This window comes from Hyperoodon ampullatus, assembly GCF_949752795.1.
Source record: "Hyperoodon ampullatus genome assembly, chromosome: 3".
NCBI lineage: Eukaryota > Metazoa > Chordata > Mammalia > Artiodactyla > Ziphiidae > Hyperoodon > Hyperoodon ampullatus.
In genome coordinates, this window is record NC_136916.1 from 37,276,475 (window position 1) to 37,344,682 (window position 68,208).

The window sequence follows — 68,208 nt, forward strand, 5'->3', positions numbered from 1 at the left end:
GCCCACTGAAAGAGTGTGCCTGCCTCAGAAGGAAGGAGGGTGCAATTTAATCATAGTAGCTACCACTGCGGACCAGACGCTGTGCTGAGTGAGTACTTTACAGGTATCACCTGATGGGCTGGGTATTTTTTTACCCCAGTTTACAGATGAGGAAACTGAGGCCCTGAGAGGTTAAGTAATTTGCCCAGGGATTGGGGGTAGCATTCAAGTGAGTGTCAGGGCTGGATCTGAGCCCAGGGCTGGGCTGGTAACAGCACACTGTATGGGGGGAAGGGCAGCTCTGTGGTTCTGCAGCACACACCCTATAGAAACATCAACATTACGACTGGGAGAGTGCAGGTGAACAAGCCTTGTCCAAGAAAAAGTAAAAGGTGAATCACAGCTGAGCCACCCACATCACAGTGCCTCGGGAATCGGCATCTGACTCAGCCCTTGTTCACCCTCTTCTAGAGGCAGAAAGCTGAGTGGTTTTAGTGTGTGTGTTCCCCAGGTTCAAATCCTGGATCTTCCTCTTCCTGTGACTCCAAGCAGGCTCTCAAGGCCTCAGTTTCCTCATCTGTAAAATGGGAATAACAGTGGTGCCCGGCTCAGGGTTGCTATGAGAAGTAAAGGGGGCAATGAGAGGAAAGCACATAGCAGGGTGCCTGCCAGGGAATGAGCGGTGAGTGGTCTGGGAGTTTTACTGTTAACTCAGGGCAATCCATTTTTGCCAAGTCTGAAGCTAAAGATGCTGACAGGGATGTGATTTAGGGAGAAGCACCTGAACCCACCCAAGCGGTTGGGCAGTGGGGCCCCAGGCCTGGCTGCCCTGGCCAGCTCTTGGCCTGAGGAGGCTCTGCCTTCCCAGGGCAGACAAGTGGCATGGCTCCCATCCATCCTTCCCAGGCCTGCTCCCTGCTCAGGAGCCCACAGACCTGCTTCATGGGTTATGAGAGTCACCCCGACGTCCCCAAGCCAGACCCCTCACCCCACATGTAATATGGGAGGGTCACAAATGGTGCCTCCTGCATAGAACAGTCGTGGGGCTCCCACTCTTACCCTCACCCCCCGATGACGTGTCTTCTCCCCATGGTAGTCAGAGGGGCCTTTGAAATGGCCCCAATTAGTAAAATTCCTCCAAACTGCCCATTGTTCAATTCAGCATCCAGCCCAGCCTGCCAGATGCTGCATGGTCTAGCCTTGCCTACCCCTCTCATCCCACCTCTTCCCACTGTCACCGTCTCCCATGGCGCTCCGGAGAAGTGTCTGCTCTCCAAGTGCACGAGCTCACACACCAGGCCCATGCACCCTGGTTTCCTCTGCTCACTGCCTGGGACTCCCTCTCTCCAGATCTTCACTCCCTTGTCTCTTGCTTAAGCCTCTGCTCAAATATCACCTCCTCAGAGAGGCCTTCCCTGACCATCCCAGGGACAGTAAGTACCGTCCCCTCCCCCAGGCACTACTACACCACCCTCGGTTATTTTTGTTCCAGAGTACTTACCAGGATCTGAACTTCTCTTATAAACTGGCTTAGTTACCTGCTGTCTGCTTCCCTCACAACTGGAGCACTGGAGGAGGTCCCACACCACATCCAGTCAATATCTGAGGAAGGAATGATTGAAATGCCTGGTGCACAATCAACTCTCCACAAACAGAGATTTTTATTGTGACACATCCCCATGCTAGGCCTCTCCTTGCTCCCCTTCCTCACTCCGGACTTCTGAGACCCTCGGTGGAGGTCTCCATCAGCTAGAAAGCACTTGAACTGTCCGCAAGACGCCCCTCATTGTTTGCCGCCCCCAGGTCTCCCTCCTGGGCATCTTGGCACCCCTCCCTGCTGAGTGCACCCCCCTGGGCACGGTCGATTCTGGCAACTTTCCCGTGCACCCAGCTCCTATAAAGGCTCTCCGCTCCCCAGCTGTACCAGCCCCACTGAGGGATAGCACCCGCCCTCCTCAAGGTCTTAACTGGCTTTTCCCCCAGCAGTGTTTGTTTTAGGGATTAATGGTAGTGGAGGAGCCTGTAATTTCCAGATTCATCTGTTCCTTTCCTGGCAGCCAGCACTACATTTGTTTTTTTTTTCCCCCAAGCCCCTGATAATACCGTTCCAGACACGTTGGTTTGAATAGCATCATCCAATGGAAAAACTCTCCAGTGTTTCCTCTAAACCAGCAGACAGGCTCTCGCTGGCTTCATGGAAAGACGTCGGAGCTGAATGTTCTAGGCATCCCTTTTCCTCCTTCCTTAGGTCAGCCTTAAGGCCCGTGATCATTTTCTTTTTTGCTGTTTCCTTTTTAAGTACTGCAGTGACCGCCACCCCTCCCCCCATTCATCTGGCACAGTCAAGAAATGGCTACTTCATGTCAGTAAATTTCCAAAATAATGCCTTTCAAGCACTAAAACGTTAAACAATGAAATACATTTTAAAAACAGCTTTATTGACATATAATTGACACGCTATAAACTGTACATATTTAAACCATACACCTTGATCCATTTTGACGTTTGTGTGTACCCATGGAATCATCACCACAATCAGGATAATGAACATATCCATCACTCCCCAAAGTCTCCTCCCGCCCCACCCCTCTGCCCCCAGCCACCACTGATCTGCTTTCTAAATACATATTTAACACGAAGCTGGCTCACTCACTTCCCCACCCCAGTAAACAGAGGGTGATCAACGTGATTGTTCCTTTCCTCGATTCAGCATTATCATTAACGTTCCTGAGAACGATGTCCTCAGGTGTCGTGCAGATGATATATAAGATTGTTTGCCCTGAACACTAAATGGCCCCATTTGTTGCATTGCCATGCCAGGCGGTTTGGGGTTTGGGAATTTTCTCCCTTGCTGCCTGCTGTCTCAGTGCATAGTTCCCAGCAGACAACCCCTGATGCCTGAAACCCTGGCACACCTACTGTCTCCCGCACCACTCCCAGTCCTCACTCTGGACCAGTGGTTCTCAGCCGGGGGCAATTTTACATGCCCCCTCCAGGGCACGTTTGGCAATGTCTGGGGACACTTTTGGTTGTCATAATGGGGGTGGGGTGCGACTGGCCCCTAGTGTTTAGAGACCAGGGTTGTTGCTAAACATCCTACCATGCAAAGGACAGTTCCCAGAACAAGAATAACCTGGCCCAAGATGTCAATAGTGTGAGGTTGCAAAACCCTGTTCCAGTAACAAAACTGATAGGAAAATTCAACAAGAAGTCATGTTAACTGACTGTTTTACTTTTTTGTATCAAGAGGGAGAAGCAAGGGCAGAGCTTGTTGGAGCTGCAAGGCCAGAAGGGAGGGTGAAGCTTCAGGAAGACACTGTCGTGTCTCAGATACCTCCTAAGTCTCCCAGAGGTGGTCGCTGGCTTCCTGAGGACAAGTTCTAAGGGACTCAGCTTGAGGTCCCAGGGCCCGGCATTCAGCAGGTGCTCAATGAATGTCTGCCAGACTAGACTGCACCCAAAGCACCTATTTGGTGCCCAATTGTGGGTACCACTGCCTGGGCACTGAAGGCAAGGCAGAAGACACAGAGCCAGCAGAAGGGAAACATTAAGCTGACCAGTGACTTGGGGAGGTGGCAGAGCCGGCAGGTAAAAGGTAAGTGCGGAGCTAGCCCAGTAATTGGGAACACGAGAAGGGCTGACCATGCTGCAATCCTGTCCCAGTGTGACCAGATACATCACCACCACATCACTTCTAGCTCCTCCCCCCACCCACACAGACACCCTGTTTGCCTGTCCTATAAAGGAGGTTTTCCCAAAGTGGTTTAGCCAGAACTGGAAGGGCCCCGCCCAGTGATGGGATTGGAGGAGGCTGACTGTTGCCCCAGCAGCGTTCAGGAGGAACCCCAGGTGTTCTGGAGCTAGATGGTGAAGTATGGGCATGCTTTATTCAGTTTTGCATGACTTAAAATTTTAATTATCTTATTCTAAAAGTTATTGTAGAAATTCCTGAAAATGCAGGTAAGCAAAAAGAAGACAACAAAAAGCTCTCAAACCCCACCCTTTTAGAGAAAATACCAATTAAACTTTGTTGTCTGCTCTTCTATGCATGTGTGGATGTGGTGCAGACATTTTGATTAAAACCAGGTGTGGGAGGACTTCCCTGGCAGTCCAGTGGTTAAGACTCTGCGCTTCCACTGCAGGGGTTGTGGGTTCCATCCCTGGTCGGGAACTAAGATCCTGCATGCTGAGTGGTGCAGCCAAAAACAAAAAAAGAAAAAGCCCAGGTGTGGATGCTGCTGTGAAGGCTTTGTTTGAGGTGCCTGAGAGTGGGGCAGAGATTTTGAGAGAAAGGGACCCCCGGAGCACTCCAAGGGGACAATGGGAGTGCCTGAGGTAAGGGTGACTGGGTGGATTTTACCATAGGACAACGGTTGCTCTTGGGAGTCTCCCAGGTTAGCCCCAAATCCAAGGATAAACGGAGGACTGGCTGGCTGGACAGCTCCTCCGGCCCCCTGCTGGGAAGGTGGGAACTGGTCACAGCCCCTTCCTCCCTCAGGCCTTACCCATCAGTCCCTGCTCCACCCCACAGGTCGCCCCCCAACAAGTCTGTTGCCAGACTTCTGTCATGTGGTGCCTCCTGTCCTATTAACTGCTGTGTAAAACTGGTAACTGTGATCCAGAGGCCCCTGGGCTCTTAGGGCCCCAAGTCAGTGGACCTGGGCTCTGCAGGCAGTTTAGCTCCTTCTGGCTTTTTTTTTTTTTTTTTTCCGGTACGCGGGCCTCTCACTGTTGTGGCCTCTCCCGTTGCGGAGCACAGGCTCCGAACACGCAGGCTCAGCGGCCATGGCTCATGGGCCCAGCCGCTCTGCGGCATGTGGGATCTTCCCGGACCGGGGCACGAACCCGTGTCCCCTGCATCGGCAGGCGGACTCTCAACCACTGCGCCACCAGGGAAGTCCCGCTCCTTCTGGCTTTTAAGGCCTCAGACAAATTGTTGGGAGTGATAAAGAGAACAAAACCTGCCCACAGGACTTGTTTCAGGAGAAAAAGAAAGAAGTTGGCTAGCAGTCACCAGCTGTGGCAAGCTGGGATTCTCTCCAGAGGGCTTTTCGCAAGGAGGGTGTCTTCCACATTCTTTTTTTTCTTTTGTATTTTGGGGTTTTTTTTGGCCACTCTGCATGGCATGAGGGATCTTAGCTCCCTGACCAGGGATTGAACCCTTGCCCCCTGCAGTGGAAGCACAGAGTCTTAACCACTGGACCACCTGGGAATTCCCTCCACATTCTTTTTAACAACCGAATCGTTGTAAAGTACAGTTGTATGGGAAACCCTAAAATAGGAGCAAGACTAAGGTGGAGATCCTCCGGGGCAAGAGCTCACTCTCTCGGTCCTCTCCTCTCTCCTCCCCTTAGTGATGCACCTCTGAGCAACAGTTGAAAGAATTCTTATGCCAAAGGCAGGATTGGAGGGGCGGGCTGACGGGAGAAACTGGGAAGCTCCAGTGCGTCTGCAGGGTGGCAGCCGCCTGAGACAGGGCTAGCCCCTCCTCCTCCTCAGATCCACTGCGGCTCCCCTGGGGCCAGCCTACAGGATGGGTGGGGCACCTAGAGGCAGACAGGATTGCTTTTTCTTTCCGGGTTGACCTTTCTTGTAAGTCAGAGGACAAGGGGGAAGGGCACTGGGGGACTCTGAGGCTAGATGGGACCAGCCCTGTCCCTATTTCCCCTAAATAGGGATCTCTTGCTCACAGACTTAGGAAGAACCGTGACTCACTTCCTGCCTAGGTCTGACTGAAGAAGTATTGTTTTCCCAACTGTGGCTGGTGCTGCTAGTTGGGGCCACCCCAGGGTGACCCCTAGGAGTCTTTGCTCCCTGTGGGGGGCAGTTCCCATTCCAAGAGGGGGCCAACTGGACTTATCTCCCGGCTCAACTTTTAGGACCGCACATTCTTCCCTGAGTTTCCGGTTTTTGCACTGTTTGTACAGGTGCCCAAACAGTACCTTATCCCACTAGTTGAATATTATCTCCATTTTACAGAGGGGTAAATTGAGGCTCTGAGAATTAAGTAACTTGTCTAAGGTGGCATAGTATAAAATAGTACTGCAGGGTTTTGAACGCAGGTTTGCTGGTTGACTTGTCACCTAGTGAGTTACTTTACGAATGTTACTTAACTTCTCTGGGCCTCAGTTTCCTCCTCTGTAGATAGTGATACATGAAAGATCCCTAAAGGAAAATTGTATCCACCTTACAGGGTTTGTGGTAAGGATGAAATAATTTAACACACGGAAAGAGCTGAGAACCACTCCTGGCTCAGAGAACACGCTCTGCAGTGTTCGGTGCTCGTTTTTGTCGTTATCCCCAAACCGGTGTTGAAGAGGTCACAGGATAATATTGTTCTGCCAGGTTATCTCAAAGCGAGCAGGAAAGGATGGGCAGAGACTGCTCTGCGACCTTGGAATAACCCAGCCTGGGGAGCTTTTGGCCACATTTCCCCTCTTTTCTCTCTCAGCTCAAGCAGTGGTGGCCTCGGCCAAGTAGCACAGACGTTTTCTAGGGCAGGGACCCAGGGAGGGAGAGGAGCCGGCTGGTATGTTGCAAGTAGCTCAGATTCAGGCTCTGCCAAAGCCCTAGATCTCTTCCAGGCTCTGAGGCCTGCTAGTTGTGGTATCTTGGGCAAATTATTTAAACCTTGTGCACCTCAGTTTCCTTATCTGTAAAATGGGATTAATAATGTCAGCCTGAAAGGATTATGTAGATTAAATAGTGTACATGAGAAGGAGATAATATAAAATGACTGGCCTGGTGCCTGGCAGGCGGTTGGAGTTTTTAAAAAAAGTTTTAAAAAAATTAAAAGGGGATGGGCTACTTGTTCTGCTTATCCACCTGTCTATATAAATGCAAATAAAATCGTGAGTCCTCTAACTGTAGGCGACGAGGAGGTCTGCCCAGGCGCGGTGAAGCCCGACCTCAGATGGGGTACCCCAGGTGCGTCATCCCAGGGCACTTAACTCGGTCGTGCCCAAACTTGTAGCTTAGGAGTGGGGAAGTGGGGGGAGAAGGCCAGCTTCCCCAGAATCCGGCCGAGACTGGGCTCGGAGTGACGCCTCGAGCCCTTCCCAACTCCTGCCGGGGGTTCCGAGTTCGGGTCTCCGCGGCCGCCGGCCCGGGGAGCTCGCGGCGCGAAGAGCCGAGCCCGGGGCGGGGGTGCGGGCAGTGGGGCCTGGGCGACGCGCCGGGCGGCCGCGAGGGCTTTGGGATCGCTAGCTCCACTTCCTACCTGCCCCGACCGGGAGCCAGAGGCAGCGGGCGCCCCGGAAGGCCGCAAGGCCGCCGCTCGGAGCCCGGAGCTCGGGGGCTGCGGCGCTCCGGCTCCGAACGCGGGCCCGGGGCCGGGCGGCATGGGCGGCGCGGCGGGCCAGGGCGGCGGGACGGCTGCGGCGGCACGGCTGCGGCGGCTGCTGGGGAGCGCGGAGGTGGCGCCGCGAGGGGGAGGGGGCGCGGCGGCGGAGGAGGAGGAGCCCGGGCCGCCGCAGCCGCTGACAGCGGCCCGAGTAAACAAGCCGCGCCGCCGCCGCGGCCCGGCCGCTGCCCCCGCCCGCGCCGGAGCCGGAGCCGAGGCCGAGGCCGAGCCCTGCCCTGGTCGCCGGCCCGGCCGAGGCCGCGCCGCCGCTCCTCCCCGCCTCCGCGCGGTGACGCTGCTGCCGGGCGCGGGGACCGCGTAGAGCCCAGGCCCCGCCGCCGGGCTCTCCGCTCGGCCGAGGGGCGCCCGAGCCGCCGCGGCGCTCGCCTGGAAAAGTTTCCCCGTCCGGGCTCCCTAGGGTAAGCGGCGAGGGCGCGGGGCCCGGTGGAGGCAGCGCGCCGGGAGCCGGGCCCGAGGAGAGCCGGCCGGACTGGGCCGCTCTGCCGGAGGAGCGGGCTCCGCGGCCCGGGCGCCCAGGCCGGGGAGGGTCGGGGTCGCTGGCGCGGAGGCAGCCCGGGCCCGGCTGCCCGCCCGGCTTTCGAAACTGGCCCCCGGGCCGGCCCCGAGGATGAAGCCGCGGGGAGCAGGAAGGGCGCCCCGCAGCCCACCTGAGAGCGTCGGGCCCGGCTCGGCTCCCAGCCCTTGTAGGTGCCGGTACTTTTCCGCTTGGGGCCGGGGCGAGCCCTCTGACCTCAGGAAGCGCCAGCGGGGCCCCCGCTGGGGGCGGGATGGCGAGAGAATTCCAGAGGCGCCGGGTGCTCCCGCCTCCTGGCTGTCCTTCGGGGGCCGCCGCCGGCTCGCCCACTCCGCGGCCGGGGAGGGCCTGCGCTCCCGCCGGGGGAGGGGAGGAGCGGCTGTTCGCGAGGTGGAGGGGATTATTCACCGCCCGGGCCTCGTCCCCGCCCGCACACCTGAGCGGCGAGACACTCAGGTGCGAGATCCGCGGGCGCTGGGAGGCTGGCTCAGGTAGGTTCCGGGGCTGCCTCCCGCGGAGGCCTGGCCGAGACCCCTGCTGCCCCCGTGGGGTGGCTGGACTGAGGGGCGGCCTGCTTGCCAGACAGGTCTTACAGCAGTCACTTGTCAGGTCAGTACCTGCTTTCCCCGCCATCCCCTAGACCCTTGCCCCTGGGGGTGCAGACCCTCCTCCACCGGAGGGTGTCAGAATTCTTTCTGACTTGGGAAGCGGGAGGGGAACCCAGGTGATGTGGCCTAGTGAGGGCTGGGCAGCTGCTGGCCAGGTGTGGACACAGCATAGGAGAGTAGCCAAGCCTGACCCGTCTCAACCATAGTGGCCCAAGTTTTACGATTTCCTATATTGGGCTTCCACATAAGATCTGATTTTTTAAAGATTCTGTGGCTTTAAAAAAAAAAGTTTGAAAACCTCTGGTCTAGCAGTTTTTACCATCTAGGAAACTGAGGCCTAGAGAGAGGAAGTGACTTAGATCACAGAGAAAATGAGTAAAGATTGGAATTCAGAATTTCAGCGCAGCCTTCAGTGCCTGTTACAGGACCTGGCTTGGTGTCTCTTTGCTGGAAAGAGAGATGGGACCAGGTTTCCCAGGCAGCCCTGTCCACGCTAGACCCCCAGTGCCTGGGAAACAGCAGCTGGACCTGGGGGAGGTTCAGTTTGGGTGCCTCGGAGTGGGTGTCTGTGTCAGGAGGTTCCTGGGACTGGAGAAAAGGGCTTTGACCTAGAACACAGCCACGAAGAGCACCCACAGGTCTCTCTGTGGCCACAGCCTGGAGCTGACTCCCATGTGAGAGGGCTTCACAGGAGGCTGGAAATACAGCAAGCCTCCGGGTTTGAGCCGAACTGGGACTCAGAGGGTGAGTCAGAGTCTGGGATGGGGGTGGGGAGAAGCCCATTCATTCATTGTTCTCAGCGCCTGCTCTTTTGGGAGGGGGTCCTCCTTCCTTCCCTCCCTCCCTCCCTCCCTCTCTCCCTCCCTCAGTCCCTCCCTCCGTCCCTCCCTCCCTCCAGGATGCTGAGGCAGGGCTGTCTGGAGGCTTCAGGCTCTGTGGAAGCCATATCTACAGCTCACCGTGGCTGGGGATGCTGAGCAGACGAAGCCTGGTCCTTTCTTGGGGGATTGGTTGGTTGTGCCTGAAGCCCGCTTTCTTTTTGGGTGCTGCAAGGTAATTAAATAATCACCTTTACCACCAAGCAGCTGCAGCTCCATCCACAATGTCCCGGAACTTGGGCTGGACGCAGATGAACCCAGTCTTGATTTGGGAGTTCCAGTACGGCTCACAGCACTGTGGTCAGGAGATGGCCTTTCTTGACATCTGGACCCAAGAGGCCGCTCTTGTGGCAAGAAGGGGAGAAGAGGGCTTGTTTCTATCTGGCTCTTCCCCTAGGGCTCCACATCCTCTGTTAAATGAGGGGCTTGGGTTTCCTTCACCCCCTAGGGCTGGATGTCTGGCTGCCCAGCCATTGCTCAGACCAGCTTTCCGGAACTTGGTCGCCCAAGGCATCATGGGGCTGTGGCTTCCAGGCCTGTCCGGGAACCCTATGGACTCTGCCCATCCAGGGTGAGGAGGAGCTGCATTGTGGATGCCTCCTGCCATCAGCTGTCAGGTTATTTTGGTGTAAACTGAAAATACTCCAGGAATTGTGTGTTGAGTCTCTCCAGCCTGCAGGGTGGGACTGCAGCAGGAGCAGGCAGGGAGGCTGACTGTGGCTGAGGGCAGTCTCTGGAAAAGGAGTGTTCCCAGTGGTGAGCCCGCCTGTCCAGCTCTCCGGGGCCCGGGTGAGATGGGGAGCTTCATTTTGCCGTCCAGCAGAGTGGCCTCCTTTGGGGCTGGGCCCTGGGAGTGGTGGGGGCATCCGGGGCCGTGTGGGCAGGCGCTCTGCTCAACAAGCTTGGCACTGAGGTGGGACACCTCCGGCAGCCCCACCGGGACCTTCCCCAGCTTCTCCCCACCCCAGGGGCTTGGCTTCTGGCTAGCCAGGGGCCCTATGTGGGGACAGTTATGTGGCCCCAGGCAGAGAGGTCCTGCTGTCTGTTTGCTGAAGGAGGAAAAACAGCACTCGGACTATTGATTCAGCTTCACCTTGGCGCTCCTGGCTCAGCAGCTAGTGTTTGCCCTGGCTGCCCGGGCTCAGATTACGCAAGGCTGGTGGGTGTGGAGCGACCGAGGGGGCTGCTGGAGGCCTGCAGGCCAGGGCTGGGTGGCCCCAGCGTTTCCCAGGAAACTGTGTAAAAAAAGAGCCTGAGCCCCTGACTTTGCTGATGGCGGGCCAAAGAGGGAGGGTGAAGCCACTGTGATCCCCCCTCCCCGTGCTCAGCCCCCAAAGCCCCCATCCCACCTTAGGTTACCCACTCTTTCTTGCCAGGGGCTGTGGGTCTTTGCAGGTAACTCCCTATGGCTGGTTGTGCTGTGCTGAACTAGGAAGCCCTAGTGAGCTGTGTAGACACCGCCCATTAAAAAACTTTAAAAAGCCAACATTTTATTCCTTTATAAAATATACCTGGGTAATTTGGAAAATATACATGACACAAAAGAAAATAACAATTACTTATAATTCTCACCACCTTGAGAGAACCATTGTTAGCATGTGTCCTTCCAGATTATGTTTTGTGGTTTTATATAAATATACATGTATAAATAGTTTTTTAAAAACAAAACGGGATTATAGGTACCTACTGCTTTATAACCCACCTTTTAAAAATAATTAATTAATTAATTAATTAATTTTTGTCTGCGTTGGGTCTTCGTTGCTGTACGCGGGCTTTCTCTAGTTGTGGCGAGTGGGGGCTACTCTTCGTTGTGGTGCGAGGGCTTCTCATTACAGTGGCTTCTCTTGTTGTGGAGCCTGGGCTCTAGGAGTGCAAGCTTCAGTAGTTGTGGCACGAGGGCTCAGTAGTTGTGGCCCACGGGCTTAGTTGCTCCGTGACATGTGGGATCTTACCTGACCAGGGCTCGAACCCCTGTCCCCTGCAGTGACAGGTGGTTTTTTTGTTTGTTTGTTTGTTTTTTGTTTTTTTGCGGTACGCGGGCCTCTCACTGTTGTGGCCTCTCCCGTCACGGAGCACAGGCTCCAGACGCGCAGGCTCAGCAGCCATGGCTCATGGGCCTAGCCGCTCCGTGGCATGTGGGATCTTCCCGGACTGGGGCACGAACCCATGTCCCCTGCATTGGCAGGCAGACTCTCAAGCACTGTGCCACCAGGGAAGTCCCTATAACCCACCTTTTAAAAAAAATTATTATTATTATTTATTTATTTATTTATATTTGGCTGTATTGGGTCTTTGTTGCTGTGCACCGGCTTTCTCTAGTTGCGGCGAGCAGGGGCTACTCTTCGTTGCGGTGTGCGGGATTCTCATTGCGGTGGCTTCTCTTGTTGCAGAGCATGGGCTCTAGGCGCATGGGCTGCAGTAGTTGTGACACGCGGGCTCAGTAGTTGTGGCACTCGGGCTCACTAGTTGTGGCTCGCAGGCTCTAGAGCGCAGGCTTAGTAGTTGTGGTGCATGGGCTTAGTTGCTCCGCGGCATCTTCCCGGACCAGGGCTCGAACCCGTGTCCCCTGCGTTGGCAGGCGGACTCTTAACCACTGCGCCACCAGGGAAGTCCCTAACCCACCTTTTTGACTTTAATTCTGGCAAGCAGTTATTCAGTTGTTGCTTCTGATTTTGAGGGACTCAAGCCTTGGTCCTCTTCATCCCACTTCCGTATTCTTGCGTGTGGAGGCGGTCCTTCTGTCCATCTATCCGGCTCACCTTGGGGGGCTGGATTTTCACCCCTCCCCGCCAGAGCCCCTTTCAGGCCTGGAGTGAGCCGTGGGGTGGGAAGGCAGCTTTAGCGTGTGGCTGGGGAGCGACTGACTCTCCCTCTTCTCCTCCCTTGTTCCTCTTAGAGCCGGCAGCCCTCATCCTCCCCGCACAGTCCTGCCCGTCTCGGTCCCATGCCCCCGCCAGTCAGCCCCGGGCCACAGGCAGTGAGCAGGCACGCGGGAGCCGAGGCCCTGTGACCAGGCCAAGGAGACGGGGGCTCCGGGGTCCCGGCCACCTGTCCCCCCCATGGAGCTGAGGCCCTGGTTGCTATGGGTGGTAGCAGCAGCAGGAGCCTTGGTCCTGCTGGCGGCCGATGCCCGTGGCCAGAAGGTCTTCACCAATACCTGGGCCGTGCACATTCCTGGAGGCCCAGCCGTGGCTGACAGTGTGGCACGCAAGCATGGCTTCCGCAACCTGGGCCAGGTAGGTGTTCTTCCCTCCTGCTGGCCGAGGCATAGGACATCGCCAGGGGGTGGGGCCAGTGAGGGCAGGGGTTCCAGCACCCAGAGCAGGAACTCTGGGGCTTGTCTTCTCAGGGGCATCTGGGTATTAGGCATGTTATGGGTGGCTTGTCCTGCCCTTGGGCTTCTAGCCTAAGTTGCTCAGTGGACCAGTATATCCCAGGGGGTTGAGTCCCCCTCGGCCCCCTGCACCTCCTTGCGGGGTCCTGGGTGGGGAGCAGATGCCCACTACCCCCTGCCGTGGTGAGCCTCCCCTTGCAGCCGGTTGTCCACCCCCATCCCCCGCCTCCATGGGGACTGGCAGATGGAAAGCCCGGCTCAGTCTCCCTGCTCTGTTGCAGATCTTCGGCGACTATTACCACTTCTGGCATCGAGCGGTGACAAAGCGGTCCCTGTCACCTCACCGCCCGCGGCACAGCCGGCTGCAGCGGGAACCTCAAGTGAGTGCGGCCCCAGCCCCTCCTGCTGCCACCCTTCCCTTTCAGTTCTCAGGAGGCCTCGCTCTCCCTCCCCGCTCCTCCAGCCACACCATCTCTCCCGCACTCCCTCACAGGTACAGTGGCTGGAGCAGCAGGTGGCAAAGCGACGGACCAAACGGGATGTGTACCAGGAGCCCACGGACCCCAAGTTTCCCCAGCAGTGGTACCTGGTACGTTGCCTCCCTGGCTGCATCCATCCATCCACTGAGGGGTCCCGTGAGTGGGTGAGGCTGACTTCGAGGCCTCCTGTCCGTCTTCCTCTGTCTGCTGAGTAGTCTTTCTCCAGCCCATCCTGCTGAGCCCTGGGGAGTGCCCTCCCAGAGTTCTTTATAATTCCATGAGCCCAGACAACCAGTGGTGGCATTTGAGGAACAGGGGCGGGTGGAGAAGGAGCTTTTGGGGGTGGCAAAGGGATTCTCCAAGGTTCCTGTAACCTCACCCAGCAACCACATCTCGTAAGTGCTGGGTGACGGGGGTGGGTGTCTCTGCAGTCTGGTGTCACCCAGCGGGACCTGAACGTGAAGGAGGCCTGGGCCCAGGGCTACACGGGGCATGGCATCGTGGTCTCCATTCTGGACGATGGCATCGAGAAGAACCACCCAGACTTGGCAGGCAATTATGTGAGGAGGTCGGGGAGGGAGGCAGCCATCCCTGGCGAGGGGAGTCCAGGGATGGTCCTGTTCTGCCCATGTGTTCAGGCTGACCCTGATGATGGCCATGTCCTTTCCAGGATCCTGGGGCCAGCTTCGATGTCAATGACCAGGACCCTGACCCCCAGCCTCGGTACACGCAGATGAATGACAACAGGTAAGAATTAGCAGGTCCCTGGCCTCTGCTTCCCTTCTGTTTTCCGCTGAGGAAGCAGATGTGCCCTTCCTGAGTGGCTGAAGTCTTTTCCATAGTCCTGGTCTAGCTAGGTCTCTGAGGGAAGGTTCGGTCTGAGTGGAGGTGGCCATAGGCCAAGAGGAGTGGGGGGGGTGTGTGGTCTGTGTACAGGTGTGGGACAGCAAAGGTAGAGGGGTGTGCATGTGGCCCTTCCTCCTCCTTAGGCTGCACCCACCATTCTCTGTCCACTGTTAATGCTGTGTTCTTGGCCCCGGCAGGCATGGCACACGGTGTGCAGGCGAGGTGGCCGCAGTGGCCAACAACGGTGTCTGTGGCGTAGGTGTGGCCTACAATGCCCGCATTGGAGGTGGGTGTAGGCCTTGGCCACCCAGTCTGTGGGAGGACCCTTCCAGTGGGATTCTTCTCTGTTCACTTCCCATCTAGCCAGTGTCTGCCACTTTCCCGCTGTGGATCCTTTTGACCGCATGACTCTTCTTTAGAGGGTTCTTAGTAACTCAAAAAGCTGAACCACCTGTGCTGGTGGCCCTGTGCTGTGGGGTGGAGGGAGTGTTTCTTAGCAGGAGTCTCCCTAACTCCTCACTGTCCACTCTGAGTCCTTACATGGCAGGCCTTGATCACCATGCTCCTTTGGGACCCCAGAGACTCATCCTAGTCCAGAATGTGTGGTTGGGGCCCAGGGACCTCTCCCCTTTTCCCCTGCGTCTTGTCTTTGAAAGGCAGAGGCTGGCCAGGGAGTTAGGGGCTCAGGGTTTCCCAGCACCGTCCTCTGCCCTCCCCTGCCCATCCTCTGGGTGCAAGGCTGGGTGTGCTCCAGGGAGTGTTCCTGGCAGCTGGACCCACGCAGCATCCCTCTCCCCGCCCCCCTCCGTGGTCAGGGGTGCGCATGCTGGACGGTGAAGTGACAGATGCGGTAGAGGCACGCTCGCTGGGCCTGAATCCCAACCACATCCACATCTACAGCGCCAGTTGGGGCCCCGAGGACGACGGCAAGACCGTGGATGGGCCAGCCCGCCTTGCTGAGGAGGCCTTCTTCCGGGGGGTCAGCCAGGTGAGGTGGGGGTCCAGGCCCCGCCCTAGACACCAGGCCCAGCCTCTGGGGGCAAACTAGGCGCTACCTTTTCCATACTTCTTTGTGTTTTTCTGTTCCTATTTATTTATTCTTGTGTTTAATTTTAATTTACACGAAGTTTGTTTATTAAATGTTATTAAAATGTTAAGGAACTGGAAGGACAGAAAAAGAGAAAAGTAAATACTATTTACCCATAATTCCACCCTTTGGAATCACCACTCTGAGCATTTTGGTTGGTGGTCTGGGTCTCTTTTTTTGTGCAAAAAAGGATGAGATCCACCAGGGGTATCCCAGGGGAACAGGGGCTGGATAGAGAGTCCCCCGAGAAGGAGGCTCCAGCCTTCCCAGTCTCGAGCAGTGTCTTCCTGCCAGGCCTCCCCCAAGTCCTGTTCTCGAGTGACCCCAGCCCACTCTGTCCACAGGGCCGCGGGGGGCTGGGCTCCATCTTTGTCTGGGCCTCTGGGAACGGGGGCCGGGAACATGACAGCTGCAACTGCGACGGCTACACCAACAGCATCTACACGCTGTCCATCAGCAGTGCCACGCAGTCCGGCAACGTGCCCTGGTACAGTGAGGCCTGCTCGTCCACGCTGGCCACAACCTACAGCAGTGGAAACCAGAACGAGAAGCAGATCGTGAGTCCTGCCCCAGGTGGCGGCTGGGGAAACGGGGCTGCTTGCTGGCTCTGCCCGGGGCCCCCTTTCTGACCCCATCTGCCTTCCACCCACACGTGGCTGGGTGGTGGTGGCTAAGGCATCATGGGATGGGGGCTAGGGAGCTCTCCAAGACTCTTGGGGACTGTGGAGCCATCGGTGAAGCCCCTGAGAAGACTCTCCCTAAAAACGTGCGTTGCTCTTCATGATCGCCAACCTTTAGTTCAATCCTCTGATTCCTCGGGAAACTGAGGCCCGGAAAGGGCCAGGCATCGGCCTGTCCACAGCAAGTTAGCAAGGCAGCAGGTGGGACCAAGGTTTCTTGGCCCTGGCTCCCCACTCCTGTTTATGGTGCTCAGGGCCTGTGGGCAGAGGGAGGGCAGGCAGGTGGCCCCCCTCTGGTGCCCTCCCCGCATAACAGGCCCAACATCACTGTCCTCCTGGTAGGTGACCACTGATCTGCGGCAGAAGTGTACGGAGTCTCACACAGGCACCTCTGCCTCTGCCCCCTTGGCAGCAGGCATCATCGCTCTCACCCTGGAGGCCAAGTAAGTGGGTGGGGGCTGAGGCTCAACCCTGTCCCCACCAGCGCCCCCTGCAAGGCAGGCCTTGGTCTCCAGCTTCTCTCCGAAGAGACAGCCCCCAAGCCTCTCCGTCCCTCCTCTGCAGTAAGAACCTCACCTGGCGGGACATGCAGCACCTGGTGGTACAGACCTCAAAGCCAGCCCACCTCAATGCTAACGACTGGGCCACCAATGGTGTGGGCCGCAAAGGTGAGGACAGGGTTGGATTGGGGGTTGCGGGGGCCCTGTGTGCCTCCCAGCTGACCCCGCCTTCCCTGCCCCACAGTGAGCCATTCGTATGGCTACGGGTTACTGGACGCAGGTGCCATGGTGGCTCTGGCCCAGAACTGGACGACGGTGACCCCCCAGCGGAAGTGCATCATCGACATCCTCACTGAGCCCAAGTGAGGGCTGGACCCTGGCTGGGAGGGGGCAGGTGGGACCTGAGGGGCGCAGGGGTGCCCGCTGGTGCCCCTGGGCCAGGCTGATAGACCGTCATGGTGCTCTCCGCGCAGGGACATCGGGAAGCGGCTGGAGGTGCGGAAGACTGTGACCGCCTGCCTGGGGGAGCCCAGCCACATCACGCGGCTGGAACACACTCAGGCACGGCTCACCCTGTCCTACAACCGCCGCGGTGACCTGGCCATCCATCTGGTCAGCCCCATGGGCACCCGCTCCACCCTGCTGGCCGCCAGGTGCTTGCCCTCTCCTCTGTCCAGCTTGTCCTGTCCCCCACATCCACGTGCATTCATTCATTCACTCACACAGCCCTGAAAGGCACCAAATACTTTTCCACTGTTGGCATTTTGGGAAGGATGGTTTTTGTCCTATGGGACTGTCCCATGTTGCAGGAATCCCTGGTTCTGCCCATTAAATGCCATGTCTGTGTGCCTTCCCATGTGTAGTACCCTTGCACATTTCCAGAATCTGGTTGAGAACACTTGGCCTCCAGGGAAACACCCAGCAGGCATTTCCAGCCCAGCGGGGTTATGCTGCACCGGGGGGAGGGGGTGTGGTCCATGTGCTATGGGCTCAGTGTCCCCTGGCTGGGGTCCCCCAGAGGCCTCAGGCAGCTACGTGCACCTTCCTCCCCAGGCCGCACGACTACTCTGCAGATGGGTTTAATGACTGGGCCTTCATGACGACCCATTCCTGGGACGAGGACCCCTCTGGCGAGTGGGTCCTGGAGATTGAAAACACCAGCGAAGCAAACAACTATGGTATTGGGGGTGCTCAAGGGCTGGGGATGGAGGAGGGGCGCTGGTGGAGTCTGGGGTGCCGGGCTTCTGACTTTTGCCTCCCCCCTCAATAGGGACACTGACCAAGTTCACCCTTGTGCTGTATGGCACGGCCCCCGAGGGGCTGCCCACACCTTCTGAGAGCATCGGCTGCAAGACCCTCACGTCTAGCCAGGCCTGTGTGGGTCAGTCGTGGGTGCTGCAAGGGCTTGGGAACCTGAGGCTGGGGACAGAGGGCACCTGTCCTAAAGGAGGAAAAGGAGTGTGAAGAGATGCTGGGACCCCAGGGTGACCACAGTCCTGGGGCGGGTGGGAGCTCCTGGGGATGGTGGTGACTGCCTGGGGCTGCAGGTCCACAGGCTGCCACTGTCGTGGGGCTCAGGACCCAACAGCCATGGGCGGCTTGGCTGACGCCCACCTTCTGCTCCGTGCCGGCAGTGTGCGAGGAAGGCTTCTCCCTCCACCAGAAGAGCTGTGTCCAGCGCTGCCCTCCAGGCTTCGCTCCCCAAGTCCTCGACACGCACTACAGCACCGAGAACAACGTGGAGATCATCCGGGCCAGCGTTTGTGCCCCCTGCCACGCCTCGTGTGCCACGTGCCAGGGGCCAGCCCCCACAGACTGCCTCAGCTGCCCCAGCCACGCCTCCCTGGACCCTGTGGAGCAGACGTGCTCCCGGCAAAGCCAGAGCAGCCGTGAGTCACCGCAGCCGCAGCAGCCGCAGCAGCCGCCGCCCGCAGAGGTGGAGGCAGAGCCGCGGCTGCGGGAGGGGCTGCTGCCCTCACACCTGCCCGAGGTGGTGGCCGGCCTCAGCTGCGCCTTCATCGTGCTGGTCTTCGTCACTGTCTTCCTGGTCCTGCAGCTGCGCTCGGGCTTCAGCTTCCGAGGGGTGAAGGTGTACACCATGGACCGTGGCCTCATCTCCTACAAGGGGCTGCCCCCCGAAGCCTGGCAGGAGGAGTGCCCGTCCGACTCAGAAGAGGACGAGGGCCGGGGCGAGAGGACCGCCTTTATCAAAGACCAGAGCGCCCTTTGACGAGCGCCTACTGCCCGCCCCTTCGAGCCCATCCCCTCCTGGGGCACTTTTTAATTCACCAAAGTATTTTTTTATCTTGGGACTGGGTTTGGACCCCAGCTGGGAGGCAAGAGAGGCAGAGACGGCTTCCCACCCTACCCTTGGGACCCCGGCTGCCTGAGGTGGGACCCCGGGACCAGCTGGGGAGCAGGAGAGGGCCTCTGCCCACCCCCAGCATGCCTGCGTGTGGAGAAAGGAGTGAAACCTTTAGGGCAGCTTTCCAAGGTCCAGGCCCCAGCCAGAGTTCCCTGCGGAGTGAAGAGGGGCAGCCCTTCCCTTACGGGATTCCTGACCCGGGCTGCAGTTCTCTCCCCTTCCCTGTCCCTCTAAAGCAATAATGGTCCCCATCCAGGCAGCAGGGAGGCTGGCCTAGGGGGTATTTGAAGGAGGAGGCCACCTCTCTAAGGGCTTTTGCATCCCTGACCCCGTCCCCCACCTCTGGTGAGCCTCGGGTGGAAGCAGTAAGCGAAGGAAGGGACCAAGGCAAGGCAGGCACTTCCAGGGTGCACACGTGTGTGCACACGTGTGTTTGTTCCTTTGCCCACCTCCACTACAGCTGGCTGCCTGCTGAGCGAGGCTGGCCTGGCCCCATTGCTGGTGTGCTGACCACCCTCCCCTCTCTGGCACCCTCTCCTCCTGCCAGGGCCCAAGTCCCTGTTTTCTGAGCCCGGGGCTGCCTGGGCTGTTGGCACTCACAGTCCCGGAGCCCCTGGGTGGGTGGTGGGGAGGGACGGTGGCCCAGCCGGCCTCTCCCGCCTCCCACCCGATGCTGCTTTCCCCTGTGGGGATCTCAGGGGCTGTTTGAGGATATATTTTCACTTTGTGATTATTTCACTTTAGATGCTGATTTTTTTTTTTTTTTTGGTATTTTTAATGGGGGTAGCAGCTGGACCATCCACCTTCCCACACCCGCTGTCCACCCTGCTGTTCCCCCCGGCTGCCCTGGCCCTGAGGTGTGGGGGTCTGCAGCGTGTTGCTGAGGAGTAGCCAAGCCCCAGGTCCTGAAGAGGCAGGCCAGGCCAGGCGGGCCCTAGGAAAGGAGGAGTACGGTAGAAGGGGCAGGCTGTCGTCCACTTCAGATGGGGCTCCTCGTGCCAAGGGCTCATGGGTCACTGGTTCTCCAAGTGCCAGGGGTGGGCAGGCAGTGGCACTGAGCCCCCTCCAACACTGTGCCCTGGTGGAAAAAGCACTGACCTGTCCTGCCCCCCAAGGCCCCCTCTTCTGACGTGCCTTTTGTACCCCTCCCATTAGGACAATCAGTCCCCTCCCGTTTGGGAGCCCCCTTTTCTTTCTCTCCCCTAGCCCCTCCTGGCACCCAGCCACCTGCCCAGGGGCGCCCCCGCCTTTCCCATCCCCCCCACCCTTGTGGCCAGCCCAGCTGGTTTTGTAAGATACTGGGTTGGTGCACAGTGATTTTTTTTTTTCTTGTAATTTAAACAGGCCCAGCATTGTTGGTTCTATTTAATGGACACGAGGTAATGTTAGAGGTTTTAAAGTGATTAAACGTGCAGACTATGCAAACCAGGCCTGGTCTCCAATGTGGTGATGTTCTTCCCAGGACCTGGGGCTGCGTCCAGAATGAGGTGCGGGTGAGGGCTGGGGCGAGTTACATGCCCACATGGTGTCCTGCCTACCTGTAAGTGCCCAAAGTCCACCTCCCGAGGCGTTCAGAGCCTTCTTTAGGTGGGGTGTGGAAGGGACAGTAGGTGGAGACAAGCCCCAAGCCCCAGGGGTGGGACTAGCTGAGCACCTCCACCCCCACAGGCCTGGACTCCAGCAGGGTGGAGAGTGATGGTCTGTGTCCAGTTGCTCAGGGTCTCCCTTGGCTGAAGTAGCCCGGCCGCCAGCTGTAGGGCTGAGGCCTTCGGTGGGGCCTAACGACCAAGATGGCTTTTGCTGGGGAGATCCTGAGTCCCACACTGGGAACGTCATACCTCTCCACTCCCCAGCCCAGGCCCCTCGCCTGCCACAGTTCTCCCTAGGGACAGGAAGCCCCTGCCTGGGGGTGGAGGAGCCGTGCCAGTTCCACCAGGATCTGTGCCTGAGAAGCAGGCCTCTCCTCGGGATATTTACTTGGAAATTTTATTCAAATGGAGGCTGGCGCCTGAGCTCTCCTTGGGGAATCCAGTGGGGTGGGGAAGGCCTGGCCTAGGCTTCCCCCTTCCTCTTCTGGGGCCACCCTGGCCTGCTGCTCGGACTGCCCGCCCGCCCCCAAGCCCTGGACCCCCAGACTCCCCGGCCCAACGCAATCCTGCAGCCCGGCCCTGTGCCAGGCGCCCACCGCCGCCCCCTTGGGCCGTTCCCCGTGTTCCCGGGCGCTGTCCGGGCCCTGGGGAGTGCCGGGCGCAGGCTGCTCTCTTCTGGGCCATTCTTTCCCAGCCCCCTCCTCCCTTCCGTTTCCGTGGCCGTGTAGCCGGCTGAGGCAGCGGCCTGCACTGGGCAGGGGGGCGGGCAGGCGTCGGGGGCTCCTGCCCGCCCCTTCCCCTCAGCCGGCCCGCCCCGGGGCCGGGGCCGGGGCCGGGGCCAACTGAAACCGCAGGAGGAGGAAACGCGGAATCAGGAACTGGCCCCGGCTGGTGCGGGCCTGAGTCTGAGTCGGTCCTCGGCAGCCCCAGGATCAGCTGCCCACGCGGGTAACTCCTGCCCCGAGACCCAGGAGGCAGCAGCGGCGGGCACGGGGAGCGGGGTCAGCAGGCAGTGGGCAGGGGCCCGGCAGGCGATCAGGGAGTGGGACACGGGACCAGGTAGGGCAGGGGCTGCGGAAGGGCAGGGTCCCGGGCGGCGGCTGCCTGGGTCGCAGGCAGGGGCAGCCTTGTGTGCACCTTGCCCCTGCAGCGGGTGCTGGGTGGAAGGGCCCAGGGAGGGAGGCTCCGGGAGGTTTCTGTTCCAGGGCTGGGAAGGAGACCCCTGGCACCAGGCCTCGACCTGGGACACAGGAAGCAATGAGGGCTTTCCCAGGCCAGGCCGTGTTCTGTACCCATGGCTGCATTTCAGCGGGACAGGCCCCCACCTCCTGCCTGTCTGCGGCTCCTCCTGGCCCGGCAGCCCCTAGCTTCCCTGTCCTGCCCGCCCGTCTCCAGCTTCTGCCTTGCCCCCAGTGGTGGCCTCTCCTCTCTTGGTCCCCAGGACCACACTATGGGCTTCTCTTCGGAGCTGTGCAGTCCCCAGGGCCACGGGGCAGTGCAGCAGATGCAGGAGGCCGAGCTTCGGCTGCTGGAGGGCATGAGGAAGTGGATGGCCCAGCGGGTCAAGAGTGACAGAGAATATGCTGGGCTGCTGCACCACATGTCACTGCAGGATAGCGGGGGCCAGAGCCGGGGCATCAGCCCCCAGAGCCCCATCACTCAGGTGGGATTCTACAGGGCCCTAGGCCTCCTCACCACCCTTCCCACCCTCGACCAACAAAGTCCTGTGGGCGCCGGGTAGATCTGCCTGCCCCTTCCTTTCCCGGAGCCCACTGGGGAGGGTTGGAGGTTGGGCAGGCCCAGGCGTGGGAGCCACTGTCCCCCACTCCCTGCCTTGCCCGCCCCATGCTGTAGTCCTGGGCAGAGATCACCAGCCAGACGGAGGGCCTGAGCCGGTTGCTGAGGCAGCACGCAGAAGATCTGAACTCAGGGCCACTGAGCAAGCTGAGCCTGTTGATCCGGGAGCGGCAGCAGCTGCGCAAGACCTACAACGAGCAGTGGCAGCAGCTCCAGCAGGAGCTCACCAAGGTAGGTGGGTGGGTGGCACCCGGGCTTCACCTGGTCATTTCTGCCTACATTTTGAGCTGAAAAGGGCTGGTTTTGCAAGGAACCCCTGGACTCACTGAAGAAGTGTAAGTATCTGACCACAGGCCCACCCCCAGCACCTGCTCCAGCCCAGCTTCCTCCCCTCACCCCACCTCCCGGCCGTACCTTGGGCCGGGCTGCAGCAGGGCCTCTCCACGCCTTTTCTGTCACCCTACTGTGTGCCTGAGCAGAGTGCTGGGAGTACAAGGATGAGTGATCCAGCCATTGCCTGGGAGGAGCGCAGGACCTGTGACCTACCTCCTGCACCGCACCAGCTGGCCCTCGGGTCCGAGAGACAGTGAGAGGAATGAGGGCTACTCTGCCCGCCCTTGGCCCAGGCTGGCTTCTCCCAGGGACCCAGAGACTCCACAAGGCAGCAGTGTGGCCCCCTGACTCGGAGGTTAAGGACTGGGGCTGTGAAGTGGGTCTGCCTGCATTTGAATCCTGCCCAGCTCCTCTGACTAGAGGCTGTTTGATTGGAGCTATTCTTTAGCCTTCTTACTCAATGTGCTGGGCAGCCGCCTGCACCACACCCCTTCTACCAGAGCAAACCCAGCCTTGCTGCAGACCCACAGCGGCCCCTGGTGGCCAGCCTTCACCCGCTCCTCTCTTCCCAGACGATCATCTAATTCAGGGGTCAGCCTGCTTTTGCAGGCAGTTTTACTGGAACACAGCCTTGCCCATATGTTTTCATATTATCTGTGGCTACTAAAGAGCTACAGTGGCAGAGCCCAGCAAGTTCAACAGAGACTGCATGGCCTACAAGCCTACAGTGTTTACCACCTGGCCCTTGAGAAAAGGGCTGATCTAGTCTGTGCATTTAGCTCTGTTACAGATGGGGAAGCTGAGGTTCAGAGGAGAGGAGTGGAGTTTGCCCTAAGCACCCCAGTGCAGAAACAGGCAACTGGGATGAGAACTCCGGTCTTGACCACCAGGAACATAATTGTGGGACCCAGTGCAAAATGAAAACGCAGGGCCCCTTGTCGAAAAATTATTAAGAATTTCAAGATGGCATCAACAGAGTGTTAAACCAAGCACACACGCCTGCCACTGGACCTTAGTTGCCACCAGATACCACTCTAGACCAAGGAAGGACAGTTGTCGCCTGCCCAGTCCGGCTCTCTGCTGCCCCCGGGGGCCTGTCCTTAGCCTGACTCCTCTGACCTTAACCTTAGCAGCAATGGCTAAGTCCCAGAGGTCTCCAGGCCCTTCCTGAAGGATGAACTTGGATGTGCTGTCCGCCTGGACTGCAGAACCTGTCCAGGGCTTCACCTTGGGCAGGAATCCTCTGGGGACCTCTTGTCCCACACTGGTCTCTCCTCTCTCCAGACCCACAGCCAGGACATTGAGAAGCTGAAGAGCCAGTACCGAGCCCTGGCACGGGACAGCGCCCAGGCCCGACGCAAGTACCAGGAGGCCAGCAAAGGTCCGGGGCTTCCCTCACTGGCAGGATGGGAATCCCAAGCCAGCCCAGACCTGTCCACAGGTACCCGGGGAGGGGGGTGCTACCCAGGCCTCTGTGCTGTCACCCACACCTCCTTCCCCAAACCTGGCAGACAAAGACCGTGACAAAGCCAAGGACAAGTACGTGCGCAGCTTGTGGAAGCTCTTTGCTCACCACAACCGTTATGTGCTGGGCGTGCGGGCCGCGCAGCTACACCACCAGCACCACCACCGGCTCATGCTGCCCGGCCTGCTCCAGTCCCTGCAGGACCTGCACCAGGAGATGGCGTGCATCTTGTAAGCCCACACCCTCCGACCCCCGTTACAGCCCTGAAGCCCAGAGGCAGGGTCCAGAAAACGAAGTCCTGTAAAAGTGACAAGCGTGTAGTCACGTGAGAACATGCCCTGGGCCAGTCAGTTTACATCCAAATTACATTTTTCTGGGCCCATTATTGCAGGGTTTTATTATGTTTATTGAACACCATTCTAGGCTCTGCTGTGTGATACAGCAGAGAACGTAGACAAAAATATCTGTCCTCTAGGATCATTCGTTTGTGGAGAAAGAAAAGGAAATCAATAAGTAAAGTAGAAAGCATGTTAGAGGTGATAGGTGCTATGGAGAAAAATAAAACAAGAAAAGAGGATAGGGAGGCAGGGGGACAGGGCAGGAGGTTACTGTTTTATTTATTTATTTATTTATTTATTTATTTATTTATTTATTTATAAGGAATATGTTCTTTTTTTGCCATTTTTATTTATTTGTTTGGTTGCGCCAGGTCTTAGTTACGGCAGGCAGGCTCCTTAGTTGCAGCTCGCCGGCTCCTTAGTTGTGGCACACAAACTCTTAGTTGCAGCATGCATGCGAGATCTAGTTCCCTGACCAGGGATTGGACCCGAGGCCCCTGCATTGGGAGCGCGGAGTCTTAACCACTGTGCCACCAGGGAAGTCCCAGGTTTGCTGTTTTAAATGGAGTGGTCTGGGAAAGCCTCAGAAGTGCAGAAGTGAGCCAGGGGGATTTTGAAGAAGGGCCATTCCAGAAAGAGGAATCGCAGGTGCACAGGCCGCAAGGTGGGAGAGCGCCTGAAATCAAGGAATAGCAAGGAAGCCAGTGTAGCCTTTGCAGAGTGAGGGAAGGGCAGAGTCAGACACGGGGCTGGAGGAGTCCAGGGATGATAGAGGGTCCCTCAGGCCGTTGTGAGGACTTTGGCTCTGGGTGGACCAGAAGAGCGGCATGATCTGAGCTGTCTTAATCAGGTCAGTTCGACTGCTGTGTTGAGAACAGACTTCAGGGGGCAAGACAGGACAAGGGAGACCAGGCAGGAAGCTACTGCAGTGATCCAGACCACAGACCACGCCACTGGACCTGGGCAGTAGCAGTGGAGGGGAGAAGTGGTCAGGTCTTGGACGTACTTTGAAGGTGGAGCCGGTGAGAATTCCTCATGGACTGGAAGTAGGGTGTGGATAGAGCAGTCAAGGATGACTCCAAGGATTTGGCCTGGAGCCCCTGGGTGGTAGAGGTTACATGGAGAATGAGATGGGAGAAGCAGGTTCAGGAGATAAGAATAGGAGTTCATTTTTCTTTTTTAAAATATTTATTTATTGACTTTTGGCTATGTTGGGTCTTAAGTTGTGGCACGCGGGATCTTTCGTCGTGGTGTGCAGGCGTCTCTCTAGTTGCAGCGTGCGGGTTACAGAGCACATGGGCTCTATAGTTGTGGCACGTGGGATCTTAGTTCCCCAACCAGGGATCGAACCCGTGTCCCCTGAATTGGAAGGTGGATTCTTAACCACTGCGCCACCAGGGAAGTCCCAGCAGTTCATTTTTCAACTGGTGGAGTTTGGGTGTCTGAGAGATGTCCAACAGGACATTTAGAGTAGGTGGATAGTTACATGAGACTGGAGCTCAGGGAGCTATAAATGCGGGGTCAGCAGCACATCGATGGCTTACGTGTGTATCAGAGCCCCGGAGCCCCAGCTGTGGGGCTATGCCCAGGGCAGGCACATTTGTAGCTCACATTTACCGAGCACTTCCTCAAACCACACACTCTGCACATAGGCTCTCATTGGGGCCTTATTACAAACTCCCAGGAGACACTAAGTACCTTGCCTGTGGTCATTTGACTGGTAAATGATGGGTGGCGGGGATCAACCCCAGGGTGGGTCCAAATCCAGTGCCACGGGCCCCAAGCTTCCTAGCCTTTTCCAGCCTGAGGCCCCCCTGACCCGGGGTCCCGTCTGGGGGCAGGAAGGAGATCCTACAGGAATACCTGGAGATTAGCAGCCTGGTGCAGGACGAGGTGGTGGCCATTCACCAGGAGATGGCTGCAGCGGTTGCCCACATCCAGCCTGAGGCCGAGTACCAAGGCTTCCTGCAACAGTATGGGTAAGCCCCTCCTTGCAGCAGCTGGGTGCCAGGGCTGCTGGCCCGTGCACTGATGGGCAGTGTCCCCCGCAGGTCCACACCTGACGTCCCACCCTGTGTCACCTTTGATGAGTCGCTGCTTGAGGAGGCTGAACTGCTGGAGCCTGGGGAGCTGCAGCTGAACGAGCTGACTGTGGAAAGCGTGCAGCACACGTGTGTGGTGGTTCGGCTGGGGGTTGGGGGTAGACGCCGCCCACACAGAGCTGTGGCCAGCCCTCAGGCTTGCTTGGCCCCGCAGGGATGCATCTGAGGGGCTTGGCTCTAACACTGCCCTTCCTCTGGGAACAGGCTGACCTCAGTGACAGAAGAACTGGCCGTGGCCACTGAGACAGTGCTCAGCCGGCAGGAGGTGGTCACTCAGCTGCAGCACGAGCTCTGGACTGAGGAGCAGACCACCCACCCCCGGGAGCGGTGAGTGGGGCCCGCCTACAGCAGCCTCCTGGCCCTCCCTTCCCTCCGTCCGGCCTGCCTGACGCACTGCTGGCCACCAGCTACAGGCTGAGCTCCTCTCTCCCCCCACCCAACCACCCGCCCCTGCCCACAGGGTGCAGCTGCTGGGCAAGAAGCAGGTGCTGCAGGAGGCACTGCAGGGGCTGCAGGTAGCGCTGTGCAGCCAGGCCAAGCTGCAGGCCCAGCAGGAGCTGCTGCAGGCCAAGCTGGAGCAGCTGGGCCCCGGTGAGCCCCTGCCCGTGCTGCTGCAGGACGACCGCCACTCCACCTCGTCCTCGGTGAGCCGCCCTCCCGCAGCCTGCACCACCAGCCCTGCCCGCCCACCGGGGGCCGCGCTCCTCATTTTCGCCCTCCCCCTCCCCAAGCCTGGCCACCCGCTGACGTCTGTCCCTGGCCTCAGGAGCAGGAGCGAGAAGGGGGAAGGACACCCACCCTGGAGATCCTTAAGAGCCACATCTCAGGAATCTTCCGCCCCAAGTTCTCGGTGAGTGGAGCCCAGCCTGGACCCGCACCTCTGCCCTTCTCTAAAGGGTGGACCAGGCCAGCGGTCTCAGGGACGTCTCCCTAAGCCCCTCCTACCACGTGCTTTGGGTTTAGTCACGGGGTTGCCCTAGAGAGGAGGCTCTTCCAAGGCCACTTTTACTGGGGAGCCCCTCTCTTCCCTGGGATTCCGTGCCACCCCCGTACCCTCTTCCTCTCCACCACCCACGTGTGTGAAAGGGACCTGCAGCCTCGTTACCCCACGGCTCTCTCTGCTCCAGGAGTGGTTGGGGGCTGTGGCCTGGAGGAAAAGGCAAAAGCTTTGTTTGGGATCACCCAGCCTGGGTGAGTTTATTGCTGGCTCCAAGGGTTGCAGATGGCTCTTTGTGGCATTCGTGTGCTTTGTGAGGACGAGGAGTATATGAGAGAGAGGCGGACACCGCCCAGCTGGCCGGCCTGGTGGCCTCCGCTGATGGGCTGGCTGAGTGACCCCTCCTTGCTCCTCCTCTGTCCCTGTCTAGCTCCCCCCACCGCTGCAGCTCGTTCCAGAGGTGCAGAAGCCCCTGCATGAGCAGCTGTGGTACCACGGAGCCATCCCGCGGGCAGAGGTGGCTGAGCTGCTGACACACTCTGGGGACTTCGTGGTCCGGGAGAGCCAGGGCAAGCAGGAGTACGTGCTGTCTGTGCTGTGGGACGGCCAGCCCCGACACTTCATCATCCAGTATGCTGACGTGAGTGGGGCCTGAAACCCAGCCTTTCCCTTCCCTTCCCCTCCCTCCCCTCCCTTCCCCTTCACCAGGGAGCATAGAAAGGAGCTGCTATGTCTTAGATGTCTCCCTGGCAGAGCTGAAAGGGGCCCCAGAGACCACCCAGTCCCTGCACCCAAACAGGTGTGCGTCCTCCCATAGGACGGGGGAGCAGACTTGTCGTGCAGCATCAGGTCTGTGCCTCTCATCCCAGGCAGGCCCTTTCTCCCTGCCGTTCTTTCTTCCTCTCCTCTCCCAGGGCTCAGGCCCCCTCAGCAATGGAGGCTGTTGACCCCAGTTCCCCCTATCCCACAGAACCTGTACCGACTGGAAGGAGATGGCTTTCCCAGCATCCCCTTGCTCGTAGACCACCTGTTGCGCTCCCAGCAGCCCCTCACCAAGAAAAGCGGTATCATCCTGAACAGGGCTGTGCCCAAGGTGAGTCTGTGGCAGGATTGGGGCCCACACAGAATCAGAGCAGGAAGGGCTTTCCAGGTCCTATACACTCCCCAGGGGGCCGGCCTCCCTCTAGGTTTGGAATGTCAAGGTCAATCCCATTCCCTGGGCCACACACCCCTGGCTGGTGCTCACCCATTTAGTGCCCCTGCCTGGTCCCTGAGTCATCTAAGTGTGATCTTGTGTCCAACCCCCATTTTGCAGACCAACGATCCAAGGTGCCAAGAAATGAAAGACACAGCATTGGGAGGGGGTATTCAGTCCTTGATAGGGCCCAGCACTCCCTCCCTTCACTGACTTCTGACCCCACCCCACCCCCACTCCTCCCTTCCCCAGGACAAGTGGGCACTAAGCCACGAGGACCTGGTGTTGGGTGAGCAGATTGGGCGGGTGAGTTGAGTGCGTTCTGCCAGGCTCCTGGCCGCCTGCTTTTCCCCTCCCCCAGTATCACTTCCTTCCAACCCAAAGGCCGAGTGACACCAGGGCCCCACCCGCAGAGGGCTCTCAGCCTCCCTGCCTCAGTCTGAGTTCCAACCTGGACCCCTGACTCCCTGCCCAGCCACCGCCATACGCTGTCCTGCAGGAAACCGGGGGGGAAAGCACCTGCTCTGGAAGCTCCCCAGAGACGGCTCTGCCACCAGCACCCACCCCATGGCACTCACACACACACACTTCCCGCCCCACCCCTGCCTCCTCAGGGAAGAGAGACACGCTCCGTTCACATGAGCTATAAAATACCTGCTTAGGGGGCTTCCCTGGAGGTCCAGTGGTTAAGACTGTGCTTCCAACGCGACGGTGAGGTGGGGCGCAGGTTCGATCCCTGGTCAGGGAACTAGGATCCCACATGCTGCGTAGTGTGGCCTAAAAATAAAAATTAAAAAAAAGAAAAAAAGAAAAATAAAATAAAATACCTACTCAGGAAAGAAGTCACTTTCCTAAAAACCATAATGCTTTACCAACCCAAGCAAAAGTGATTGTTGGACTTCCGTGTCACTTCTCAGTGAACATGGTAAGTCAGAGGTGACTCTCCCTGCCTGTCCCATGTGTATACTTCGTCCCCCGACCAGGGAGCCGGGATGAGCAGGTCTGAGCATGGGGGCACTGAGGCAAGGGCCGGTGGGGACAAGGTGGGCTCTGCCCCGAGTGCAGGAGAGGACCACAGTCCAGGGAAGACAGATAGGAGCCCCAGACCGTTTCAGGGGAACTTTGGCGAAGTATTCAGCGGACGCCTGAGAGCGGACAACACCCTGGTGGCCGTGAAATCTTGCCGCGAGACGCTCCCACCCGACCTCAAGGCCAAGTTTCTGCAGGAAGCGAGGTGGGTGATGAAATACCCACCCCTGGAGGTTCCACATAGGAAGGGCTCCTCTGCGTGCACGGCAGGGTGCTTGACTTCGGAAGTGCTTGACTTCATTTCATCCTCACAACCCCACCCCCCCCGTAGTGTGGAGGAGTCGAGGCTCTGGGACCCACCCAAAGTCACACTCCAGGTCTGCTGCCCTGCTCTCACCCTGCCTCAGGCTCCCTGGGCTCCTGGGGCCGACGAGGTGAATGTGTAAGGCCCCCCACCCAACGGAGGTGGGAGCCTGAGCAGCCCTGCGCCCCCGCCCCCAGGATCCTGAAGCAGTACAGCCATCCCAACATCGTGCGTCTCATCGGCGTCTGCACCCAGAAGCAGCCCATCTACATCGTCATGGAGCTCGTGCAGGGTGAGCAGAGCGAGCTGACCTCCAGGGCTGGGGTGCGCCGCTGGGCTAGGTCTCCCCACCGCCTCCGACCCCCAGAAGGCTCATTGAGCTCCCCGTCCCCACCGCCCACTCCCAGGGGGCGACTTCCTGACCTTCCTCCGGACAGAGGGAGCCCGCCTGAGGGTGAAGACTCTGCTGCAGATGGTAGGGGATGCGGCTGCGGGCATGGAGTATCTGGAGAGCAAGTGCTGCATCCACCGGTGAGGGGGTGGGCGCGGCAGACAGTCCCGACACCCGCCCCCCCGCCCCCGCACCAGACGCAGGCGCTGCTGCCCCTCACCAGCAGGCACTAGCTCCGGGGGTGGAGTTTGCCTCTCTGACGGACCAGGCATCCCAGGAGCAGGGGCAGCTTCGGCTTGTGGCTGTGTCTAGGGAGCCCGGGCCGGGCAGGTGGCAGGTGCTGCGTGGATATTGGCTAAATGAGCCCCTGTCCTGCTTTCGCCCAGGGACCTGGCTGCTCGGAACTGCCTAGTGACAGAGAAGAATGTCCTGAAGATCAGTGACTTTGGGATGTCCCGGGAGGAAGCCGATGGGATCTACGCAGCCTCGGGGGGTCTCAGACAAGTTCCCGTGAAGTGGACCGCACCCGAGGCCCTGAACTACGGTACCTGGGCCTGATCCGCTCTGGCTGCAGGGCCCGAGACTGGGCATGGGTCCCACCACCTGCCCTTCTCTGGCCAATGGGTGTGGCCCACTCACGCCGCCTCACCTCCTCGTAGGCCGATACTCCTCCGAGAGCGACGTGTGGAGCTTTGGCATCTTGCTCTGGGAGACCTTCAGCCTGGGGGCCTCCCCCTACCCCAACCTCAGCAATCAGCAGACTCGGGAGTTTGTGGAAAAGGGTAAGGGAACCCTGCGGTGTGACAGTGGCCTCAGAGCCAAGCCCTCTTCCCAGCGCTCCAGCTGGACTCCTCCAGGCCTCCTAACGCCCTATCCTTCCCACTGAGGCAGAGTAAGAATAATCCTAGAGCTACCGTCCAGTGAAACCCTGTTGTGTGCCAGGCCATCTGTTTATTTCATTTACTCTTCATAACGTGTGAGGTTGGGATTAATAGGTCCCTTTTACAGAAGGAAACACTGAGGTTTGCAGGGATCACACAACTAGCACATGGTGGCTTGAGATTAGAATCTCTGTGCTTTTGGTGAAGAAAAGGGGCTCCTTAAGAACACTGTACCTTAAGCAGCTCCCATTGCTCATGGCATGTCCCAGGGGCTGCCAGGGCCCCTCAGACCCCCTCCTCATGCCTGGTGTGCTGTGCCTGTCCTCACAGGGGGCCGCCTGCCTTGCCCCGAACTGTGCCCCGACGCTGTGTTCAGACTCATGGAGCAGTGCTGGGCCTCTGAGCCCGGGCAGCGACCCAGCTTCAGCACCATCTACCAGGAGCTGCAGAGCATCCGAAAGCGGCATCGGTGAGACTGGGGCCCCACTTCTCAAGCCAGTGACCTCTGCAGGCAAGATTATACCTCCTCACCAGCTCCAGGTCACGCCGCTGGACAGCTCTTCATCATCCTGGACTCCAGCCAGCGGTATCTATGCTGCCGGCAGGGATGCAGCTCCATGTCTGCTGTACATCTCTGTTCCTGCCAGGGATTCCTCTTCCAGGCAGAAATAATAAAAACCATTGTGCCCATCAAGTGCTCTTGGCATGCGCGCTCCTCTGGAGGGCAGGTCTTAGAAGGAAAAGAGGCCCTGTACCGTGGCCGTGGGGAAGGAGGAGGACGGACAGTGTTCACAGGGCAGAACTGACATGGTTTGGTAGCTGTTGGATGTGCGACTTGGGGAAGAGGAGGAGAGATCAGGATGATATACAGGCTTCTTGACCAGATGGTGGTGTTATTTCTGAATTAGGATCCCAGGCAGAGGAGCCGAGCTGCAGGAAGTATGGTGAGTTTGGAGATGTTGCATTTCAGGGGCCTGTGGCGATGTAAGTGTGACATATAAGTCTGGAGGCTCAGATGGAAGTAAAGGCTGGCAACTGAGGTTTGCAAGTCATTAGCTTATAAATGTCAGAGACACTATGTCTGTGTACCACAGTCACATGAGAAACAGGAAGAGGAGAGTGTCAGGGGAAGTTAGAGTTCTACTCCAAGGGGACTGGAGTAGCTGAAGAGAAAGAAAACTATTCCCATCTCTCAAGACAAGTTTACTGAGCAATGGGTAGCAGAGCAGGGAGCCCTCACCTCCTACCTTAAATTCCCCCGAAACCTACAAAGTTATCTGAAAATTTTCTAGCAGCAATGGTGAAGGTCAAGAAGACAAAGAGGGACTTCCCTGGCTGTCCAGTGGTTAAGGCTCCACGCTTCCACTGCAGGGAGTGCGGGTTCGATCCCTGGTCAGGGAACTAAGGTCCTGTATGCCACATGGTGCAGCCAAAAAAAAAAAAGAAGAAGAAGACAAAGAAGTATGAATAGACTGAAAAACAGAAACCTGGAAAGATTTATAGCACCAAAGAGCAAAGCAGTAAGAACTCTGAGGTAAAATGGCCATGAAGTAGTTGATATCTATTTTCAAAGAGATAAAAGACAATACTTGTTTCAATAAGAGGAAATCAAGTTAGAGTGTGACTAAGTAAAAATACTAACAATTCAAATTGTATCTCCATTTGAAGTGGTAAAAAGCGGAACTGAAGAACTTCTGCTTCTGGGTAGGATATGGTAGGTCCCCGCAGGTCCCCACGCCCATTGCAACAACTAGGAGGAAACATACGATGAAAATAATAATTTTTAAAGACAATGGCGAGGGGTGTTAAGAAAGAAAGAACATATGAATTAAAATTTCAAGGAGGAGAAAGCCCCTTCAAGGTGAACTGATGATGGGCAATTGTTTTCTTCCCTGAGACATTTGCTGAGATGGGACGTCTCTGATGATCAGAATTGTCCCAAACAGAAAGACTCTACTGGGGAAAAAAAGAAATGGAGTTTCTGGTGCTTACAGGGACAGTGCTATGGATTGGTACCTGGAGGAACCCAAAATGCAATGCCAGTTTTCCCCCATGGAACATTTGCTGAGTTCTGGAGCAGTATGGGCAACTAGGAAGGGGCTGGGCTGGAAAGGCAGGTGTTTAGAGGGAAGGGGCCTGAAACAAACAATAATTGGTCTCCCCCCTCAAGATATTGGCCAGACTTTGTTTGTTTCTTTTTTAAAAAATATTTATTTATTTGTTTATTTTGGCTGCATTGGGTCTTAGTCGCAGCACGCGGGCTCTTCGTCACGGAGCGCAGGCTTCTTTCTAGTTGTGGCACATAGGTCCTAGAGTGTTCAGGCTTAGTTGCCCCATGGCATATGGGATCTTAGTTCCCCCACCGGGGATCGAACCCGCGTCCCCTGCATTGGAAGGCAGATTCTTAACCACTGGACCACCAGGGAAGTCCCACTGGCCAAATTTTGAACCTGTCTGAGTTGGGAGGCTAAAGAGCTAACCTCAAAATCTCTTTAAAGCAGCACTTGAAAGGCTGGAAGAGACAGAGACTGGCCAGGCTTTCCTAAATCTCAGAGGATGGGGGCGATCCAGGGGAGGACGGAGTTTTATCAGAACTATAACTCTGCCCCAACTCAGCTCAATGCTTGATTACATCAAGGTAACTGGCTTCTCTGGGAACCCTCAGGGAGAAGTTGGGGAAGAGAATAACATCATATTTTACCTTTCTTTTATACCCAATATGTAACATACACTCAAATATTATAAAACATGCAAAAAGGGAGAAAAATGGGGCCAATACACAAGAGAAAAAATAAACTGTAGAAGCAGACCCACAAATGATAACTATGCTTGGGACTTCCCTGGTGGTCCAGTGGGTAAGACTCCACGCTCCCAATGCAGGGGGTCTGGGTTCAACCCTAGTTAGGGAACTAGATCCCACATGCATGCCGCAACTAAAAGTTCGCATGCTGCAACTAAGAACTCCGCATGCTGCAACTAAAGACCCCACATGCCGCAACTAAGACCCAGCACAGCCAAAATAAGTAAAATAAATAAATAAATAAATACTTAAAAAATAATAAATAGGGCTTCCCTGGTGGCGCAGTCGTTGAGAATCTGCCTGCCAATGCAGGGAACACGGGTTCGAGCCCTGGTCTGGGAAGATCCCACATACCGCGGAGCAACTGGGCCCGTGCACTGCAATTACTGAGCCTGTGCGTCTGGAGCCTGTGCTCCGCAGCGAGAGAGGCCACGATAGTGAGAGGCCCCGCGCACCGCGATGAAGAGGGGCCCCCACTTGCCGCAACTGGAGAAAGCCCTCGCACAGAAACAAAGACCCAACACAGCCATAAATAAATAAATTAATTAATTTAAAAAAAAAAAAAATAATAAAATTAAATTAAAATAACTATGCTTAATATGTTAAATGGAGAAAAAGGTGGACAAAATAGGTGCAAATATAGAGAATTTCAACAGGGTTGGAATCTATTTTAAAAGAATCAAAGGAGCAGGTAGAACTGAAAAATGCCATCTCTGAAATTACAAACTCTAAAAATTCATGGACCTAAAGGATAAAGTCACAATCATAGAGACTGTGATCAACACACAGTCTCAGGATTAGTTCCCTAACCAGAAGACAGAACTAGTGAACTTGAAGATAGATTGAGTCTAAACTAAAATAGAGAGAGAGAAAAAAAGAAATGGAAAGAACAGAGCCTAAGAAACATGTGTGACTCCAAAATATGAGTAATTGAAGTTCCAGAAGGGAAAAGGGATGTTTGGACCAGAATAAACTGGAGATGACCCAAATGCCTATATAAGAATAAGAAAGAACAAGCCATAAGTACATGTACCAACCCTGATGAATCTCAAAGACAGGTTGACAAAGAAACGCTATGTGAAAGAGTGCATACTTATGATTCCATTCATGAAGTTCAAGAACAGGCAAAACTAAGCTATAGAAAAATGAAAATAGTGGTTATGTCTGAGGGGTTCCAACAGTAAGCAGTATGAGCATGTAGGGGAACAGCTCCACTGTGGCATCCTTACAACCTTGCATGTCTCTACATTGGCCACGTAAGCAAGGCTTGAGTAGGGTGACTTGAGTCTTGACAGAATACACCACTATTATTCCTGGAGCAAGGGGACATAGTAGCCTAGAGAGGAGACTCCCTGTATTATGGGAGACCATTTTGCATCCATCTTTCTAGTTTCAGTTGAGTGCAGGGCTTTCCATTGGGCCCCCTCCTGTCGTAGAGTAAGGCCAGGTGCCATACAACTGCTTGGCCATAGTTTAGAGTTGGCTCCTTAGCCACAGAGTGACCTACCACCATGCCTCCTGTCACCTGTCCCTCCAGTTCAGTGTCATCCTGCGGCACTAGGGAGGGATGTGAGAAGCTGACAATATGCTGGTATTGCTTTTGCTTCAGTGTGAGTAATGAGCTGTCTGGATCCTCGTGACTTGTTTCCTTACCAGCTGAGTCTGTGGAAGTGTGACAGGCCCACCCAGTGGCTGCAGTAGTAGATGCTTGTGGCCCTGTTAGCCACCATGCTGCGCTTAGGGACTGCTTGACCACTTGACCACTTTAGCACTTAATGTGGGGCTAAGGTCACAACCCATTTTTTGGAGAAGAGACAGGGATCTTAATATGGGCTGTCAAGTCAAGTATGGGCTAGAACTCTGGTGGACTTAGCGTCCACTAAGTGTCCACTTACTGCTGAGTTGTTTGGTGACATCAGAGACAAGTGGTCTATGACAATTGTTCCTGATCCCCAATGAGCTCCATTGGTGTTTAGCGTTGGAAATCAAAGAGGGTCTTACAGAGTTAAAGAAAGCATATGCTGGTTATTGCTCACCCTCCTACTGTGACTACAGATAGAACACTATCTGGTGAGTAAGGGCAGTCTGCCACTCAGAAATGGGCTGAGATCCACTTTTACAATGAGTAAGAAAGGAGGGAAATTAGAGACAGACTTGGGCAAAAGTCCAATGAAACCATAGAAGCATGGCTTATCCAACTAGCAAAGGCGAGTGCTATGCAAATTCTGATGTAAGATGACAAGGAATGGAAGTCATTTGGGTGTTAACAACTGACCCCATGCTCCAAGCCACTTTGGCCACAACCGTTCTGGTCAGTGAAGTGGATATGGAGGAGGAAAATATACCGACAAATCAGGGCTTGTTGCAGTGGGTCTTTACAGCTATAATGAAACCGTGACCTGTCCAAGATAAATTCCTGTCCTCTGATAAGCACCCTTGGACAATAATGGGAGAGTCTATCACTTCCTTTTAGTCCCCTGTGACCTCAGTCTGGATTCATATGGAGATCATGCATGCCCAGATGATGAAACAGTCACCCAAAGTCAGATTGAACATTTGCTTGACACCAGCAGCCTATGGCTGAAACCAAATCTTCTCTTGCTCTTCGGGGATGTCTCTGGGAAACTCTTCAGCTACAGTGCAATCATTTCCCCAGAACGGAAACCTTGGCAAAGGTCAAGGTAATGCACTACAGGCCAAGGTAGGGGAAGAAACCAGCCATAAGGCCCTGTGACCTTGGCTACTATGCCAGGGGTCCCAAAAGAGGAAAGTGATAGTCTTTCCATGAAGAAAAATTGTCTCTTGTTATTGGGCTCTGGTAAGGCCATGGGGCTTAAGAGATTTGGGCTTTAACTGGGCTATTTTTGGCATTTCCTGGGGGCCAAGAAGAGGAGCACCAAGAGAGCCCCAAACTCCTGTAGAAGCATGGGGTTTGTTCTGTTTACTCTTTGACCCAACACTTTCAGCACTACCCCTGAACCCCTTCAGAGACAAACAGGACAAACTAGGTTAGGGGCCAAGGTCCCTCCATCCCCAGGGGAGACCAGAGGCCTTATGCAGTGTGCTGGGAACTAACAGCAACCGTGGTTACCAAACATTCTCAGCCCTCCTGAACATGGTGGCACAGGCCACTGGGATACTCGGATGTGCCCAGAGGCATGGCTGAAAACTCACTCTTACTAGATTTGGAAATAGCTCTCAAATTGGACAACAGATTGAGGTAGTTTGAGGGTGGGACCTTTTTTTTTTTGGCCGCACCGTGTGGCATGCGTGATCTTAGTTCCCCGACCAGGGATTGAACCCACGCCCCATGCAGTGGAAGTGCAGAGTCCTAACCACTGGACTGCCAGGGAAGTCCCCGGGTGAGACTTTTTAAGCTAATACACACCCAAGTGGTTGTAAATAACATTGTTGAATGTATTGTGGGAATAGATGTTTGAAGTGTGTTCAAGACTTCTTTTGATTGTAAGGGATGTTCCCGATGGAGAAGTGTCATGATTAGGATGGTGGTAATTAGGACAGGGACAACTGGTCACCTCTCCTGACCTAGCCAAGTGGTTACCAAGAAGCAGAGGGCTATGGATGGGGAAGTGGGGGGGACCACAGTCTTGATCAAGGAACTAGTGGATTTAGGGGTGCTCAAGGAAATGAGATCTTTTTTTTTAATAAAGGAAATGTAATATTTAAATTAATTTATTTTTGGCTGCCTTGGGTCTTCGTTGCTGCCCACAGGCTTTCTCTAGTTGTGGCGAGCAGGGCTACTCTTCGTTGTGGTGCACGGGCTTCTCATTGGGTGGCTTCTCTTGTTGCAGAGCACGGGCTCTAGGCGCGCAGGCTTCAGTAGTTGTGGCACTCGGGCTCAGTAGTTGTGACTCGCGGGCTCTAGAGCGCAGGCTCAGTAGTTGTGGCGCACGGGCTTAGTTGCTCCGCAGCATGTGGGATCCTCCCGGAGCAAGGCTCAAACCTGTGTTCCCTGCATTGGCAGGTGGATTCTTATCCACTGCGCCACCAGGGAAGCCCCACAAGGCCACTTCTCATCCGTCTTCCTAGTTTCAGTTAAGTGTAGTCCTAAGTCCTCCCCCCACTTAGAGTGTAGCTGCAGGTCATAAAATTGTCTGACTGCAGTTGAGTTGGCTTCTCAGCCACAGACAGACCTACCATCGTGCTGCCTGTCATCTGGTCCCTCTGGTTCAGTGCTGCCCTGTGACAAGGGAAAGCTGACACCATGCTGGTCTTGCTTTTACTGTCTGTGTGAGTAATAGCTGTCTGGATCCACTGGGGCTTGTCATCCTCTTACTGGCTGGGTCTCATGGAAGTGTGGTAGGCACACCTGGCAGCTGCACAGTGATTTGTGCAAAAGGATTTGTGGCCTTGTTAGCTACCAGGCTGCACTTAGGGAATGCTTGACCTCTTGATAGAGGGGAACTTTTTGGAGTGATGAGAAAGTGATATTTTGATCTGAGTGGTGATTATACTTGTATATCCATTTATATACATGAGCAGCACACTTAAGACTTGTGCCATATACGGTAAGTTGTATGTCAGTTAAAAAAAAAGAGAAAAGAACCACCAGAGAATCAATAAGAGCTCTTGAAAATAAGATTATGATTGCCAAAATGGAAAATTCAGTAGACAGGTTGGAAGATAAATTTCCCGGAACACAGGACAAAACACAGAGACACAGAGGATGACGAACCCAGCCTAGGTCTACCACCTTAGTAACAGGCATGCTAGTTGGCAAATAAACCTAGAAAAATGTTTCTGATGGTGATTAAAGAAATGGGAGTTAAAACGATGAGATGGGTCTGTAAACCTGGTTAATCAACCAAAAAGTTGCTTAAGCAATTTTCAACAGTTTGTAATTGGCGGTGGAAACTGGCACAACCCTTTTGGGGAGCAATAGAATGCCAAGTATCATCAGTCATATCAGTCCTTAACTTTGGCCCAGGTAACCTCACCGCTGAAAGTTTGTCCTAAGGTAATAGTTTAAAAAGAAGACATGTGGAATTCATGGAGATGTTCACTAGCGTGGTTTATTATGCTGCAAAATTATAAACAACCTAGATGTCCAGTAAAAGAACAAGCAAGAAAATTATAGGCCTTACAGGAGGCAAGCACGGAAAGGGAATGTGATTAACGCACGGTACCAACAGAAGGCAGCACCCCTTTGCCTGAGGAGCGTAACTGCATCTAATTAAGGATACCTACACCAGAACCGGGAGGGAGCTGGAAAATGTACTTCACCGTTCAGTTGGTGAAATGGAGGAGGAATGTTTCTACTACTGCTAATTAATGAGCTTACTCTAGGAAGACTCAGTAAAACCTCAAGTTGCGCGCCCCTCCTCGCGGACCCGCAGCTCTCCCAGGCCGGGTCCGGCCTGCGGCTGCGGCTGCGCACTGCGGACCCTCTGCCGGCGTCGGGGGCCACGGCGCAGACCGCACCGGAAGCGCCGGGCCTGCCTGCCGGAGCTGAGCTAGGGACGCCAGTGGCTCGACTCTCCCGGCTCGGCAGGGCGCACCGCAGGCGGAGGCGGGGCCGAGGCGAGGAGGCGGGGCTGGGGTGGCGCGGGGGCGCGGCGAGGCTGTCCCCGCCCCGCACGCCGCTCTGCCGGGCGGCCTCCAGCGTGAGGAACCGGCGCCGGCGGCCTGGCCTCTGTGGGAGCGACTGGTGGGCGGACGCCCGCCTTTGCCTGCGTCGCTCCCTCCGCGCGGGCCGCCACCACCGGGGATGTGAGGGGCGCAGCTCGGCCGGCGGGGCCCGGAGCGGCGTGGAAGCCGGCCGCAGACGGTAACGCGCTGGGCGGGCGCGGGCAGGGCTCCGGTTGCCCCGGCCGAGGCCGGGCTTGAGCGGCAGGAGCGCGTGCGGCGCTTTGGAGTCGGAGGCGGCCCGAGCTCCCGCACGGGGCACTTGCCATTGCGGTCCCGGGGCCCGGCAGAGCCGGGGAGGGTCGAGGGCCGGGAGAGGGCTGGGCCGGCGAGCGGGCGAGCAGCCGAAGACCCGGCGGCAGGTGCCGGCCCCCCTCTGAGATCCAACTCTCTCTCCCCAGCTCCACCTACTTTGGCCTGGACTCAGCCTCCCAGGGCTAAAAATATTGCCCAGAGGCTCCTGAGCGGAATAAGATCGCGTTAAATAGGGCACAACGCTGCAGAGGCGACAGAGCTCCTCAGCCCGAGGGCTGGAGGAAGACTCCTGAGCTGCCGCTCCCGCCGCCGCTCAGCCAGCAGCTAGCTGTCTCCCTCCGCCCAGCAGGCAAGTGCGGGCCGCGGGCGGTGGCGGAGGACACTGATTCTCTGAAGTTGCCCCACAGCCGAGCAGCTGTGCCTAGCTTTTCCCTACCCAGGTTATCTTTGACATCAATCACTGCTGGCTTCCAGGGGATCCCCTAAATGCTCTGTAAGCAGAGGCTGAAAGTTACCCACTGCAGGAGTCAGAGCTAACAGGGAGAGGACTCTTTATGTTAGAAACATAAGCTGTGGCTTCTTTTTTTATTCATTCTGCATTTCTGAATAAGAGAGCAGCTGTGCCAGTCACTCTTTCTGGTGAGTACCAGTCTGATGTAAGCGGGCAGGGAGAAAGGCTTTCTTGTTAGTCTCTTGGGGCTTTGTCTATATCCTTTAAATCAAAATAGATACCAGTATATTCCTCTGAAATTAGAGGCACATGGCCAGGGAGCTTGGACACCCACGTCCTTTAACTGGCTGTGTCTTTCTTGTAGGCAAGCTCTGTGGGCAGCTGATTATAATCAGGAAGTTGTATGGCGAACTCAGGAGTCACAGCTGGGAAGTTTTGTTTTCCGGGTGTGTTTTTTAATAACATCTGCCTGGGAGAGAGCATCATCTCCACCCTAGGGGCAAAACTGCTACCAGGACCAGGCAGGACCGGCCTCAGATATGCCTCTTACTAGTGCTTTCTGTGTCTCAGCCAAGAGAATACGATCCAGGTTGGGTCAGGATCCATAGCCAGTGTCGGGATTCGGTGCTTAGAAGCTTTCTTTTCTTTGGTGTTCCTCGGGAGCAGCCCTCAGGAACTCCTTGGGGCATTTGGTGGAAAGACCACCAAAGGGACTTTTGCCTGCTGGAGCTACATATGGTGTCCCTCCGGCCAGGTGTGTGTGGAGGCCAGTATGAAGCTGAAAAAGCAGGTGACAGTGTGTGGGGCTGCCATCTTCTGTGTGGCTGTCTTCTCACTCTACCTCATGCTGGATCGAGTGCAGCATGATCCCACCCGACACCAGAACGGTGGGAACTTCCCCCGGGTGAGTCATGCCTGATTGCTGATCTCTTCATACACAAATCATCTGGGATCGGGTTATTGCCCCAGCTGGAGAGTCATGTCAGCCCAGGGCAAGAACATTCCTTCCCAATAGGCAGATTTTCTAGAAACTCAAAGCTGAAAGCAGTGATGGCATAAAGAAAGGAGGGAGGGAAAATGGCAATATGTACTGCTGCTCTGTCCTCCTGAATTATTGGCAGACATTGCTAATGGACTGCAGCATCCCTTCCCACTAAGCCCCAGTGCAGTCCTTGTCAGCACAATGCTCCTGAGAGGCAACGCCAATTGTTGAGAATAGGCATGGGAGGTGAAATCTTTGCCATCCATAAGCTAGAGAGTGAGGGTACTCCCAACCCAGGTGGATTGCAGTTTTCAGTAGTGATTCACACCTCTTCCCTTACCTGACCAGAGCAATCCAGCCCTGTAGGCTCATGGTCTTGCCTTTGACTGGGGAGAGAAGGATCATAGTCAGGCTTCAGGTGGTGGGCCTCATGCAGAGATCCTTCTTGTGACATAAGGAGCTGGGAGTGATTGCTTTCTGGTTTTTTTGGCAGAGTCAAATTTCTGTGCTGCAGAACCGCATTGAACAGCTGGAGCAGCTGTTGGAGGAGAATCATGAGATCATCAGCCACATCAAGGACTCTGTGCTGGAGCTGACGGCCAACGTGGAGGGCCCACCTGCCCTGCTGCCGTACTATATGTCCAATGGCTCCTGGGTGGTGCCACCAGAGCCCCGGCCCAGCTTCTTCTCCATCTCCCCTCAAGACTGCCAATTTGCTTTGGGGGTCCGGGGCCAGAAGCCAGAGCTGCAGGTAAGAGTCAGAGCTGGCAGGGACCCACAGTGGCCATGGCTGGGGCACTGAGCTGCTCTCCTGCCCGGCAGATGCTGACTGTATCAGAGGAGTTACCATTTGACAACGTGGATGGCGGCGTGTGGAAGCAAGGCTTTGACATCTCTTATAGCCCGCACGACTGGGACACCGAAGACCTGCAGGTGTTTGTGGTTCCCCACTCTCACAATGACCCAGGTGAGGGCCCAGCAGACCCTGGGAGCCAGGGTGTGGAGTGGACTTTCTTTTTTACTTTTTAAAATTTTTGTTGGAGTATAGTTGATTTAAAATGTTGTATTAGTTTCTGCTGTACAGCAAAGTGTATCAGTTATACGTATGCACATATACAGTCTCTTTTTTTTTTTTTTTTTTTTTTTTTTTTTTTTTTTTTGTGGTATGCGGGCCTCTCACTGCTGTGGCCTCTCCCGCTGCGGAGCACAGGCTCCGGATGCGCAGGCTCAGCAGCCATGGCTCACGGGCCCAGCCGCTCCGCGGCATATGGGATCCTCCCAGACCGGGGCACGAACCCGTATCCCCTGCATCGGCAGGCGGACTCTCAACCACTGCGCCACCAGGGAGGCCCCTACAGTCTCTTTTAGATTCTTTTCCCATATAGGTTTTTTCAGAGTACTGAGTAGAGTTCCGTGTGCTATACAGCAGGTCCTTATTAGTTATCTGTTTTATGTATAGTAGTGTGTCTATGTCAGTCCCAATCTCCCAATTTATCCCTCCCCGCCTCCCCCTGGTAACCATAAGTTTGTTTTCTATATCTGTGACTCTATTTCAGTTTTGTAAGTAAGTTCATTTGTACCATTTTTTTAGATTCCACATGTAAGTGATATCATATGGTATTTGTCTTTCTCTGTCTGACTTACTTCACTCAGTGTGACAATCTCTAGGTCCATCCAAGTTGCTGCAAATGGGATTTCTTTCTTTCTTTTTTTATGGCTGAGTAATATTCCTTTGTATATATGTACCACATCTTCTTTATCCACTCCTCTGCTGATGGACATTTAGGTGGCTTCCATGTCTTGGCTATTGTGAATAGTGCTGCAGTGAACATAGGGGTGCATATATCTTTTTGAATTATGGTTTTCCCTGGATATATGCCTGGGAGTGGGATTGCTGGATCATATGGTAGTTCTTTTTTTTTTTTTTTGGTAGTACATGAGCCTCTCACTGTTGTGGCCTCTCCCATTGCGGAGCACAGGCTCTGGACACGCAGGTTCAGTGGCCATGGCTCACGGCCCAGCTGCTCCTCAGCATGTGGGATCTTCCTGGACCAGGGCATGAACCCGTGTCCCCTGCATCGGCAGGTGGACTCTCAACCACTGCGCCACCAGGGAAGCCCCATATGGTAGTTCTATATTTAGTTTTTTAAGGAACCTCCATACTATTCTCCATAATGGTTGTACCAGTTTACATTCCCACTAACAGTGTAGGAGGGTTTCCTTTTCTCCACACCCTCTCCAGCATTTATTATTTGTAGATTTTTTGATGATGGCCATTCTTACCGGTGTGAGGTGTTACCTCATTGTAGTTTTGATTTGTGTTTCTCTACTAATTAACGATGTCGAGCATCTTTCATGTGCTTTTTGGCCATCTGTATGTCTTCTTTGGAAAAATGGCTATTTAGGTCTTCTGCCCATTTTTTCATTGGGTTCTTTTTTGATATTGAGCTCCATGAGCTGTTTGTATATTTTGGAGATTAATCCTTTGTCTGTTGCTTCATTTGCAAATGTTTTCTCCCATTCTGAGGGTTGTCTTTTCGTCTTGTTTATGGTTTCCTTTGCTGTGCAAAAACTTTTAAGTTTAGTTAGGTCCCATTTGTTTATTTTTACTTTCATTACTCTAAGAGGTGGATCAAAAAAGATATTGTTGTGATTTATGTCAGAGTGTTCTGCCTATGTTTTACTCTAAGAGTTTTATAGTATCCGGCCTTACATTTAGGTCTTTAATCCATTTTGAGTTTATTTTTGTGTATGGTATTAGAGAGTGTTTTAATTTCATTCTTTTACATGTATTTGTCCAGTTTTCCCAGCACCACTTATTGAAGAGACTGTCTTCTCTCCATTGTATATTCTTGTTTCCTTTGTCATAGATTAGTTGACCATAGGTGCATGGGTTTATCTTCAGACTTTCTATCCTGTTTTATTGATCTATATTTCTGGTTTTGTGCCAGTGCCATACTGTTTTGATTACTGTAGCTTTGTAGTATAGTCTGAAGTCAGGGAGCCTGATTCCTCCAGCTCTGTTTTTCTTAAGATTGCTTTGTCTGGGGTGGGCTTCCTGATGACAAAGGTAAGGGAGGGACAGTTGAAGAAGATGGTGGCATCCTCAGGGGACCCTATGTTGGCTCCCCAGGCTGGCTCAAGACCTTTGACAAGTACTACACAGAGCAGACCCAGCACATTCTCAACAACATGGTGTCCAAGCTGCAAGAGGACCCCCGGCGGCGCTTCATCTGGGCGGAAGTCTCCTTCTTTGCCAAGTGGTGGGACAACATCAATGCCCAAAAGAGAGCAGCAGTCCGAAGGCCAGTGCCAGTTGGGGAGGCAGGAGGGCTATTCTCTGGGCTCTAGGTTGGGTGTGAAGTCCTCTCCTGGAGCTGCAGGTGCCAAGGTGTCAGGGAGAGGCAAGGGGAACCTTGGCAGAGATGAGGAGTGATGGTAGAGGAGCCAGGAATGAGAAGGCAAGAACTGATTTGAGGGTCACTCGTGTTAGGAGAAATCACAGTAGTGTGAGCACAGGGAAGAGAAAGCATAGGGCCTGGCCCCTGGAAGCGCAGACAGAGGTCCAGGAGTAAGCAGAGCCAGGACAGCATGGAGGTTGGCTGGAGAGAGAGAAGGGCGCATGTCTGTTGTCTTGGTCCTGGGTTTGGGTGAACTGGCTCAGTGAGGCCAGTGCACACAGGTCCCGGCATCTGGTTGGCAGGACTGAGCAGAGGGTCTCTGCCCCAGGCTGAGTGTGAGTCCTTAACTCCAGGCTGGTGGGAAACGGGCAGCTGGAGATTGCAACAGGAGGCTGGGTAATGCCGGATGAGGCCAATTCCCACTACTTTGCATTGATTGACCAGCTCATTGAGGGACACCAGTGGCTGGAGAAAAACCTCGGTGAGTCCGGGCTCAGCAGTGGGAGTCTGCCCCCATAGCTGGGCCCAGAGGACAGCAGGGGGCTCTAAGGCACAAGGATTGGCAGGGGGTGCTTCTTTTCTAGGCTAATTCCACCAGCGTGGGTGTGGTGTGATGGCAAGACGGGATCTGGGGCCCCTGTGCCGGGAGGCCAGGCCCTGAGGCATTCAGGCCTCTGGCTTCCATGCCCCTGCCCAGGTGCAACCCCACGCTCAGGCTGGGCGGTGGACCCCTTTGGATACAGCCCCACCATGCCTTACCTGCTGCGCCGTGCCAACCTGACCAGCATGCTGATTCAGAGGGTACATTATGCTATCAAGAAGCACTTTGCTGCCACCCACAGCCTGGAGTTCATGTGGAGGCAGACCTGGGGTAAGGCCAGGTAGGGTGGAGGGGGGTCACAGCAGTGGTTCCCACTGGGAAAGGGCAGGGATATCAGAAATAAGACCCATCTGTCCTTTAGAGCAGACCAACAAACACTGGTGCAGACCGTCAGAAGCTGTCTCCTTCAGGTTAGGTGGGGATCACATTGATCTCTGGCCTCTGTGGAGCCTGCTGTCTGTCTCCTGGAGGAGCTGTGGGCTCCAGAGCCCTCCCTGTGTCTTTTGCAGCCTTAAGTCTATTTCACGCCTTTAGCTGGAGCAGATACACTCCCACCCCCGGCATCCCTGTGCCCAGCTCCAGGGGCTGACTGCTTGGTGTGTTTTCTATAGACTCGGACTCCAGCACAGACATCTTCTGCCACATGATGCCTTTCTACAGCTATGACGTCCCCCATACATGTGGCCCGGATCCCAAGATCTGCTGCCAGTTTGATTTCAAGCGCTTGCCTGGGGGGCGCATCAACTGCCCTTGGAAGGTGCCACCCCGGGCTATCACAGAGGCAAACGTGGCCGAGAGGTACTTGCTCCCAGACCTGGACTAGGTGTGGTGGTGTTATTTTCACTCTGCAGAGGAGTCAGGAGACCTGACTTCTGGTCTGGGCTCTGCTGCATGGGGGCTTCGGGTTCCACATTCATAAAATGGGGGTGGGCTCGGCTGGTGAATTCAGGCCCACAGCCCTTGCAGTGACAGTTCCTTTACTGTGTTTTCCTGGAAAACTAGAGTGAGTGGCTCTAAGGAACCACATTTTCCAGAATCATTTTGTTTTCCCAAATGAGTATGTTTTCCAGTGTCCTAACAAACTGTCGGAGCCAGTGGACTGACTCAGAGGCGAATAATTCTCAGATTAGATGTATTGCCTTACAACCTTCAGTCTGGTATGCCTGCATTAAGCTCAGGCCTCCTGCCTTGGCTTGAAGTCACCCGGGATCCTCAGTGCTCTGTGCACCCAGAATCCCATTCAGATCCACATTCCGTCCCGCCCAACAGCCTCCAGCCTCTGAGAAAACACACCTGTTCCCTTTGAGAGAATCCTTAGGGACCCCAAAAGATGTTGCTGAAATCAGCTCCCCTGGGAAAAGGTGGTTTAAGAGAAAGCTAAACAATTATTTAGCCAGAACTGGACTGGCCTTAAGAATATAACAAGTTGAACGGGTTTTCATGTTGCAATCCTCCGATTTCCATGATGTCTAAGAGGTGAAACATGTGACCAGAAGGGAAAGAAAGTGGTCTTTTGTTTCCAGAATCCAGAAATCTAAATGCTGATTCCAAGCAAGAATCTAGGGCTTTTAAGGCATGCTTTTTCTGAAAGCAGCAGCTGTGATCTACAGATGCCAGGCCAGGTTTACAGAGAGCAAGTCATGGGAGATAACCTCATTTTCTCCTTTAAATTTATTTATTTTATTTTTGGCTGCATTGGGTCTTCCTTGCTGTGCGCGGGCTTTTCTCTGGTTGTGGCAAGCAGGGGCTACTCTTTGTTGCAGTGCGCAGGCTTCTCACTGCAGTGGCTTCTCTTGTTGCAGAGCACGGGCTCTAGGTGCGCAGGCTTCAGTAGTTGTGGCTCACGGGCTCTAGAGCGCAGGCTCAGTAGTTGTGGTGTGCGGGCTTAGTTGTTCCACGGCATGTGGGATCTTCCCGGACCAGGGATTGAACCCGTGTCCCCTGCATTGGCAGGTAGATTCGTAACCACTGCGCCACCAGGGAAGCTCTCATTTTCTCCTTTAAAAGGCTTACAAGGATGTTAAATTAGGGGAAGTTGGTATTTGAGGAGTCCTTTCTTGAGAGCAAAATGGAACAGAACAAGCTGCACCAGCATGGCTAAGTACATTAGTGGCTGGTTGAACTGTAACACCCATAACATGCCAATTACCAGGGTGGTCTAAAAAGAGAAAGAGGCTTTAATGACACAGGTCTCTGTTTTTCTGTTGATTACATTAATGACTTGGATGAAAAAGGAAATAATAAATGTTTATGTAGAACAGTGCCAGGCACTGTTCTAAGTGTTTAACAAATATTAATTCACTCAGTTCATTGTAAATTCTCATAATACTATGACAGTAGGTACTGATGTTATTCTCATTTTATAGAAACTGAGGCCCAGAGAGGTTAAGTAAGTTGTCTAAGGTCACACAGCTAGTGCATACAGAGCTAGTGTTGGTGTAGTCCAGTCCCCAAGTCCAGGCTCTTCATTCTAGGGCTGTACTGCATCACTAACTGGTGGCAAACAAAGCTGGAGTGTCAGAGTCAGGATCCCAAAAGATCTCAGTAGGTTGGGACGTGGGTTGAACCTAACCATATAAGATTTATTAGATAAATGTAAGATTCTACCCTTAGCTTCAGCAAACAGAATAGGAAAGTTCAGGATGAGAAAAGATCTTGCTGGGCCGCATGCACAGAAAACATGATCACTGGTGTCAGCATGGTGGGGTGACAGTGGGGGCTGCCAGACATACCTGTATAGACACACGCCGCTCCCACGGCAGCTCTGGCCAGACTAGGGGGTGTGGCCTGCCTTCCCCCGGACTCCCGTATTCAGCGCTGCGCCCCGCACTCTGGGATCCTGGCAGACGGGCTCCTCAAGAGAACTGCTGGTGACTGGATTCTCAACTGCTATGTAGGGACCAAATAGAGGGGCTGGGATTACAGAGGCTGATGAGAAAGCACAGGGAAATGCTTGCACATCTTGGATATGTCTGAGGGACCGTCATGGGGAAGGAGGACTGGTTTGTTCTTTGTGGTATCCAAGGGCAGAACTGGGGCCAGGGGATTGAAGCCACGCATCAGGAAGAACTCTCTAGTTGTTTGGAGAACACTGGGCTCCCTGGGACTGGGTTTCACCCCATGAGGTATCTATCCCCAAGCCGAGTGACTCTGTGATGAGGATGTATCAGAGGGCTCCTCTCAGGCTGGCTCTGCTCAGGATCCTATAATAATGTGAGACTCCATGTGGGGCCCTTCCCCCTTCCCACCCACAGGGCAGGCCTGCTCCTGGATCAGTACAGGAAGAAGTCCCGGCTCTTCCGAAGCAACGTCCTCCTGGTGCCACTGGGCGATGACTTCCGATATGACAAGCCCCAGGAGTGGGATGCCCAGTTCTTCAACTACCAGCGGCTCTTCGACTTCCTTAACAGCAAGCCTGATCTCCACGTGCAGGTGTGAAGGGACACTCACCAGGGAGGGGGCCTCGGTGGTGCTGCAGCCCAGCCCTTCCTGTGAGGTTTCATGCTCCCCGATACTGCTCCAAAGCAGGGGTTCATTACCAACTCTGGGCATAGTTTCCCTTTTATGTCACAGTTCTTTCCCAGGTTCCTCAGCTTCTCGAGGTCCAGAAGGTAGGACATATGGTGACTACTCTCTGCATAGGCAAACATCCCTGCCCCTAGCCTCCACTGCAGCACTGGGGGGCCACAATTCCCAGAAGACTCTGGAACTGATGGAAGCGGGTTTTGGGGGTCCCTACAGGCCCAGTTTGGCACCCTCTCCGACTATTTTGACGCCCTATACAAGAGGACAGGGGTGGAGCCAGGGGCCCAGCCTCCAGGGTTTCCTGTGCTGAGCGGGGATTTCTTCTCCTACGCGGACCGGGAGGACCATTACTGGACAGGCTATTATACTTCGCGGCCTTTCTACAAGAGCTTGGACCGCATCCTGGAAGCGCACCTGCGGTGAGACCTGCCCCCCTTCCAGGCTGGAGGGATAGAGTAAGCCTTTGAGGTTTAAGGAGGGGCTGGATTGGCTCAGAAGGGACTAGAAGGGCATGGAGACCAAGACAAGTGGAGAAGGGGTGAAAGGAAGAGGAGTGGGGCTTGCAGAGTGAGGGTGGGCCCTAGGGAGCTGTATGGCAGGAGGCTGACTTCTCTCTCTGGGCAGGGGGGCAGAGATTCTGTACAGCCTGGCTGTGGCTCATGCCCGGCGCTCTGGACTGGCCAGCCAGTACCCGCTCTCAAACTTCGCCCTTCTGACGGAAGCTCGGCGCACACTGGGGCTCTTCCAGCACCACGACGCCATCACTGGCACTGCCAAGGAGGCAGTTGTTGTGGACTATGGGATCAGGTGGGAGCCCTCTCCTCTTCCCCATCAGCTCCACGCCTTGGCCCACTGTCCCAAAAGGGAGGATGCACCAGGCAGTCAGTGGGCAGGCCTGCCAAGGGCTCGCCCTGTTGGCAAGTAGACAGTCTCTCGGTGGTCACCTCTCCCATGGTCCCTCTCCTGCCCACCCTCCCAGGCTTCTGCGCTCCCTTGTCAACCTGAAGCAGGTCATCATTAACGCAGCTCACTATCTGGTGCTGGAGGACAAGAAAAGCTACCACTTTGACCCTGAGTCACCCTTCCTGCAAATGGTAAGCCCCACTCCTGCACCTGCTCAGGGGGACCCTCTGGTGTGCAGTCCTGTGCCGAGAACTGTGGTGCGAGGGCGTTGTCCTTCTTTTCCTTCCCGGTCCTGGAGTGAAAGATCTGTGCCTGGCGCAGCTGCTGGTCCCCATGTGGGACACGTTTGGGGGGTGGGGGGAGTCAAGACTCCGAGTCAGGCCGAGCCCCATGATAGTTCTTTTTTCCCACCCACTTCATTCTAGGATGACACCCGCTTAAATCACGATGCCCTACCAGAGCGCACCGTGATCCAGCTGGATTCCTCACCCAGGTGAGCCGGGCTGGGCCAGGCGCAGAGGCAAAGCCCCTTCCTGGCTCTGGGCACCCTCCACCCCCACCCTGCTGAACCACTGAGGGATCCTTGGCCTGGCCACTGTTCCTGCTTTCACTGTTCCAGAGCAGTGGCCTCCTGGGTGAGCCTACTTTCTGCTCACAGATATGTGGTGCTGTTCAACCCACTGGAGCAGGAGCGGCTCAGTGTGGTGTCCCTTCTGGTCAGCTCACCCCGGGTGCGGGTCCTTACAGAGGAGGGTCAGCCCCTGGCCGTGCAGGTCAGCGCGCATTGGAGCTCTGCCACTGACATGGTCCCTGATGTCTACCAGGTGAGGCGGGGGCTTGGCAGGTGGGGCCCGGCCTCGGCCCTCTGTGCTGATCCTTGGCCTCTCCCCGGAGCCTCACACTGCCCACGGACACTGGCTTCCCACCCTCCTGCTTGCAGCCCTCTTACTCCCCAGGTTGGGGACCAGAGTCTTGGGGAGAGGGGTTGTCCAGAGGACAGTCACTCCTGGGGTTTGAGTCTGTCCTTGAAAGGAAGGGGAAGTTTGGTATAGTATGATAATAGTAAAAATGGTAGTTATGCTGCCCCATCGTTTGTTCATTCAACAAATATTTATTGAAAGCTTAACGTGTGTTTACCATCTCATAGTTTTCCAAATATCATTTGAGACTCATGAAAGTCTGACGAGGGGCAAGTAACATCACCTGCGCTTTGGGTGGAGGGCACCGAGGCCCCAGTGGGTGCAGGGACTTGCTCAGGCTCTCAGGGCCAGAACCCCAGGCCTGCATCCAAGACTGACACCCATGCCGTGGCCCACGCTTCCTCACCCTTCCCGTGCCTGCAGGTGTCTGTGCCCATCCGCCTGCCGGCGCTGGGCCTGGGCGTGCTGCAGCTGCAGCTGGGTCTGGATGGGCCCCGCACCGTGCCCTCCTCCGTGCGTGTCTACCTGCATGGGCAGCAGCTGTCCGTCAGCAGGCACGAGGCGTTCCCTCTACGCGTCATTGACTCTGGCACCAGCGACTTCGCCCTCAGCAACCGCTATATGCAGGTCTGGTTCTCAGGCCTTACCGGGCTCCTCAAGGTAAAGAGCCAGGGGCTGGGAGCCGGAGGAGGGCACGCATGTCGGGGGGGTCGTGCGAGCTGCCTCCGGCCCAGAAGTGTGCTGCCACCTGACTCATGGTGGACCCGGGAGTGGGCCATCTGGGCCCCGAGCTGACAGCACAGGGAAGTAGGGCTGGGCTCCTCAGGGGAAGTTCATCCACACCCTCCCGGGGGCGGGCCTGACACGCGGATGTGGGGCCAGGGGTCAGGGCTGTGTCTCTTGGCAGAGCATCCGAAGGGTGGACGAGGATCAGGAGCAGCGGGTGGACATGGAGTTCCTCATCTATGGCACCCGCTCGTCCAAAGACAAGAGTGGAGCCTACCTCTTCCTGCCTGATGGCGAGGCCAAGGTACCCTAGAGACACCTTGCAAACCCCAGCAGGCCCTGGAGGCCTCAGGAGCAGAGGGCAGGAAGAAGGGAACGGACCTTCGTCCAGGGCGACCCTGCCTGCCAGGGTGCCTCGCCTGCACTGCCCCTGTGGGGGGTGGGAGACTGAAGAACGTCACCCGGGAGCCTGGGCCCGGCTCAGCCAGGGGTCTCAGCCCAGAGCCTGCTGGAAACAAGTCCTCCTGCTTGACCGTGGGCCGGCATCTCCCTGCTTTGCTCTCTGTGCCGTGGGTTCAGCAGCCACTTGCTCTTTCCCCAGCCCTACGTCCCCAAGGACCCTCCCGTGCTGCGCATCACGGAAGGCCCTTTCTTCTCAGAGGTGGTGGCCTACTATGAGCACGTTCACCAGGTAGTCCGGCTTTATAACCTGCCAGGTGAGCCGTGCAGACGAGGAAGGTCGGGGAGGAGGTGTGGGCTCTGCGGGCCGTGCCGTGCTCTTCCTTCTGCCTGTCGTCTGTCCGTGCAGCTATTCCCAACAAACATGTCATTTGAGATGCAGGTGATTCTTAACTCTCTTGGAGTAGAGCTTGGCTAGAAATGCTGGGAATTGCCCGGGGCTTGGGCACAGCCTCTCCCAGCCCAGTCTCTCAGGCTGTGGCTCACGCCACTCGGCCTCTCCCTTTGTCCTGTGCCCAGGGGTGGAGGGGCTATCTCTGGACGTGTCATCCCTGGTGGACATCCGGGACTGCGTCAACAAGGAGCTGGCCCTGCGCCTCCACACAGACATCGACAGCCAGGGCACCTTCTTCACGGACCTCAATGGCTTTCAGGTGATGCCTCAGGCCTGGGGCCCCAGAGACTGTATGGAACAGAACTTGGACTGTGTTTACTGCCTGCATCACAGGCCCTGGCAGGTGATCTGCTCTGACGGAGCAGGAGGAATCGGAGGCAAGAGTGATCCGGGCCTAAATGGTGCCCGGATTCTCTTGATCTGCTGGCCTTGCCCCCGCAGGTGCAGCCCCGGCGGTATCGGAAGAAGCTGCCCCTGCAGGCCAACTTCTACCCCATGCCGGTCATGGCCTGCCTCCAGGACACACAGAGCCGCCTCACGCTGCACGCTGCCCAGGCCCTGGGCGTCTCCAGCCTCCACGATGGTGAGGGGAGCAGGCGCTCTTTGGGGGGAGAGGGCAAGATCGAGAAGCCCATCCCCGCCACCGAGGCCCGTCCTCTCTGTGGGCCTCTCCGTCTTTCCTGTCCGTCAGTCACACACCAGCGGGAGATGAAAGGAAGGCAGACACCTGCTGTCACCCTCTCCCCTAGTGGAGGCAGCTGTGGAGGTGACTGGGGGTGGGTGGCCTGTTGGATCCCCTCAAGAAGCATCAGGGTATTGAAGGGTGATTCTTAGCTGAGGTGTGCAGCCACCTTCTCCTGACAGGGATGGCAGTAGGGACAGTTGGAAAAGTGTAGTCAGTGTTATAATGAAATATTTAGCAAAGGAGAAAAATACGTTCTGCCTTCCTACCAATGGTCATTAAAAGAGAGAATGACAAAAAAAAAAAGAGAGAATGACATTCTTAAGAATCTAAATGAGGGCTTCCCTGCTGACGCAGTGGTTAAGAATCTACCTGCCAATGCAGGGGACACGGGTTCGAGCCCTGGTCTGGGAAGATCCCACATGCCGTGGAGCAGCTAAGCCCGTCTGCCACAACTCCTGAACCTGTACTCTAGAGCCCGCGAGCCACAACTACTGAAGCCCGTGTGCCACAACTACTGAAGCCCGCGTGCCTGAAGCCCGTGCTCCCAACAAGAGAAGCCACCGCAATGAGAAGCCTGCACACCGCAACAAAGAGTAGCCCCCACTCGATGCAACTAGAGAAAACCCATGTGCAGCAACGAACACCCAACGCAGCCAAACATAAATAAATTAAAAAAAAAAAAAAGAATCAAAACGAGGACATGAGGAGACTGACCTGGAGCTGGTCACACTGGGCCAGCCCAGGTGGCTCCCATAGCCTCAGGGTAAAGTGAACAGTTTGCACTTAGTGGCCTCTGAGGCCTTCAGGTCGTCTGTCCTTGGGGCAGAGCCTTTGTGCAGGACTGAGCCAAGAGTGCCCAGTCTAGGCTCTGCAGGGCCGGTGGCGAGCACAGTGGGGACTTGACTCCCTTCTGGAAGGCATGAGGCTCTGCTGCCCCTTTGCCCAGTATCACTACGGTTGTAAAACTCTTAGCCCAGTATCCTCCCTTGGTCTCTGCCCTTCTGGAAAACAGTGTGCTAACAGGCGATTGTTTTACATGCAAGGGGTCCATTTTAGGATTTGGTGTGCCTTTCTGTGGTTGCTCAGGGTAAAGACTGAGGAACTACGTAAGTCAGAATCTGGGCTGGGGTGATGGGAGTGCAGATAGAGCCGTCTGTATGGGCTCCTCTCAAGAGATTCTTGAAAAAAACAGATGCTGGGAAAAATCCTCATTCCAACATATGTCAGCTTTGAGTGAGCCCCTTCCTCAGGCATATTTTTATTTTTATTTTTATTTTTAATTTATTTGCATCTTTGTTGCTGTGCGCGGGCTTTCTCTAGTTGCAGCGAGCGGGGGCTACTCTAAGTTGCGGTGCACGGGCTTCTTATTGGGTGGCTCCTCTTGTTGCAGAGCACGGGCTCTAAGCACGCCAGTTTCAGTAGTTGTGGCATACGGGCTCAGTAGTTGTGGCACACGGGCTCAGTAGTTGTGGCACATGGGCTCAGTAGCTCCGCAGCCTGTGGGATCTTCCTGGACCAGGGCTTGAACCCATGTCCCCTTCATTGGCAGGCAAATTCTTAACCACTGTGCCATGAGGAATGTCCCCCCAGAAATATTTTTAAAAGAAAGGAAAGGTTAGGGACTTCCCTGGAGGTCCAGTGGTTAAGACTCCATGCTTCCAGTGCAGGGGGTGTGGGTTCAATTCCTGGTCGGGGAACTAAGATCCCACATGCCGTGTGTGGTGCAGCCAAAAAAAAAAAAAAGCAAAGGATCCTCTCCCATCTCTCATCTGCAGGGCAACCCCATATAACACCTAATCTGAGCCTCTGCCTGATATGCCATCTGGCTGTCCTCTTGCTCCCTCCTTTTGACAGACGCGGCAGGCAGACCTGGAGTCTGTCCCCACATAGAACCAGGGCCGGAAGCATGTGTTCCAGTCACAACAAAATCCGCCCCACCTGAGAAAACCTGCCCCGGGTCAGGGCCTCTGCAGCAGCTGCTGAGGGCTGTTGTGTTTGCTGTTCACTTTGTTGTATGTGGCCAGCCTAGAGACGGTTCTCTGCCTGGGCACCTGGGCCAGCCCCCACTCCTGAGCTGCGGAGCACGGGCAGTGAACTGCCAGGGTCACAGTCCTTCATTCAGCCCCTTCCAGCTCTAGGTTCCATGGCGGCTTTGTGTCCTGAGTGACTCAGCTTCCAGCCAGTTCCCTGGGCTCTTCCCTTGGGGCTTTGGTGGGCTGCTGCTTCCAGAGGTTGATGTCTGCTTGGGGGTGAGACAGGCAGGCTGGGGGCTCACAGCTAACTTCCCTAGGCCAGCTGGAGGTGATCTTGGACCGGCGACTAATGCAGGACGACAACCGGGGCCTGGGCCAAGGGCTCAAGGACAACAAGAAAACCTGCAACCATTTCCGTCTCCTGTTGGAACGGCGAACCCTGGGCAGGGAGGTAAGTTCTGGGCCTCCCCCTAGGGAGACAGGTCAGGCTAGGCCCCGTGGGTGGCCTTGGGGTTCCAGCCTAGGGCTTGGGGAGCGTACTAGAGGTGCTCAAGGGTAGCAAGAGTAGGGCCTGATTCCCGGCGGGGAAGCGAGTCTGATGCTTTGCTGCTCCATCTAATGCAGCCTGGCACCTCCCTCTCCACAGCACCCTGTCGCCTGTGCCCTCCTCATGCTCATCTCCCACCTTCCCACCCCCACCCCTGTGTCCTCTAACCTGCTCTGCTCGTGCCCCACTCATCTCATGGCTTTCTTTGCCCCCACCAGCCTGGCTTTTTCTCCAAACTGGCAGCCATGTTTAGGGGCTTGATCTTTCACAGCAGCAGGAGCAGGCACCGAGAGGTAAGGGCCAGCGATGGAGTGTTGAACTAGTGTTAGTTATTTGTAGCTGGAGTTGGAGCTGGCGGATGGCAGAGCCCACTGCTCCATCTGCCTGTCTGGGGCTCAGTCACTCACTCATCAAATAGCTGCTGGGCACCCGCTATGCTGTAAGGACTGAGAGGGCCGCAAATGCATAAGATACTGCCTCAGAGCTCTAGGAATTGACTCGTGAGTATGGGTGGGGGCCAAGCTATGTGTGTGAAAATATAAGGTTGAAAAGGGGTATGTCCACTGGTCCTGAGGAGTGAGAGAACATAGTGGGCCAAGGGGATCAAGGACAGGTTCCTGGAGGAGGTGTCATCCACGCACGTCTTTGATGAATGGGGGTCTGCCCTACACACTTGAACTGAGGCACAGGGTGGGAGGCAGGAAGGAACATGAATGGGAAGAGCCGTGAGTTCACTCAGCTAGACCAGAGCCACCTGTGCAGTGTGATAGCCACTAGCCACATGTGGCCACTTAAACGTATTAAGACAAAACACAATAACCAGTTTGATTCTTCATTCAAACTGGCCACATTTCAAGTGGCTCAGTGGCCACAAGTGGTTAGTAGCTCCTGTGCTAGTGCAGATATAGCATAATTCCCTGATTGCAGAAAGTTCTAGTGGCCAGTGCTTGGCTGCCATGGGGGTAGGCTGGGGCAGACTGTAGTGGGCCTTTAGTGCCTGGTGAAGAGTCTGGACTTCCTCCTGGAGGCCAGTGAGGGATCTGAGCTGGGAGAACACTGTTGGGACTTTGCCCTAAGCATGTCACTCCCACAACAGGGACTCAGGTGGATCTTCAGGGAGACCGGAGGCAGGGGTGACAGCTTAAAGGCTGTTCAAGCAGGAAATTTTGGTGACTTGAAATGAGCCATGGGAGGGAGAAGCCGGGGGTGGACGTGAGGACACTGCCGAGGTGGGAATGGAGATCGTGGCTGAGGGAAGTGCAAGATTCTGGACAGTAGGAAGGCGGGTGGTGCTAAGAGCAGAAATCCAGAATATGGAAGAGTAGCCGCCTTGGGGGAATGTCCAGCTTAGGCCCGTGAGTGTGACATCTAGGTCAGCCATCTAAGGAGTAGTCCTCAGTCAGCACAGCTGTGGGGACTGCCAGGCCTGAGTGTCAGGGCTGGTGCTGTGGGTACGGGGTCGAGCTTGAAGCCACAGGGTTGCCCCAGAGACTTTCTCCATCAGAGGCCCATCCCCCATGGTGAAGCATCCATCTGTCTGTCTTCCATTCTCCTCCCTGCACTGAGAATCTCTATGTGACAGGAGATGTTGCTGAGGGGAGTGTGTGACTCACGGTGGTGTTGTGGAAGCAGAAAGCCTCTATAGTTAGAGGAGCGCTGGCCTGGTGAGGTAGCCCTTCCTAAGCTGTGTCAGGTGGGAAGTGACCGCATTTGAAGAGTCCTGGAGTCAGGCACCCCTTGTATCCAGACACACCAGGGAAGCTCTCTCCAAAGAAACAGACCTGGATGCGCTGTTATCCTCCTGCTCTCCCCACTCCACTTCCTCACCCATGTCTCGGGCCAATCTTTCAGGTCCAAGATGGCCCCTCTACCAGCTACCCATCCCTCCTCAGTCACCTGACTTCCATGTACCTGAACACCCCTGTGCTTGCCCTGCCTGTGGCCAAGAGGCAGCCCCCAGGCCCTGCTCTGTGCTCATTTCATCCTCTGGCCTCCTCTCTGCCCTGTGACTTCCACCTGCTCAACCTGCGGACGCTCCAGGCAGAGGTGAGTGTCCCGCTCAGTGCTGACCCTCGGGGCAGACCCTGCCCTCCTCGCCCAGACTCCTCCCCTTCCCAGCCCTGCCTGCCGGGCAGAGGCGCTGCTACACCGGTGAGCCCTGCAGAGACCCCCTTCTCTCCACTGCCCTGTGGTCTGTCACCAGGATGATAGCTTGCCCTCAGCCGAAACTGCGCTCCTCTTACACCGCAAGGGTTTTGACTGTGGCCTCGAGGCCAAGAACTTGGGCTTCAACTGCACCACAAGCCAAGGCAAGGTGAGCAGGGCCCAGGTGCGGGAAGGGAGAGGAGGGCAGGGAAACAGAGCACTGGTGATGGCAAGCTGAGAGCTTGGTGAAGCGGCAGTGAGGCTGGGCAGCGAGGGGGGAGGTGGCAGGGTTATTCTGGGGCTTTACGGAGAGCAAGGGAGAAGCTGTTGACGTGTGTTTTCAAAGCCTCTGAGGCGTGGCAGGGGCCAGTTCCAGACAAGGTGTCCAGGTGGAGAACTTCTGTTTCATGTGTATGGACCTCTATCAAACAAACGGAAACACCAGGAATTAAAAACTAAAAGCCATCATACTCTGTTCATTGTTTAAGGCTGGCACTGATAGATGCCTCCGTGTGCTGAGCACCAGTGATTCAGAAGTGACTCAAGACATGGTTCCTGCTGGGGGTTCCCTGGCGGTCCAGTGGCTAGGACTCAGTGATTTCACTGCCTTGGGCCAGGTTCAGTCCCTGGCTGGGGAACTAGGATCCCGTATACTGCATGGCACAGCCAAGAAAAAAAAAAGGTCCCTCTCCTCAAAGAGCTCACAGCTCAGTGCAGCAGTTCCTACCCTAATGTCTGTGGACAGGCTTCAAGGTTGCACAGACTCACCTGTGTATGTAGGCACCTTGCTGCAGAGAGGCCCGTAGCTTTTGTGAGATTCATACAAGTTATATAGAGGAAGAGCAGCAGCATCTGGTGTGTCAGCCCCCAGCACTGCCCTGCGCCTTCTCTCCTCCCCACAGGTGGCCCTGGGGAGCCTCTTCCGTGGCTTGGATGTGGTTTTCCTACAGCCAACCTCCTTGACATTGCTGTACCCCCTGGCCTCGCCCTCCAACAGCACTGACATCTATTTGGAGCCCATGGAGATCGCCACCTTTCGCCTCCGCCTGGGCTAGGGCTTCTTGTGGCCTGAAGAGAAAGTTCATCCACAGAGACGGCCTTTTCACATAAGATCGGGTTGGACAAGCCACCCCGGGTCTCCTGTCCTGATCTACCTCTCAGAACTGTGACAGACTGGGCTCTGCCCTCATTTTCTCTTTATCGTTGCTTCTGTGTTCGGGGGCAACCCACAGCCCGGCGTTGGGTGGATAGGGCAGGCGCCAGTGAGATGTAGGAGAGAAGGCCCTTGGTCAGAGTGGGTGGTGCCAGCCTCTGCTTTGGGTTGTGCGTGTCCACCTAGTTGGGTGCAGGCTCAAACACCCATCCTTTCCCCTGAATGGGATGGAGGAGAAGCAGGAGAGCCTGAGTGGGTAATAGCCCAGCGTCAGGGTCACAGCAGGCAAGAGCTGGCTCTCGGGGAGTCCTGTGGTTGTGTAAGGGCTACGTGTCCTGGTGTGACAAGCAGGAGCAGAGCGCTGCCAGGAGGAGGGGGCTGGGGCCCGCGAGTTAGCAGTGGGGTGGAAGAGTAGCGGGAATCGCTGCTTTCTCTGACGGCTCCACTCTTAGTGCTCCCTGACCCTCACGCCCTGGCCAGGCGCTGCAGTGTGGCAGGAAGGACTCGTGAAGACTGTCATGACTGGAGCTCATGGGACACTTCAGGTACCAAAACCCCATCTCAGACTGGGCACTTGGTCTGTGTGTTGATTTGTGGAATGGTGGCAGAGGCCACCCTACTTGACTCCTCTGTGGTTCCTGCACTCTGTACACCACTGTCCCGAAGAGCTGCTTTCCATCATGGGGGCATTTGATCAGGCATATTTCCTTTCCCTGGAAAGAAAGTGAAGCCTCCAGCTTGCGGTGGGCAACTCGAGAAAGCTTTCGTCATCATTCCTACAGTCAGCCCTGAAGCTTCGCCTTGTTCATCCTTCGACAGAAGTATTCACTTCCTGGCGCGGGGACTAGGGAGATGTACACTAAATTAGGAGGCACCGTGGCTGCTCATTAGCCTTCACTGCAGCTTCGATTATTAGAAAAAAATTTATGATAGTCTCTAGGGATGCTGAAACGATATTTGGTAAAATTTAAAATCTATCCCTTATTAAACTCTTAGTAAGTTAAGATTACAAAGAAACATCCTAACCTAGATAAAGGTGTCTCTATCTTAAACCAACAGTCAGTGGCATTCTAAAGGGTCAGATACCACCGGCATTCCCAGTAAAGTCAGAAATTAGTCAAGGACATACTATTATTTAGCCGTGTTCTGGCACTACTAAACCCCTGCAGTGTGGCAGATGAGAGATGAGGAAGGGTTACAGAACGTCTGACCTGTACAATCCAACAGGATCAGCTGAAGACCTTAACAGAGCAAACAAGGCACATCACGTTTCTATAAAGATTCTGGTTCTCTCCAAATCAGCTCATAAATTCAATGTATTCCAGTGAGATTGGGTACTTTTTGGAATTTAATGGGTTCTGACGTTCATTTGGAAGAGTAAATGTGTGAGAATACCAAGAGAATTCTGAATGACGGTGAGTCCGGGGCAGTGGTGCTCCGGTGGGTAAAAGACACTTGTCCTACGAGATTTCCCAGGGGACTCTCGACCGACCATTAGGTCAGTCAGTGTGACCTGGAGTGGGATCAGACTGCTGGAACCAAAGGGAGAGCCTAGCATCAGACCCAGGTGTGAGGGGATTTGGTACAGGACTCAAGGAGTATTTTAAGTGGGAAAAAGATGGACTATTTAATAAAGAGTACTTTAAGATAACTGCCTATCAAAGTAAGAGTTCTCTACCTCACAGTTTCCACAAAAATTAGCTCTAGAGAGAAAAAACAAAAAAATTACAGAATTACTGAGGAAAATATAGGATATTTTTATACCTTTGGTGTGGGAAGGTCTTTTCTAAACAACATGAAACCTAAAAGATATAATAAGGGAGAAGATAAACAGATTTTACCACCAAAAATATATTGAAAGTTTGTATATGATGGAAACCACCAAGGTTAAAACACAAATGACAGATTTGGGGGAAAATATTTGCAGCACTTCAAAAATTGGTGAGTACAGTTACTTTAGGAGAATAGCTTGCTTTGGGCTCCTTGGGGCAAGTCACTGGGGCCTGGTAAGCAGCGACCTAAAGATTCAGCAGTGGGCAGCTGAGTTCTTCCAGGTCATCCAAGGGCATTGCTGCCAGCACCAGGCCAGGGCGCATGGAATCCTGTCTATATCATAGTGAAAGAATGAAGATTATCAGTGTGAAGTGCTTAGCACAGTGCCTGGTACATATAAGAGCTCAGTAAATATGAACTGTAATCATATTAGTAAAGGATTCTAAGTGGTTACACTATAGCAGGCATTATTTGCAAGTATAATGTAACTTGTAATCAAATGATAAGGGAGAATCTGTGAACCCCCGAGGAAATTAGCAGAATAAAGGCTGTTCTCTCTGGAGGTCTTAGATGTGCAGTGAAGTTATTCATCTGCCAGGAACTGAAATGTTTACTCCTACACACTGGCCTTTTAGAACTCCATAAGGCAGCATTGCTCAAGGTGTGGTCCAGAATCACCAGAATTCCTTGTTGAAAGTCCAGCTTCCTGGCCTGCCCTAACTGGGGCTCCTCCTTCAGCCCACAGGCTGAAATGGGCATCTGTGCGGCAGAGCCACGGATCCCGGAGACCGACCTGTAACAAGAGCAAAAACCAAAACCCTCCCTTAGTGCAGAGAAGAGAGACAGATTCCTTGGCAGAACCTATTGGACCAATCTCTGGGAGGAGGAGCCAAAGAATCTGCATTCTTAACAAGCTCCCAGGTGAGTCTTCTGCACACGTAATTTGGAAAGGGGTCTACTATTTTAAGGCTAGCAGCAACCCTTTCCCACGGGGCTCTGGCCCTGAGGCCTCACAGTTCTGAGGGTTACATCAAAACCGGAACCGGATCCCTTATATATACTTGAGAAAGTGTTTGCAGTTCAGGAAGGTGGATTACTTGTGCTTGATTGAAAATTTTGAATATACTTCTCAGCTTCCATTTCTTAAAGGACTTGATTTTACAGTTATTTAGATCCCATTTGTTGAAAGTATTATTGTCTTATGAACTCTGATAACTGTACCACCTCCATTCTGACAGACTTCCCTTTATGGTATCAAGTAGGAAAAAAGATAATCTCTTTTGCCCTTTGTAGAAAAATGCACCTTTCCAGTTCAAAAATGTTTAAAAATTAAATTATGTGTATATGTAATTCAGTTTATAAAATGTGATGTGCAGAAAACTACAGCCTTTGTAGAGACCATAGGCTAAAGTGTTGGTCTGTTTCTTAGATCAATGCCTGGAGTTAAGAATATAAGTAAATTAACCTATAAACCATACTCTGGAATTGGAAAGAACTTAGAAATCATTGTGTCAATATAATTTGATAATCTGACACACACAATTCCTAATAAGCTATTTTGAGTGTTTTTTTTATTTTTTATTTTTTGCGGTACACGGGCCTCTCACTGTTGTGGCCTCTCCCGTTGCGGAGCACAGGCTCCGGACGCGCAGGCTCAGTGGCCATGGCTCACGGGCCCAGCCGCTCCGCGGCATGTAGGATCTTCCCGGACCGGGGCACGAACCCACGTCCCCTGCATCGGCAGGCGGACTCTCAACCGCTGCGCCACCAGGGAAGCCCTTGAGTGTTTCTTAAAAAAAGAAAATCAACCAGGGACCTTAGGAGTAAGGGAGAACTCAGGCGGAAAGAGTGAGCCCAGGGGCCAGACACCCTTTGCCCCAAGAGGGCCTGCTTTCAATGCAAGATCCTCTGTTAAGTAATACGGAATTTCTCTTCAATTACAAACATGTATGATGTTAGTTCTAGAAGGGCACATAGAGGCCATTTAGTCCAACCCTCTCATTTTACTAATGAGGAACTGAGACCCACAGAGGTTACATGAACTCACCTATGTCAGTGGCAAAGCCAATTAAATGTTCTTTCCAGTATGCAATATCGATACCAGGTTATTGAACAAATCAATTTTCAGTGACATAAAACACATTAAAAAAATAAAAAATGGAAGCAGGACATAACAGAAGCAACTTCAGCCACTGGAAATGGATAGGATTCTGTTCCTCTCTGCAACTCTCCATCCATAGAATCATACTGTTTCCATGAAGAAGGGAGGGCTGTATGGCCAGCTGGAACCATGAAGAGAAAGGCAGACTCAAACTGTAAGAGCTGAGTCCCCCCAAGCAGGGTGGGCCAGGCCCACACAGTGCTCTTATTTGGCTTGCCTAGGGGATGGGTATGACCTGTGTGGAGAGAGTGGCATCTTTACCTGAAATTGACCTGCTTACTACACTCTCTTACCACACTCTCTTGTCACTGTGGTTAGCTAATGACACTCATGCCCTCACAGAGAAAGGAAATCATAGTCTGGGTGGTAGGAATGAGGCTAACCATCCCAAAGAGATCTCTGAACTAAATTTTTGTTTCTCCCTAACAAAAATGCATACAAACACTTCAAGGAGCAATTCTCATAGAAAAGATAGATGGGAGACCAGATCCTTCGCAACAAACCTCAATTTTACTTAGGGTCAGTGGGAAATCTGATTTGATCATAATAGTTGCCAGGACCAAGTGCTGCAAAGAGTGTCCATCCATTTTGGCTCCTGACTTAGACCTCCCTAGTTGAGAATAAACCTGGAAGGAAAGAACTCTGAAATTAGGTAGTCTAGGCACAGGAAGCCTATGTGGGGTTGGGGATGAGGCCTCCTTGGCATTTGGAACATGACAGGGATGAAGATGGAAGACACAGCATTGGGTGTGGAGGCCTGAGAAGCTCAGTGGGGGAAAGACAGGTTTTCTTGTCAGAATGCCTGGGGACTTGCATTCAAACTAGATGAGTAAGCACACCTGTACTGCTGCCCCCTCAACTCCTAATGCCTGAGAATGCTAAACAAAATATGAAAAATGGAAAAGCAAAGGACTTCCCTGGTGGTCCAGTGGTTAAGACTCCGTGCTCCCAATGCAGGCGGCCTGGGTTTGATCCCTGGTTGGGGAACTGGATCCCACACGCATGCTGCAACTAAGACCCGGAGCAGCCAAAATAAATATTTTTTTAAAAAAATAGTAAAAGCATGGTCATAGGGCTTCCCTGGTGGCACGGTGGTTGAGAGTCCGCCTGCCGATGCAGGGGACGCGGGTTCGTGCCCCGGTCTGGGAGGATCCCACATGCCACGGAGCGGCTTGGCCCATGAGCCATGGCCGTTGAGCCTGCGTGTCCGGAGCCTGTGCTCCGCAACGGGAGAGGCCACAACAGTGAGAGGCCCGCATACCGCAAAAAAAAAAAAAAAAAAAGCATGGTCATACTCAAAACAAGAGGAAATCTCCTTTGACTAAGAATGGAGAGAACAGCTACAGCCATGAACAGAAGACGAGGTCATGCAGCTCCAGAGAAATGGAGACCAGTTAAGGACAGATCCTCAGAGTGGCCAGGAATCTCTTTGTTGTCATTCTAATTCTAGGCCGGAAGTAAACCTTTTGATTCCCAGCCCAGCAAAAGCCAAACTAAGCATACAAGTAAATTGTGAAGAGAGTTAGGGTAGTAATGTATTAACATTAATTTCCTGATGTTGATGGTTGTAGTTTGGTTTATACAGGAGAATTTCTTTGTCCAAATACTAAAGTACTTAGGGGTGATAGGCCATCAGGTCAGCAAGTTAATCTCAAATGGTTCAGGGGAAAAAGTTACTTATGTTGTACTTCCAACTTTTCCAAAAGTCTCTGATTATTTTAAAAAATTATTGAATAAAAAAAAATCCAGTATATTGGCTCAGATCAAACAGGTTATCTAGGGAGGCCAGACTCATAATCCAGATCCACTAGCCTCTTCAGACTTGATCTTTACTATATCCAGTGTGGTTGGAGCTAACCTCAATTGTGGTCATTTTTGTCTGGTTAAAAAGGCCCAGCAGTGTGGCAAAAAGAGAGAGGGATTCTGGTCTGTTGATCATTAACAAGTCTTCTCACCTCCGAGAGCTTCATATTTCATCTCAGTAAAATGAGAACAATAATCCCTACCCTGCCTATCTCATCTGGTTATTATAAAGAACAGATGAGGTAACACATGTGAAAAGGTTTTGTAAAACATCAAGCACCTCGTGACCACGAAGTGGCCTTTGACCTAACAACTTCCTCATCCCCACAGATGTACCCTTTTCAAGTGGGCTAATAGGTCTCAGCTGCTCAGCACCGACCAAAAAACCGATCACTTGGGGGTCCCTTCAGGCGGACACCTTGAAAATCTCCGCCCCCTCACCCAGACCCCGCCCACCGTCGGGCTCCAAGGGTGGGTCAGTTCTCGGGCCACTTCCCGAAGCACCCGGAAGTTCCTGTCGCTTAGCAACCAAAGGAACCCGAGATGTGAAGACGGTGAAACTGGGCGTGGGCTGCAAACCTTGGCAAGTTTCCGTTGCAACCCGGTGTTTGAGGGACCCGCAGTCCCCCACCGGCCCTATCGTGTTGCTTCTGACTCTCCCGTGCTCAGCAAGAGCTACCAGTAAGCAGGTTGGCACTCCTTTCCAATGTATCTGTCAACCCATCCAACTTTCTTAATGAGGAAGCCTACCAATTTTTGAATACCTGTGCGTCAGGCACGTCACATAATCCAGCCCTGATAATTAATTACACAACCTATCTTACTGATAAGGAAGCCAGTCTCCGAGGGGTTGTGGCCCTCAACCTGAGGGATCTGTCCCAGGGGCACACAGTTGGAACCCTGCCCTACTGAAGGGCAGATATCCCCCCTCCCCCCATCGGTTCCCCACTGGGGAGGCTGGAGAAGGAGCAGCAGCAACTCAAACCTTTATCTAAATGTTTTATTTTGCATAATGACTTTTGAACTAGCGTTTATATATAAGCCCAAGTCCCTGAGGGGCCAGAGATCCCACCATGCAATCAGACCCAAGGCCTGGAGAAGGGCAGTGAATGCATTAGAAATGGATGGGGCGCATCATCCCACAATCTGGGGCTCAGCTTAGTTGGCAGATCTTCAGAGTGAGAAAGGACACGTGTATTTGGTCTCTAATATCTGGGCTGAGTGAACCAGGGAGGAAGCTCGGGAGGCACCGAAAGGCTGAAGTATGAATCTTCTCTGGCCTGGGCAAGGATGGAGTCTGTGCCACTGGATGGCTCCAAATACTGCTCAGAGTGTCAGCCCCCGCTCCTTAAACAGCTGCTTTAGAGCGTCTTCCAGCTGTTGGTTTGTCCCCTGAAGCCCCTTCACCACCTGTGCTGCCCACTCGAAGTATTCCTGGACTCGGTGTTCGGACCATCCTGCATAAGAATGGACAGAAAACTGCTCATGTTGACGTCCAGGAAGGCACTGGATTTTGCCCACTTCCTGGAGGGCTTGGTGCAGGGCTGTGAGATGAGTTCCTGATGGACGGATTTGTTCTGAAAACTTCCCCTTTGCCCAGCTACTGCATTTCTAGTGTACGAAAGAAGATCAGAGTGGTCTACTAAGATTAGTCTAGGGAATTAACAAGAACACCCGGGATTTTTTTCAGTGGAAGTGACCAAGCTGTGCCTTCAGAAGGTGGATACCCCTCCCCTTCCCCTCAGAGCAGGTGGAGGAGCATACCCTCTGGGGTGCAGCGATTCAGGTCCCTCAGATTGTACAGCTTGTCTGCCAGCTTCACCAGTTTAGCCCCGGGGCTGCTGTGGGGTGCCTGCTCCACCTGCAGCCGCTTTCTCTCCAGCTTGGGCAGAGTCTTGTCATCTGTTACCTCCTCCACCAGACGCCGCACTTGTGCCCCAAAGTGCAGCTCCACCTCATCCAGGGTGGTGTCTGTGTCCTCCACCGTGTCATGGAGCAGGGCTGCCTGGGGACAGGCTCCCACTCAGTCCTGTGACGCCTGCCAAGGGGAACCCAGAGCTGAATGGGGCCCCTGACCCGCACCCCAGCCTCCTAGCAGAGGAGGAAAGTTACCTGTAACACCACAATGTCAGAGATTCCTGCCTCGTGGGTCAGGATACGAGCCACACCTGACGGGGCAAAGCAGGAAGTCAGACAGGAGGGAGTCCCAGGGCGGCGTGTTGTGGGTTTTGTAGAGCCGGACGTGGCCCCTCACTAGCTGGGTGACCTTGGGTAAGTCCTTTACTCTTTTTTGGATGTTCACTGTACAAAGGGAACAATCAAGCCTACCGCCCCAGGTTGTGGTGAGTCACGAACAGTGCCTGGCACAAAGCCTGGTACGGACTAGGTGCTCGATGAGGTGCACGCCCTCCGCGTTCCCTTCCCGGTCCCCACCCGCTAGATGCTACAGCCGTTGCTCCCCCGGCGGCGCGCCCACCGATTGGGTGATTGATGTAGGGGGTCCCTTCGGGGTCCTTCCGCCGCTGCCACTGGTGCTTGCGAGCCGCGAAGTCAGCAGCCTCCAACAGCTGGGCCGCCTCGGAGCCCATCGCGCGGGTGGGGCGGGCGACTTCGGTCCCAGGAGCCCGGGGAGCGTGGACCGAGCGTCCGCAGCGCCCCCTAGCGCCGCGGAGGCCTGAGGATTGTGGAGTCTGGCCCAGAGAGTTTCTCTGGGGCTGACGTGAGAGCCCTGGGTGTGGGAAACTGCCCTCAATATCGCAGCCCCTGGTTAAGTGGGCTTTGCTGAGGGTGCAAGAAGAATATGGCCTGGCTCTGGGAACCCACATCCTGGGGGAAGGAGGAAAACAGACAAGACATAAGACAGCAGCCTCACAGTGTGTCCAGGGCAGGAAGGCACAGGGGACTGGTAATTTGGAGGAAGGGCAATTCACCTGGCCTCTGGACCAGAGACAGCTTCTCCCAGGATGGCCCTCTCCCGCCATGACAAAACAATTTTCAAGCCGTCAATGCTCTGAAAATTCTCAAAGCGCTCTAAAAATAGTTCTTGTGCTTCCCTGGTGGCCGCAGTGGTTAAGAATCTGCCTGCCAATGCAGGGGACACGGGTTCGAGCCCTGGTCTGGGAAGATCCCACATGCCGCGGACCAACTAAGCCCATGTGCCACAGCTGCTGAGCCTGCACTCTAGAGTCTGCGAACCACAACTACTGAGCCCACGTGCTACAACTACTGAAGCCACAACTACTGAAGCCTGCATGCCTAGAGCCCGTGCTCCGGAACAAGAGAAGCCACCGCAATGAGAAGCCCACACACCGCAACAAAGAGTAGCCCCGGGCTTCGCTGGTGGCGCAGTGGTTGACAGTCCGCCTGCCGGTGCAGGGGACACGGGTTCGTGCCCCAGTCTGGGAGGATCCCACATGCTGCGGAGCGGCTGGGCCGGTGAGCCATGGCTGCTGAGCCTGCGCGTCCGGAGCCTGTGCTCCGCAACGGCAGAGGCCACAGCAGTGAGAGGCCCGCGTACCGCAAAAAAAAAAAAAAAAAAAAGAGTAGCCCCCACTCGCTGCAACTAAAGAAAGCCCGCGCGCAGCAACAAAGATCCAACGCAGCCAAAAATAAAATAAAATAAATTTATAAAAATAGTTCTCCCTGCAAGAATGGCCTGGTTGCTATGGGCATGGGAGCCTCACCTTTGGGCCCAGAAGACCCTAGTGCTTAACCTTCTGGAAATTGGAGCCTGCACTGGGAGCCCTCCCTAACTATTTCAGACTTAGGCTCCCAGGCAGCAGTGTTGTTTCTGCAGGAACTGTCTTCTTTGCTGTCAGGAACTGGGAACAAAATCTGCATTTCTTTCTTGTGCCGTGAGGGTTCCTGCTTCAGTCCCTAGGCACTGCTGTGGGCCCCTTATGAGTGTTGTC

The 68,208-nt window shown here is 54.9% G+C and overlaps 4 protein-coding genes across 11 annotated transcripts; 3 read left to right on the top strand and 1 right to left on the bottom strand.

The window, feature by feature from the left end:
- Window positions 1–12,401: 12,401 nt before the first annotated feature.
- FURIN (furin, paired basic amino acid cleaving enzyme) lies at window positions 12,402–18,498 on the top strand (the record flags this gene model as incomplete). Its single annotated transcript, XM_079700096.1, has 15 exons — window positions 12,402–12,578; window positions 12,958–13,056; window positions 13,170–13,265; window positions 13,587–13,715; window positions 13,826–13,902; window positions 14,199–14,287; window positions 14,817–14,989; window positions 15,433–15,645; window positions 16,111–16,211; window positions 16,333–16,436; window positions 16,513–16,630; window positions 16,742–16,921; window positions 17,322–17,446; window positions 17,539–17,649; window positions 17,903–18,498. The coding sequence occupies 15 exons, from the start codon at window positions 12,402–12,404 to the stop codon at window positions 18,496–18,498; spliced, it is 2,388 nt and encodes a 795-aa protein (XP_079556222.1).
- A 3,174-nt stretch (window positions 18,499–21,672) lies between these two features.
- FES (FES proto-oncogene, tyrosine kinase) lies at window positions 21,673–31,684 on the top strand (the record flags this gene model as incomplete). 4 transcript variants are annotated; one of them, XM_079699767.1, is made up of 18 exons in its annotated part: window positions 21,673–21,885; window positions 22,077–22,250; window positions 23,637–23,733; window positions 23,864–24,047; window positions 25,997–26,134; window positions 26,207–26,326; window positions 26,462–26,584; window positions 26,718–26,901; window positions 27,024–27,107; window positions 27,625–27,834; window positions 28,165–28,287; window positions 28,642–28,695; window positions 29,505–29,623; window positions 29,920–30,014; window positions 30,130–30,253; window positions 30,500–30,657; window positions 30,773–30,895; window positions 31,325–31,684. In XM_079699767.1, 18 exons carry the CDS (start codon window positions 21,673–21,675, stop codon window positions 31,465–31,467), a joined length of 2,466 nt encoding a protein of 821 aa, XP_079555893.1. In that variant the 3' UTR covers window positions 31,468–31,684. The 4 variants fall into 4 exon arrangements, with proteins under 4 accessions (XP_079555893.1, XP_079555895.1, XP_079555894.1 ...); XM_079699769.1 differs by lacking the exon at window positions 27,625–27,834; XM_079699768.1 differs by lacking the exon at window positions 22,077–22,250.
- Window positions 31,685–40,888: 9,204 nt separating this feature from the next.
- Window positions 40,889–58,462, top strand: MAN2A2 (mannosidase alpha class 2A member 2; the record flags this gene model as incomplete). 3 transcript variants are annotated; one of them, XM_079700148.1, is made up of 23 exons in its annotated part: window positions 40,889–41,050; window positions 41,622–41,879; window positions 41,951–42,095; window positions 44,262–44,433; window positions 44,883–45,010; window positions 45,227–45,400; window positions 45,742–45,928; window positions 48,385–48,562; window positions 48,872–49,074; window positions 49,280–49,462; window positions 49,635–49,749; window positions 49,984–50,051; window positions 50,217–50,382; window positions 50,902–51,138; window positions 51,386–51,508; window positions 51,806–51,920; window positions 52,183–52,316; window positions 52,499–52,640; window positions 55,033–55,166; window positions 55,481–55,555; window positions 57,114–57,308; window positions 57,466–57,576; window positions 58,310–58,462. In XM_079700148.1, the coding sequence occupies 23 exons, from the start codon at window positions 40,919–40,921 to the stop codon at window positions 58,460–58,462; spliced, it is 3,528 nt and encodes a 1,175-aa protein (XP_079556274.1). The 3 variants fall into 3 exon arrangements, with proteins under 3 accessions (XP_079556274.1, XP_079556275.1, XP_079556273.1); XM_079700149.1 differs by lacking the exon at window positions 55,481–55,555 and having other exon boundaries at window positions 40,904–41,050; XM_079700147.1 differs by lacking the exon at window positions 55,481–55,555 and having other exon boundaries at window positions 40,919–41,050; window positions 57,469–57,576.
- Window positions 58,463–65,431: 6,969 nt separating this feature from the next.
- HDDC3 (HD domain containing 3) lies at window positions 65,432–66,885 on the bottom strand (the record flags this gene model as incomplete). 3 transcript variants are annotated; one of them, XM_079700283.1, is made up of 4 exons in its annotated part: window positions 65,432–65,754; window positions 66,062–66,227; window positions 66,410–66,465; window positions 66,774–66,885. In XM_079700283.1, 4 exons carry the CDS (start codon window positions 66,883–66,885, stop codon window positions 65,624–65,626), a joined length of 465 nt encoding a protein of 154 aa, XP_079556409.1. In that variant the 3' UTR covers window positions 65,432–65,623. The 3 variants fall into 3 exon arrangements, with proteins under 3 accessions (XP_079556409.1, XP_079556408.1, XP_079556407.1); XM_079700282.1 differs by having other exon boundaries at window positions 66,062–66,302; XM_079700281.1 differs by having other exon boundaries at window positions 65,432–65,829; window positions 66,062–66,302.
- Window positions 66,886–68,208: the final 1,323 nt, after the last annotated feature.